Source organism: Syngnathoides biaculeatus, chromosome 18 (genome assembly GCF_019802595.1).
Source record: "Syngnathoides biaculeatus isolate LvHL_M chromosome 18, ASM1980259v1, whole genome shotgun sequence".
NCBI lineage: Eukaryota > Metazoa > Chordata > Actinopteri > Syngnathiformes > Syngnathidae > Syngnathoides > Syngnathoides biaculeatus.
Window position 1 is genome coordinate 17,955,007 of NC_084657.1, and position 72,089 is coordinate 18,027,095.

A 72,089-nucleotide genomic window follows, 5' to 3' on the forward strand; every position below is an offset into this window, starting at 1 on the left:
ACAACAGTTTAAAATTTGATGTAACGTAAAATAAAGTCAGTTTACTACTACATTCATGTACTGTCTTTCGCAAAATTGTACTTTTTCCTGCTGTTTGTGAAAGCAAACCTTTGTTTGGTAAAAAGCACTGTGGCAATTATGTGCTTTGGCAACCATTCAAGGGCAATTTGATGACCACTTACATTTACATATGTTACCTTTACAATACAAATGTATTAAACAAATAAATGACTTTAATATTCTGGCATCTACATAATATTACCCCATATAACTCCTCTTACTACCTTCCCTGCTAATTGCACCACTATTGTTAGTTGGCATTCATATGTAATCCGTACTCTCCCCATCAGTGACTTTGGGCTCAGTTGCGGTTTATTTTCGATAAAGCCGAGACTCTTAGGAGCATGGCAACAATACAACATAAATGTTGAAGCTGAATGCAAAACCGGCAGTAATCTACCTTTGGGAGGGGGGGGATTATACATGCTTCACATCAAGCAGAGCAAATTTGACAAAAAGACACTATGAAAGCGGCCGGCTACATTTCAGCGCTAAACTTAGAGGATCGGTCAGCTGGCAACCACTTCACAGAGATCAGTTTTGTGCGCAGAAGTGCAGATCACTCTGAATGTTTATGTCCAAAAAACAAAAGGCATTTTTTAGCACAATTTGATCATGAAACATTAGGATTTCTTGGGCATTAAACGTTCTGTAAGTAGTAAGAATTAATATTTAGAGAAACATATCAAATTGCAAAAATGATTACGGAGTAATATTTCTTTGACCTTAAATACTAGCTAAGCTAATAAAAGTGAGTGACCAGAGGACCAAAAACTGATTAAGTAGCCATTACACCATCAGTGACTCTGACCTACATTTAAATTCTTTAAATTGTATGGTATTCTAATTGTAAATGGTTATTTTGCTGCAAGAACATCTAATCTGTCACGCACTGAACACGGCATGAAGTGCATGGAACCAAAGTGAACTTGCAAGAGGTCACAGTGTTCCAGATTTTAGAAAACACAGCATGCTATCTTGCAGGATCGAATTCAAGGAGATTTTTGGCAAGAAAATATTGTGTTAAGTAGGACAGAGTGCATCATATTAAAAGAAACGGAGGTGTTACTTTATATTAGTTTGATCGAGAGACCCTTAAAAACATGCATAATGTCACAATGTAATGCTAAAATTGTGGCGATAGATAGATAGATAGATAGATAGATAGATAGATAGATAGATAGATAGATAGATAGATAGATAGATAGATAGATAGATAGATAGATAGATAGATAGATAGATAGATAGATAGATAGATAGATAGATAGATAGATAGATAGATAGATAGATAGATAGATAGATAGATAGATAGATAGATAGATAGATAGATAGATAGATAGATAGATAGATAGATACCTCCAATGCCATTTTCATCCTTAGTAAATGAAATGTATAAATGCATGATAAAGTTAACTGTCAATACATTGTCGTAGTAGGCAAAGTCTCAGCAATTGAATTGGCTACTGCCTAATCAAGCCATAGGGATGAAAAGTCAAAACTTCATCAACATTTGCATAATATTTGAATATGATTCATCTGAAATTATACTGTAATCATAATCACTGAAGCAAAATTATACAAAAATATATCCCCAGTGAGCGTAAATAACGCCATGGAATCACAACCAGTAATCACATGACTTTAAATTACTTCAAGCAAAAACCGCTAGAACCATGGTGTCAAACTCAAGGCCTGGGGGCCTGATCGGGCCCTCCATATCATTTCATGTGGTCCAGGAAATAAAGTCATTGTCATCTTCAGTGATTCTTGCTAAAACATTTTATATTGTCATATGTCAACGATGTAAAAAATAATAATGTTGAAGTATTAGAAGTATTTTTATGATAACTTGAAAAATAGTTGAACAAGCTATCATGCTTGACTTCAATTAGGTGTGGATGTCTAATGACACAATAAGGCGATTAACCATTTATATGATTTGACAGTCATGATTGGCCGCTGAGGGAAATCACAACTGCAATGTGGCCTGTGAGAAAAATTAGTTTGGAACTGGGAGGGCTAAAAAAGGGATTCCTACATTATGATGTGATGCATTAGATTGTTAATTCGTGATTCTTGGGTATCTTAGCACTATCCCTCAAGCAATTTTTTACAAATGCTGCAATGTATCACCTCCATAAAATGTCTCACTTGGTCCTATATATCGTGTGTATGTTGAAATCCATCTGTCCAGTTACTCTTTTTAATAAATAAAAGTGAAGCGCAAACGGAATAGATCTCATCCTCGGTGAATAAAAATCATTTTAAAAAGTCTCGTTTTCTCCTCCACTGTTTTTTCTGGTTTCAGCTTGTAAGATTACCTCACGCCACATTGAATGCCAGGCCCCTTCTCGTATCCAGCACTGCTTACAGTAGATCATTGTGCTGCCACAGCTTGACGGTAACAAAGTAGGGCTGTGACAGCATATGTGGGGGCTGCAAAATTGGGCTTATAGTGAAGCTGGGCATCTGTGTAATCAGTGGCATTAATATAGATCACTGATAGGCTATGCTTCCCACCAAGCCATCGCTCACTGATTTTATCCAAAGATGGCACGTCATATCATCCCATCCAGAATTTGCATCTGCCATTCTGTCTGTCCAAGCAATACATTTTGTGAACGATTAATATTGGGAGTTTTTTGGCAGACGAGCTAGAAAATGAGCCATGGTAATAGCAAAGCTGTCACTACCCACAATGCACCTAATCAGTTTGATTAAAGAATGAAAAGCCTAGATGATTTGGATCAGACCTTCTGTCATTTATATTTATGCATACCAAAGCCAGATGCTTTTGTTTACTTGGGATATATTAATGAGGTTTGACTACTATTAATCAGGCATCCTTGTGGAGTTACAAAAAAGCCCCTCTGCTGTTTGCCTGTGTCTTGAACCCACCCAAAAAAAGCTTCATGGAGGTAAGTGAGTGTATGAGAGCACAGGTGCACCTTTAATATGAGGATGTGCCAATTTGGCTCATATGTGGCCCGTGAGTATTGAAGCAAAGAAATTGAATTTGACATTTCTCTCTGTCTCTCTTGCTGTCTGTGTCGGTGCATCAGACTAACAACAAATAAAATGAGCAACAGACTGTTGGAATGATGTTAGCTGTATGCCCTGCATTGTCAGAATGTGTGTTTGCTTTTATTAAAAATAAACAACTAATGCATGGTAGTAATAAAAAAAATAATTCTGGAAATGTAGTAAGCAGCAATAAATGAAAAAGTAATATTATGGATAATAAAGTTACATTTTATTCAGAAAAAAGTAATAATGATTGATATTACAGTCAAAATTAAATTTTTTATATAGAATTTTTAATTCTACTTCTGTTTTTTTTATCTTTAGAGCATTTACATAATTGCTTAAAATTTCCAATAATAATACCAAAAATATTCTAACGCCGATGTTCCAGAGGACTTGGTATTTGGGCCGTGAGCTACGGCGGCAGGCCATCCAGAAATCCCCAAGTTTCTCGAACCCTGTCACCATCACTGCTTTGTGCTGCTTGGCTCCGGGCGAGCCTGCCGCACTTCCGTCACAAAGCCAGGGCAATGTGTATGTCCACTAGGTCATGTTTTTCTTCTTCTTCTTCTTCTCATTTCAACTGCACGTACTCCTTTTAATACAGTGCTCTCTAGTGATCAAACTGAGTCACCACATAACTGAAATATCTTGTGTTTATTGTTGTTGCAATACTGTTAGAAAAGATCATGGCCTCACCATTGTTTTATAAACTTTGCACTTCATCCTAGCAGAGACTCTTCTGTCACATAACACACCAGACACCTTCTGCCAGCTGTTCCAAACTGCTTGAACCTGTTTCTTCACTTCCTTACTACACTCACCATTGCTCTGTATTGGTGACCCCAAGTATTTGAAGTCATCCACCTTCGCTATCTCTTCTCAGGCTTCTTAGTCTCACTCTTCCCCCTCCACAACTCTGATTCACACACATATATTCGGCTAATCTTCATTCCTCTCTTTTTCAGTGCATACCTCCATCGTTCTAACTGTTTCTCTGCCTCTTCTCTGCTTTCACTGCAGATCACAATATCATCTGTGAACATTATGGTCCAAGGGGATTCCAGTCTAACCTCATCTGTCAGCATATCCATTAGGACAGTGAACAGGAAGAGGCTCAAAGCTGATCCCTGATGCAATCTCACCTTCACCTTACATTCTTCTGTTATGTCAATGGCACAACTCACAGCTGTTCTGCTGCCCTCATACATGTCCTGTACTATTCTAACATATTTCTCCACCACAGCAGACTTCCGCATGCAGTACCACAGTCCCTCTCTTGGTACTCTGTCATAGGCTTTCCCGAGATCCACAAAGACACGATGTAGCTCCTCCTGACATTCTCTGTATTTTTCAATTAGCCCCTCAAGGCAAATAAAGCATTTGTGGTACTCTTTCTAGGCATGAAACCATACTGTTGCTCGCAGATACTTACTTCTGTCCTGAGTTTAGCCTCTCTTTCCTATATAATTATTGTGTGTCTCGTCAACGTTATTCCTCTGTCGTTCGCACAGATCACCTTTGTTCCTAAAAATGAGAACTACACACTTTTCTTCCATTCTTCAGGCATCTTCTCACCCGCATTAAAGCGTGTCCTCTATGTATAAAAAGTGCTGTATTTTATATTCAATCTTGCAAGATGTGACTCTTCATACTTTATTTACAGGGAGAGCGTTAGTTTACTTTGAGCGGTGCTGCATGTTTAATGAAGCATCTGTTGGGCACTTTAAGATGATTTACCTCCCCTCATTTGCAACCAATAAACACGTGGCTGTGGTTCATATCAAACGCAACCTAATCTCCCATACATGACACTTATTGAACTGTAGGTGGCGACAGCTACAGTTATGTTGGTATTCCCATTTCCAATGCTTTAAAAAATTGCGCAATTTTGATTAAATGAGTTTGTGTGGTACACTTGGAATGAACAAAGCCGCTGCCTCGTGGGACAATAAAAGCAATTGTGTGTTATGTGAACTGCATGTACACATAGAACAATAAATGTTGCAATTGGAAATTAGGCTAACACACTGTGCTAAGACAACTAACCCAACACCTGCTTGTTCAGCATGCACCTGCGTCTCTTTGGTGGCTTTTTTTTTTTTTAGCTTTCTGCTTTCAGGTTTTTCTCTACTAGGAAAAAAAATGTAAGTTATCTAGTACAAAATTTATTCTCTTAAGGAAAGCGTTACCATTATTTTTATCAACTTATGAGCACACCATTCATTCATCTTCCATTCTCCTTATCCTATATGCTATATATTTCCTTACTTCCCTGCTCAATATTTGATATTCTATCATTCCATCCATGTAAACATTCCATAATTATAGCGGTAAAGTTCTTTTTTTAATATCACAAATACCTCCTGCCATAAAACACTTCCTCAAGAGGTACTGTAGAAGTGGAAGTACATTTAATTAAAATGGCAGGAATAGGTAATATAATGTGTAATAATTTGTTCCAGAGCTGCAAGACTTTTTCCAAGTTGTTGAAAGTGCATTTATACCTAAATGTAGTCATCTACATTTACATCCATCCCAACTGTTCTGATCAACCTAATCAACTGAAAAATGATTTCAAAAGCGATGTTTCAGAAAACAATGAGGTTACATGTAGTAAATATACAATGACCACAGTTACCTAGACCCATATAATTGTTATAAAATTCATAAACATGTCGATGTACTACATAAAACATAGTAACAAAAAAAAAAAAAAAAAAAAAAACATCCCACTGTTTGTAAATGCACCAAGCTGGCTTTTCGCCCTAATTGGAACAACAAGATGAAGTGCATTACAACACCAATCAAATCACATAGCAAATTTGCTTTGTAAAAAAAGATCACTTGAGCATTATGTGAGTATTCTTAACTTCATAAAGGAAAACAAATTGTACCTAAAGAGATTGTGCTGGTGTACATATGTGTCATTCCAATGATGGAAAAGAGATAAAAAATTTGTTGATGAACAAAAAACTTGGATCATACTGCAAAGTAGCTGTAACTTAGCAACAGCAATTGCACACGTGCCTCTGTCCTGGCTGCTCAGTACATGTACAACAAGATTGGTGAGTTTATGTTGAGACATTGGTGCTTTAATTGAGTTTAAGTTTTGCTACCTGTGCAGAGCTTTGGCACAATCAACCACAGGATCTTTAAATCTCTGCATTGTCTATATTCAACATTGTTCATATTTACATAATCTCTCCATCAATAAACTATATGCATGCATTTAACTGCTGTAAAAAGATGCCAGCCATGAAGAAAACAACATTTAACCAATTTCAGCTTTGAACAATCATCAAATCATTGTCATGCTCATTAGCGCAGAATACACAAGAAGTTAGCTTGCTTGTTTTCCCGGTCTGGTCACTTGACCTTTTGCATATAGCCAGCAGATTGCTGGCCATACGTTCCGCAAATAATAATAATAATAATAAAAGAATGACTAGTGGACCACCGTTATTACTGTGTTATTATAATGAAAGAAAAAAAACGCAACTGTCCCTGGTTCTTAGTGGCAATACCACGGGTAACATGTGCCGCTGAGGAAACTGTCCATGGTGCTGAATACGCATAAACTCATTCAGCGTGTTCAGACTCCCCAATCCTGATCTAATGCTCTCGAGAACCATGTATGGCCCACTTGGTTGCATGTTTCTCACCTTTGAACAAGCGGTGTTAATACAAGAATATGATCTGGTTAGATCGAAGAGTGAGATTTGTCAGTGCAATATCAAGGGCTTTCGCCATTTTCAATCAACCCAGGTATATATTATTATTATTATTATTTCTTGTTGCATGGGGCTAATGACGCTGTGGATGGAGAGTGTGTGTGTGGTGAAATCACGCGCGTGTTGATCCGCGCTGCAGCAACGTGCCTCGGTTCCGCTTTCCCACCCCGCAGCCTTCTTCACAATTTGCATTCACGCCCAGGCTGCTTTCACATCCCACGAGGTGTGTAATTCTAGGGCCCTGCTCGACCATCACGCCGAATAGGGAGGTTTTTTTTTTTTTCTTTTTAAGGCAGGGAGTTTTAGACTCGCTTTTTCTTAACCCTTCTATTTTGTTTGCTTAGAACGATCTCTTGCCTGGCTGCGCTACTCGCGTGAAAAAAGAAAAAAAAAAACCCTGCGCGATGCATCGTGGGCTGGGAACCAACTAAACAAGACGGACATCTGCGCCAGGCTAGGAGACGAGGATGACGACCGCGGCGGCTTCAACAAATTTAGCCTGCAGGTGCTCGACGGCCATGGCGAAAGCTTCTTCCCTCGCCCCTAAGCTCTTCCTCTGGCTCTTCATCGTCGTCAACCTCCCCACCAGGTAAGCGAGATCCCCTCCGAAACTGTTATTGTGTCCTCTCACAGTAAGCTAGCTTTAGCCTCCGCCTAGCCGACGAAGCTACCACCAAATTTTGCTAAATGACACGTCGTCGTTCTCGTTCGTGTCGTGTTCGTCTCTCGTAACACACCCACACACTGTCCGATAATGTGTTATATGTGTGTGATTATGACTTTAGAAGAGTGGGAAGGGAGCTATTAGCGCTCTCCTGGAGCGTTATAATTAATATTTAAGGGCTATTTTGCATGATTTTTGGCTGTTGTAATAATAGCCCAGGCGAGCTAAAGTGATGCTACATATAGTGTGCGCTAAGCCGTTTGTAAGGATCAAGTGTATTTAAGTCACAGAGCCAGGGCTCTTAACGTTCATACAGCAGTGTGTGATGACGGCGACAGCAGAAGCGAGCAGATTGTGGACGACTTTTGGAATAAAAGTATATTTTTCTTTTTCAAAATGGCAGACGGTTCCATAGAGAAGTAAAGGCACAGCACATATGCGCAAATCTTTTTTGCCGCGCGTACTATGGATGTACTGCACGCCTTTCCATTACTGCTGTGCCTGTTAGAACATTATTTATGATTATGGTTAAGCTGGAGAACGACAGAACGGATGGTTAGTCGTCTGTTCCCAGGTGGATACAGATAAGGGGGGAGGAAAATTGAGTCATATACACGCACAGGTCACCTAATGAAGTACACTTGAACGATACATTCATTACAAAAGCTGTCTAAAAGATTGCCTCCATGATCTATCTGTAGTGAAATGCACTCTAATGCCCCATTATGTCTTTCTATTTGTCATTTATTACACTGTGCTGTATACATACACACACTAGAAACAGCTTTGTTATACTGAAACAAATATTTGTCATTTATTACACTGTGCTGTATACATACAAACGCTAGAAACAGCTTTGTTATACTGAAACAAATACAATACAGCAATTCCTCAAATAGTGGCCTCCACTCATGTAGCCACGTCATGAAGAAATAAATCCCACACCTCAAATACATGTCACATGATACCCGTATAGACTAATAGTTTGACTCACACATAAATTAGGGTTACGTTGCCACGGTGGAAACAGAACTGTCATGAACCACCTGTAATTACCTTTATGGCTACACTTCCAGCACACAGCATGCATCATACATATGGTTATTAGTGTGTTTCAGTTAACATACTGAGCTAGATTGGACTTTAAATGACTGAAGGTAAAGTATATTCAACACTAATAAATACACAGGGTCCTCAGTTTATAGCAGAGTTCTTTTCCTATGGCAGCGATGTCACCTGACTTAGATTGAAAGTCAGATCATGTCCAAGTCTTACCACTAACATATGCAAACAAAATAGTGAAGTGGGAATTATAGTACATATTCATTCTAAAACAAATTTAGGCCATGAATATTAAACAGGCCCATGAAAAGCAGCGAGTAAAGTGGTAAGTGAACACCCCTTCTTGTGCCCCATGGTGACGTATTACAGCGCTCCCGTCCTCATTCATGGCGCTGTCTTCGTCACCTCAGTATGTTGGGATCATTGAAATCCAATTAACCCCCGTAAGCAACATTTCCAACAATCAGTTCAACCACCGCAGACTTCAAATTATACTCTGCAAAATGGATGATGAGCTCTTCGGGAGGCGACGGAAGCAAGTAGTACTGAGCGCCTACCAGCAATCACAGAATTTTGTGAGCTCCGTTCCCCGCTGTACTTCATGTGCACAGTGTGGCAGAGCTGCCAACCATTAAAAATTCACGTCCGGAACAATTTATCCAAATTTACACAGTTAATAAGACACAGTTGCTGCCTGAAACAAAGTATCAGTATATGATGTGGAATCATCATCAATATTTTTCTATTGCTTCATTTCCTTTTGCTGATTTTGCTTTCAAACCTGGTAACAGAAAAGTCAAATTAACTTAATCAGATCTCAACATCAAAGCTCTATTATTATACAGGAAAAATTATTTAGATTTTTGTAATTGCATGTAATGATAGCTTAACAATTAGCCTGACTTTGACATGGTCTTCGCCTATCCACCATTGTTTTGCCTTTGTGGCATTTGGAAGAAGCATGGCTAGAAGTGTAGCTTAGTCACTACTATGGAGGAGAGTATTAGTGATTTACAATGCATTGACGTCGAACACAAAGACAATTTTCTCCTCTACAGCTTGGCGACCAGGGGGCGTAATAAAATGACTAGCACCGAGTAACTTTTCAATGTGGTTGTGCTGGTAATGTCAAGCTTTGGATGTTTTTTTTTTTTTTTTTTTAATCTCTGGGACAATCAGTGTTACAGCTAATGAATGAACGTTTAGTTGTTTGTGTAAGAAAATGCGGCCTTCCATAATATTTGACAGCTCTGGTGACAAATATGAAGAATGTTTGGTGATGCTGTAATGAACACACACAATTTCACAATCATAATGATTCGTTTTGTTTCATGTTGTTTTGTGATTTCTGTTTTATTCTGTTAGTGTTTTCAGAGTGTGATAAGTTGTGACTCTAAGAAGCTTTATATTTGAGTAAAATGTGTGGAATTGTGATGTTGTGTGAAGTTCGTTTCATCACAATTGCAAGACGTAATGGACATTGTGAGTATTCAATTGTAAATACTTATAATCTTACTCAGTTTCAAAAAGGGGTATTAGTGTATCCCTACAAAAGGATATTTAACACAGTTATAGATATTGTGTATGGCCTCACATAGTGGCTTCTGTTGTCATAGACAACCCAATTAAATCTTGGGTGGATTATCCACCACACTAACACAGTAGTTAATATATAATTATAGTAAATATTTGAATGAAAAATACTGAAAAATCCTTTCAGCGCATGAATATAAAACAGTCCCATGAACAACAGTAGGGTAGTGACTGAGAATGTGAGGAGTCAGGACCATCGTTAAACTGAGGACCCTCAATTTTGTAAGAGGTGTTTAAATTTTGCTTTGCAGCGGCACACAAACTTCATTGCATCATACTGAGAGAAGTTTGTCAATCAAAGATGTGCATTGTTTCCTTTGTAAGGGAAGATTTTCATTGGATTTCATTAGCTTGTGCAGGCGTATCAAATGCTGTGGCCCGTGGGCGTGGAGCAACCATTGTGCCAATCACATCCTTGGTGTTGTTTATCTTTGAGTTGAGTTGTGCTTTTCTACAGCAATTACGAACCATTGCAATGTTTAGTGACTGTACTAGTTAACAAGTTAATCATTCTAGTGTAAGTCACTATTTCCATGTTATCAAACAGCATGTGTGTTTTCAGTAACAGCATTGAAAATGTGAATCTGTGATTTACTGCATGAGATGCTTACATAAGACATCTTTCTCAAGACCCCGGAGTCTACTTTCACTAATATGTTTCTTTGTGACTCATAGGCAGTTACTATGTATTGTGATGCCTGACAGTGATGTCATCGCACAGCACAAAACTCCACAATGGCCATCCCACATGGAGTACTGTTCCATAGCAAAGTGACCACATGGTCCAGTTTGCGAATGCATGAGATCCTTTTGTGACAGAGATACAAAAGAAGGCATCATATGTGGTGCTGTGCCTTTATTGTTGTCCGGAAATATTCTAGAAACTGTCATCAACCTCAAGAAAAGAGTACTTCAAACATCTGTTCTGGGTGACTTGACATTTATTTGCATTAAAATCTATTAGTCATAGTTGCAAATAAGGGAAATGTATTCAATCTGTTATAGCGTGCAACTTTAGAGTTGTGTATTTAAAAACAATACTAATAATATGCTGTATGACCAAAGGGAAATTTTGTACTTAGCACAATCTAGTATGTACTTTAGGATTTCAAACACAAGTCAAACACAATCTGTATCAACTGTCGCGGTAGTGACAATTTTAAGTAATGTTTATTAACAATCCAAATTGTGATAACAGTGTAAAGCAAAGTTAACCACTGTATAATAATATAAAACCATCTTATCACTTACTGTTACTTGGATAACTGTGGCTATTGTAGAGCTAATACAAAGCACTCAATGAAAACGATTACCATTTTAGTCCATTTTAAAAAGAACGAAGGTGGGATAACATATCACTGTCCTGTCAGTTTTATTTTAGAACAAATATACCTGGTGTTACATTCAACGTTTTTGTGATCAGTGAGTAATCAAGTGCAAGAAGTGCTACTGTGGCTAAAAAACATGTCAGTGCATCCCTTGTAATTATGGTGTAGTCTTATTCATTCTCTTGAATGAGAAACCCAAAATTGGTCTTTTATCCTCATTTGAAAAGTGGTGTCAAGATGCACAATTTTGAAACAATTCTAATGTCTTCATAACGATCACCACTATTGTTATGTCTCAATACGTAGATGTCAGCTTTCCCCTTTCTTCCGCTTCTCAATGTTGAGCATTTGATTGGACCAAAAGCTGGCTGACAGCTTCATTTTTAGAGAGTCTGTTGTATTCATCACCAAGGTATTGAGGTCAGAGTCATTTCAGATTTGAGGGTTAGAGGTGGCTATGGCGATGATGACCGGCGTGTACTCACCCGAGTTGGCATGGGGGTCAAGTCAAAGTGAGACAAGAGGAGGCGATTGCACGTCGCATGCTTTGGTTTCTCACTTGTGCCGGTCCCTGCTGTGTCTGCCCCTCTTAGTTCTGTCTTTGAGATTAGGAGAAGGTGCAAATGCAAAAACTGTATATCTCTCTTTGGTAAACCATTTAGCTAGACTATATATAATTTTATGCTCCACCAATGGAACAAAAGTCTGAAATTCTATAAAAGTAAAAAGTAAAAGTGCTCACACTTCATCTCCTAAGTACTGCCTGCCTGGTATCTGTGGATTTAATTTTGGCTGTGTGGTAGCAGGCCTCAGCATTTCCAAAAGATCAAGTTTGAATTTCTACAGTGCAAAGTCAAACACAATCCATTCCGTGATCGTGGTTAATGTCTCAATTATTTGAGTGTAAAAAAGCTGTTAAATAATTTGTTCAAAGCTCAAATTGTCACCTTCTTAAAAACTTTTAGATGTTCAATTAGTGTTGAACTTTTTACAAACCACAGAAAAGTTAAGCACTGCATATCAAAAATAACAATATGAAGCAAAATACACGTAACGGAGAGTAATGGACAGTATAAACGTGCACGCTGTTCGGGAGTTGTAAGTTTTGTACGGATTTTTCCCCGTTTCTTGTAGTGTAGTCCTACATCACTACAAAATATAGAATAAAACTCGCTCCTATTCTTGATATGCCCTTGTTTTGCATTTCATTTTGTTTTGCAGGTGCACCCAATAAAGTGTTGTATGCATGTGATCTGGTTTAACTGAACCCATAAATAGCCAAGCTTTCCCTGCCAGAGGTCAGTTAAAAGTATGATGGCACTGACTCACTTGAAGTGATCTCTTTGTCAACTTGTGCATGCTCACTCAAGTAACATCAGATGGATTTAGATTTTTGTTTGTAACTAAAAAGTGACAAATGGCATCGTGTAGGAGGACTGTGGTCACAATGTGACATCCAAAGCGGGGGCCGTTGTTTTGCTGTATGGGCGTAGAACTAATTTCATGTTGAGCAGTGATAAGTACAATAGTTCATTCGAGGTTGGGTCGTTTGATAGCCACTGTGCAACTGAAATGGATAAACATGTGCTTGTATTTTCTCGCTAATGACTTTAATATAGATGCTGATGTAAGACACTGATATCATGATGATTTACTGATCCCAAACATGGCATTCACTTTGATTGAGATTAGATTTTTGTGGTTTTAGGTGCCACATCCACAGCAAATGCACTTTCTTTCAGGTGTACGACGAGAAGTAGAGGATGCTTTTAACGTGATATTTCGCTGTTCATTGAATACAAACACGGGCGTACGTATACATGCGTATGCATGAAAAGCAAACTTTGGCTAACTGGCGTCTCAACGGACCTTCAGGTACTCAATTAGCAGTCAAGACCACAGCTCCGCTTGTGCCAAACAACACATGGCTCTTCCTTTTGATGTACTTACATTTGAAGCTATTCCATATACACTGAGATAAACTTGTGCTCATGTCAAGCTTCCCTGTAGATGTACACCATGCTTCAGAATTGAACTCACAATACTGGACTTGAAAACAAACGCCAGTAAAGTCACACAAAAGTTCAGAGTTTGTACCACATATGAGACATCGTTTCGATATGTATGAATGGGTTTTGCGTTTTCTTGTTGTTGCACTCATTCCTAAAAAGAGACATTCTTAAAAAAGGGGTGCCGAAAGCATAACATGAGATAAAAATAACAAGTCAAATTATTTACAGTACAGAATAAGATGACAATAAATAAAGCATTACATAAAAAATAAAGTACTGTACATCTGATAAATCATAACAAAACAATGTAAAAATTACACTAAAACTCGCTTATTTTATAAGATGTTTGAACAATTTGGAGCAAGTTACTAACTGTGGTAACTCTTTTTTTTTAATTGTCTTACATAAATAATTATCTGACTATCTTACTTATTTTTGCACTTTACAAATCTAAACATAGGCTGCTAGACCATTCCTTTATGTAACTGGACTAGACATTTTCAAAAGGGTCCAACTGGGTAATATAATGAAGATTTAATGTATGGACCTGGGTGTCCTAGTGGAAATGGATGGCACATGATGGCTCTTAATGCAATCCAAGGAAAAGTGCAGGTCAAAATGTTATTCCTGGCTCTCAGCCTCGGAACATGAGAATGCCATCAGATCTTTTCCCCTGCCCCCCTTTTTACATACTTTATTATTTCAGCCATATTTCTTCTCATCGCCCCCAAAGGCTTGCAAAGCGGAAGCTCAGAGCTTCTTCAAGGATGCTCTTGTGTGCTACTGGCCATCTCCTCTCCTCTTACTGGAGATGCAACATCTCTGCACTATACTGAAATTCTATTTATGTGACATCTGTGTTTGTGTGTGTGTGTGTGTGTGTGTGTGTTTGTCAATGCCCACATTTTTCCGTTCTTCCCTTGCTATTGTTTGTTTCATGGTTAAGAGCTATTGAGAAGTTATTACCTATTCATTCAGCAAGGTGAAGAGGTGTATTGGAGAAAAAGTGTTTTCTGTAGGACTTCCATGAGCCTGGAATGTCACAAAGTATCTTTAGGATATGATTAAGATTTCAGTCACATATACCGATAGACTCATTATCATGTCCTCTTTGCAGCTCTTTTCAGACTGATGACGACGACGAGGTGTCCAACAAGACATGGGTGCTGACCCCAAAGGTGTACGAGAGTGATGTCACGCATATACTTAATGGTCTACTAGACGGATACGACAACAAACTGAGGCCCGACATTGGAGGTATAGTTATTTTTTGGCAGAACCATCCATCCATGCATTTTCCAAGCCGCTCATCCTTACAAGGGTCGCAAGAGTACTGGAGCCTATCCTAGCCGTCATCAGGCAGGAGGCAGGGTACAGCCTGAACTGTTTGCCAGCCAATCACTGGGCACATGGAGACAGAAACGGTCGCACACACAATCACAGGCACAGGGAGAATATGCAAACTCCACATAAGGGGGCCCGGGATTTGAACCCCGGTCCTCAGAACTGTGAGGCCAACCCTCTAACCAGTTGTTCCACTCATCCACCATGGCAGTTACAAAAGCGGAACTAAAATACTATTGCGGAAAACTGATTGGGCATATTCGCCTGTATCACGCCCTAACATAACTTGAAGTTATAGGGTTAGGGTTAAGTATTGCTGCGTTCTATTTTTATTCATCCATTCATTTTCTTTGCCGCTGATCCTCGCTGGGGTCGTGGGGAGTGCTAGAGCCTATACCAGCTGTCAACGGGCAGGAGGCAGGGTACACCCTGAACTGGTTGCCACCCAATCACAGAGCACATTGAGACAAACTTTAGTGTCCAATTAATGTTGCATATTTTTGGATGTGGGAGGAAACCCGAGTGTCCAGAGAAAACCCATGCAGGCACGGGAAGAACATGCAAACTCGACATAGGCGGGGCAGGGATTGAACCCAGGTCCTCAGAACTATGAGGCCAACGCTTTACCAGCTGACTCACCGTGCCACCCTTTATTTTTGTAATTTTTTTTTTTTTTTAGAAAATGGATGAAGCACTTCTTTATAAATGCTGTGGCTAGCAATAAATGTCATGGGAACCAAGTAGAGACTTACATAGTTTTTTTTAGGATATCATCAACTTATCAGTATCATAAAATTAAAAAAGAATGAGATTTTTTTAATTTTTATTTTGTATCAACCACTCCTAAAGGCAAGTAGAACATTGATGGGGCCCATATAGCTTGAGGAAATGGCCTCCCATATACTACTATGTACTTCTTTGGCTTGTTGCTGGACTGCATACACAACAAATGTGTAAATTTCCTTTTGATAGCTTGTGTGCAAATGTACAAATTGTATATTATCAACAGCAGTGCGAATAAATGAATGGATTGCCCCACATTAACCTCCAGAAGTGATACCTTAAGGTATTAACATGTAGATTTGCCTAATAAATCTTTGGTCTCTATGACATGGCAGAAATATGATGCCATTTGTCATTCTGTAGGAGCTGTCCAAACAGTGTTGTAGATGAATGCTAATGAGCTAGTATGGGAAGACACTCTCAAATCTAGTGCATATAAAAGTACAAGAATATATCTTTGAAAAACAAGGAATTCAAGCATTTTATGCATGACGCCACAATCAAACAAACTCAATAAAATATTAGCTATGTCAGGTTTTAGGAATCCAGGGAGGCTCGTTTTATACAATTTGTTGTGCAAATTGATCACAGGTCAAGCCGAAAGACTAAGGTGGTCAATATTTTGGCCGTTCGTGGTCAAAATGAAACACACAACTCTATCTACGGCTCTGGTCACAATGCAGGTTAATAAGTCCCCCCCACCCCCCACCCCCAATGTCAATCCTAACAGTCCAAATCAAATATATATTTCATGTCCTACCCATGCTTCTTTCAATGCAGATATTAATCGGTAGGTATCCGATGCAATGCAGTATTACCGATCACGGGGTGCGCACCCAAACTGTACGTCATCAAACAGCGACAAACATCCCAATTGTTCAACAAAACAGACACAAACCAAAACGGCAATAGAATCCAAAGGAGCAGAAAACAGCAAGTGGCAAAACGAAGATGTTTTTTTCTTGATAAATATAAAATGTAGGCTCCGGTTGCACGAAATCTTTAAAATCGCTACAAGTGTGTCATAACTACCAGAAAGGCCATATTTACTTCTGTCAACACGTAATGTGACGACCTGGTTTGTGTCCATGCGTGTGACATCATGGACACATTGCACCCACAGTTGTTTTTGCAATGTGAACGACTACATAAAAATGAAAAAAAAAAATGCAATACTCAGGAACCAAAACTTTCAGTGTGCAGTATTCAAATCCCATATTTTTGGGTCCTTTGTGGGATTTCTAACAGCCACATCAATCCACTCACAGACTGAGCAACTGTAGCGTTGGCATCCCATTAAACAGGTGCACAATCTTGCGTTCACCCTTGAAACGGCTATAACAATTTTGCACGGTGTCAGCATCTTTGTGAAATGGTCATATATAAAGTTCACCTGGCTGATTTTATTTACAAACTTATGTACAGTTCCCTGACACTTTTTTGATACACTCTCGAGCATGACAGATTTCATGAAGGGCATAATCTTTTCTTCACAGTTTATAGGTGCTTCTGCTTTAAATTCAAGAGCATGTCAGATCTGCTTTGAGTAGCTGCATCAGCCCACAGCAACACATGCTTTGCAGCCGGCTGCCACATCTTCAAACGGGCTCTGATCTCCCTCTCACACATTTCGCTATTCCAACATTTGCTGTCAAAATTGAGCAGATATTGGGGAGTTCTAATAAGATGGCTGTAGTGTCATCTGAACTTGCAAAGAACCGATCATATAACCAGGCATACCACATTGAGCAAAGATTTTCTTTACCAATCATCGCGTGTATCAAAATGGTGCGGATTGAATTTAATCCCTAATTGCGCCTCAGTCTTCCTTTGAAGTATATTATGGTGTTTTACCTTAAATGTGTCTACAGTACCCGTAGAGAGGACTTTAATGGCTTTTAAATGTACTCAATCAAATACTCCAGGTGTTTTATCAGGTCTAACTTTGTTAGTATACAGGTCCCTCTTTCACTTATTGTTTATCTGTTTTATATATTAAGCATCTTTGTGTGTCTATACAAGTATTATATGAATTCAATGTATTATTATTATTATAAACTTTAAAAATTGAAGTTTTGTTGAATAAAACTCAAAACTGTTTCATAAATTGTCTTTTCTTTACATACATTTATTTCAAACCAACTATGTCTGATATCCAATAATTACGGTTGTCAAAAAATGCAGCTCGTCAAGACTGTTCACCAATTCAGTTCAGAACATCGCTATGGATTTTTTATTATAGCTTTTGATCGAAAATAATTTGTGCCCTTGCGACTGACTGTGACCAGTTCAGAGTGTATTCGAGCAAGCCTGTCGCCCAAAGTTAGATGGGACAGGCTGCAGCAGTCCGGCAATGATTGTGAGGATAAGCAGCTCAGAAAATGGATGGATGGATGGATGGATGGATGGATGGATCGATATAAGGGTTATAGTCATTGCTCTTAGACTCCAGTGCACGTACAATGCTATTGGGGGAAAAAAAACATAAGGAATTTTTTTAAGTACTACTGACAACACAAGTAATGCGCTCGGCCGTCATGTTAAAAAAGTGGTAACTACAGCCACAGGTCTGAGGTCTTTAGTTTGGCTGCAGGCCCTCTGTGTGGTGTTTGCATTTTCTTCCTGTGCTTGTTTAGATTTTCTCCCAGTACTCCAGTTTTCTCCTGCATTCCAATAATTGAAGGCTATAAATTATACTTGGGTGTTAGTGGGAGTGTGGATGGTTGTTCATCTACATATGCCCTGCGATTGGCTGGCGACTAGTCCTGGGTGTACCGCGCCTGTTGCCCAAAATCAGATGGGATAGCCTCCAGCACACCTGCGACTCCAATCAGGGTTTTGATGGATGGATAGCTAGATGGAATGTTTCTACTATATCTGTTTAGTTAAATCTGCCCTCAAGTATTTCTTTCGAGTTGGTGCAGCTTACTTTAGAAATTCACTTACAATCATTCATGACCAACCTGAGGTAATGTCAATATTTTGGAGCTCCACATGACTTATCCATCCATCCAGTTTCCAAGCCGCTTATCCTCGCAGGGATCGCAAAAGCACAGTAGCCTATTCCAGCTAAAATCAGCCAAAAGGTGGACTACACCCTGAACTGGTCGCCACTGAGTCGCAGGCGACATATTGACACCACCCCGGAGCAGGAATCGAGCCCACGCTCCACGGACCGAAGTCAGACGTGTTTACAACTACACCATGACTTGTAAATCTTATGACACAGAGGACATAATTTCCACAGTCACTCATGAACATAAACCATAATATGTGAGAACAGAAGTCACAGAAAGCACATGGTTTGTGATCATGGATAACATTCCACACTTGTGTGTCCTGCAATAGACTTGACATGTCTTCCTGGGAATGACATGAAAAATGGATGTGAACCTGCATCACTCAAGATATCCTGCATGGTGGCCTAGAAAGCAGCATGTGTCTTAACCTGAACCCTCTTAGACGTCACGTTTAGACAGCCGTACAAGTTCGATAGAAGCGTATGGCAACACTGACTCATATCGTCTGATGACACCAACGTCTTGTTTTGTCACATCTAACATGTCCACAAATCGACAGGCTGCTTGCATCAATGTGTCTTACTGCGCTAAGCAGATGGAAACTTAGTGTTTTAGTGTACTCACAAAATAAGGTACATCTATGCACAGAGAGCTGTATGAAAAATTCTGATATTAAAGTTTCATTTTAACCCTGTCTATCAAGTATTAATTTAAAAATGTTTAGAATACAAGCTATTAGACTTTATGCCGATTTGGTCTGTGAGATTAGCATCGTCCGATCGTGAGCATTTTATGCTGATGGGGTGATTGGCTTTATTGTCATAATTCGCCGATCCGATCCGCAAAAGTCACCTCTGTGTCACCATCATACTGCCATCTAATAGAAATTCATTACTATACTTTGTTCTGTCTGTCACTATGCCTCACTGGCATAAATAGATAAACAAAGATACATTATTTAGTGTAAATCTATATATTTTTGAGCAATTAAGTATATCTATATCTACAGTAAATGAACAAGCCATTTATATAGACTCATTGCTCCATCTTGTGATCGGATTGGTGAATCAGTGATCGGTTATTGTTTTTTTTTTTTTTTTTTTTTAAACCTGCTAATCAGTGATCAGTCCCAAAAATGCTGACCGTGTGAAGCCTACAAGGTATATTTTGTAGTGGTACACAGAACTGCGCATGCATGTTGGTTATACATACAAGGAAAAAGGAATATAAAACTGTGTACTATAAAGTGCCAGTATTTATTCATATTTTATATATTATCATGATCATTTGTAAGTGCAAATGTTCACAGGATTAGAAAATCCCTATATTATTAATAGTTTTCATAACTAGTGATTCAATGGGACTTTTGTGTCATAAGACAAACAGTTGAACTTTGTGGAGGGTTGGCCTGAGCATGATATATTTTGTTTTCAATACTTTCCTTACTTTCTCAATCACTAATGGATTATTATCTGCACAAGTTTTCCCAGTAGTTACAGACAGTAGTTTCTAATTATCTGACGTGCTACTGTGTGCCATTCAGTATTTATCGCATATATTTATGGGGCATGTTTGCCCTAAAAGTGCATCTCTGCATGGGGGTAGTGAGGCAAAAACCTGCACCATTCCCCATTACAGCAGTCTCTTAGGGCTCATGCATGGGTGCACAAGAAGAGGAATAAATGTTGCAGAGGGCAAAAGTCAGGAGTTGAGCTTTTAAGAAATACTACTATATTCTGTAACCTTCCCAAAATACTAAAATAAAATGTGCTCCTATTTTTTCATGCTGTACAGTAAATAAACCTAGATTAATGTGGGCATGCTATGTACTCAAACATGGTTGCCGAAGTAAGTGTAATCACTCATCTTAACAATCATTGTGCTTTTTATTGCAGTTAAACCCACAGTGATCCACACTGACATGTTTGTCAACAGCATTGGTCCAGTGAATGCCATCAATATGGTAAGTAACTCAGAATGTGCTGTTAATGTCAGCGCTGTGAGTGAACTGGTTTATCTAGTGTTTAGGAAGACTATTAATGACTTAATGCGTGTTCAACCTTTGGGAGGCGAAAGCCCAATTTTTGGTCTCTGTGTAGCTGGTAGGCAGTCAAAGTGTTGCTCAAGCACACCTTAGTATCCCAGCACCTGGCTTTCATGCCTTTTACTGTAATCTTTTATACCACGCATCGACACAGCCTCGGTGTTGATCAGCAGCTGAAACACTGAACCAGCCTTCCCACCATACTGGATGAACTACAACTATATAGTGAGTTTCACTGTAGCCAGGTTATACTGTAACACTTCTTCTATACAAAGCTGTCAAAGCCCAGATGCTTTAACCAAGGTTCAACTGTTACCAAAGATAAAAAATATAATAAAATAGCACTGAATTTTTGTTTGTTAGTCTGTCCATGGTTCAAATATAATGTAAGTAAGCAGCAGTCTTTTTTGATGGATGGGATGGATATGGATATGTGCACTGTGAAGTCCACTGAAAGACCACCCCCAGCCTTGATCGTTCATGTGCCTTCTGTGGCAGCCAGTGGGATGATTATAAATGAATAAATAATTATCATAATACTGCATTCACTGAATTGATTTGTAAAATAATTCAGTTTTATCCCCGCTCTTGACATATTTATGAATGGATTACATCTGACATCTACCACACATACACCCAGAGCTCAGAATCTGTCTGTCTGTGCCCTGATCATCAATCCATCCCTTTTCCCTACCACTTATCCTCACAAGAGTATCAAATTCACCAAAATTGCTTTATACAACAACTTTACCTATTATGCTGAACTTAGACATGGTCCCGGCAGTTCTAAGTTGAGACTGACTTTTTGCTGCCCCCAAATAGTGAATGCAACAGCCATATTTGTTACGCCGATATGCCAAGTGTGTTGCACACCGATTTGTCAAATTGCCAAAGATACGCAGCACACCTTACACTTGCACAAAAATAAAAAGACAACAGTTTTTGCCCTCCATTGCAGATGCGGCATCTATGAAAATCTACCCCAATGTCTTAGTGGCAGCAGTCACAGTGAGGTATTGATTTGACTGGGCTGTGTTATAACTTGCCATTTGTGCTAGCTTCTGGAAATCTTTGTACGTGTGTGTGTGTGTGTGTGGTGTGTGTGTGTGTGTGTGTGTGGTGTGTGTGTGTGTGTGTGTGTGTGTGGTGTGTGTGTGTGTGTGTGTGTGTGTGTGTGTGAGAAGGCACTGCACTGAAACGAAAGGTTGATGGATTGCTTCATGTTCATATGTAATCAGCCACACGCCCTTTTGTTCACACTGTAACATGACAAATGTGGAAGCTTTGTAGGTATTGTGAAGCGTAGCGAATAGACAGATGGCACGGGGGTACACATCTAAGCACTAGTGTGACATAATTGTTAATTATGCAATGGGAATCAAGAAAAAATGTCTGAGAATGAGCCCGGTAAAGGATGAGATGTTCTAAAAGAAGGTTTTGTCGACAGTAAAGCTGCCCTTCCATGATTTTAAATGTGTGAAGCTATAGAAGTACAGTCCATGCATAATACGCACCCCTAAGAAATAGAAGTGCAATTACTATGTACTGGTATGCACTTTGGAACTTTTAGGTCTGGCACTGTATTGAAAAGAAAGGTTTGCTGAAATTCCTGGAAAAATGATCAGAATATGGCAAATCCTGGTTCAACAGGACTTCTGACCATTTTATTTCCAAATGTTCATTTATGCATAGAGATGGTCTTAAGGATCTGTTAAAATGATTGTGCAACAGATTGAGTACCAGTAATTACGTCAGATTATGCTCTTCTAATACATTTTGCTAACTTGTTAAAGTAAAAAAATCCCATTATTGTGCAGACTGAGAGGAAGAAGACTGAGTTTCAGGTAGGTCAGTGTAGGGATGTATATGTATTAAAAAAATTTGGTAGACTAAGTAGTATCCATTTTTTCAATTTAAATTGACCGGGGGATGTGGTTTCACCACATTCAGCATACATTGCTAGTGTTTGAGAGCAGAGAGAGAGACTTCTTTTTCTTTACCATTTTTAAGCCTGATGTTACATATTTGGACAACTAATTTCTGTTCTAAAGAAGAATCATCCACGCAGAATTTCTTGTCAGCTCCACCATTACTAGTTTGCCTAAAACAACAGAGGAATCAAAACTGGAGTCCACTTAAGTGAAGTTCTCCCAATCGATTAATAATAATTTTGTTGACATATTGGTCATTGTTGGTGGTATAGCATCACATCATCGAAAACCCAGGTTGATATAGCCGAAATGGATATATGGCCAAAAGGCAGAGGTACCAGTAATTAAAGTTAAAAAGCTCCAAAGAGAAACACAAGTCTATTGGGTGAGAAGCAATGATACATTTTGTTGTTTTTTTTTAAGCTCGTTTGGACGTCTTTGAATGGATTTTGGCTTTATAGTTGGGTTCACCTTAGTCACAAAATTAATGCCTTTATGCCTTCTTGCACGCAAGTGCCCCGTTTCTCTCCTGCTGTACTTTACTTGAAACCTCGAGGCTCAACCAGTCTAAGTAACTAAATAAGAAAGACTGATGGTTCCATCTCAATAGATGCCGCCACTTTTATCCTCCCATTATGCCCGGGCTTCTGTCAGCTGGGTTTTCATTCTTCTCACATCTTTACATTCTTAGCTTGCTCTCAAAAGGATTGAACAACAACAAAAAAAAAAAAAACGGACAAGATTTTGGTCGAGCTAGTAATGAGGTTTGATAATACTCAAGCCAAAAATGAGAGGCATTAGTTGATCATTGACCCCATTAATTTAAAGGTTGGCAGTTCTTTTTCAGCATTTTGGATTTTTTAAAAAAAGAGTGATTGAGTGATTGATTAATTGATTTGAGCGCGGCAACATGGTGGACGACTTGTTAGAGCATCTGCCTCACAGTTCTGAGGACCGGGGTTCAAAACATGTGTGGAGTTTGCATGTTCTCCCCGTCCCTGCGTGGGTTTTCACCAGGCACTCCGGTTTCCTCTCACATCCCAAAACTCTTGCATTCATTGGAGACTCTAAATTGCCATTAGGTGTGATTTTGAGTGCAAATGGTTGTTTCTATTTGACCTGTGATTGGCTGGCAACCAGGTCAGGGTGTACCCCGCCTCCTCCCAAAAGATCGGTGGGATAGGCTGCAACACTCCCGTGAGTGAGCCTTGTGTAAATAAGCAGCTCAGATAATGGAGGGATGGATGATTTGAGCACACTTATTCTTGGGTCTAAGAAAAAAAAAAACACTTTCTGATAACTCACAAAAATCCAGAAAAAAAGAAATTCCAGGCAGATTAAGTATCCAAAAATTAAGGAACTTCTTTTTACTTACTATCAATTTCTTTTGTTGTCACCAGGAATACACCATCGACATCTTTTTTGCCCAGACCTGGTACGACCGAAGGCTAAAATTTAACAGCACGATGAAGGTTCTGCGTCTCAACAGTAACATGGTTGGAAAGATCTGGATTCCGGACACGTTTTTCCGAAACTCGAAGAAGGCCGACGCCCACTGGATCACTACACCCAATCGCATGCTTCGGATCTGGAATGACGGGCGAATCCTCTACACGCTCAGGTATGAAGTTACCGGTGATCATGATGAGTTATTGGGAGATCGTGGTGAGTTATTAGTATGTATCATCTAATTTACATCAATACATTTGGTTAAAAATATTGTTATGGTATCAAAAAGTCTCATCTTAAATGCTAGCATCACGTAATCAAACTATAACAGTGTTTTGAAAAAAAAACTGTAATATTGATCAAGCGTATTATCACTTTTCTCGCTTTTGCTGAAAATGCAGCAAATGTTTTCTACAGACACAATACATCTTGAGCGATAAAAAGAAAAACTAGTTCATCAGACTCAATCAAGTCATGATGGATGTTTCTCCATGCAGAACACTGGCTGGGCACTTCATTAATTTGGAGTAACTCGTAATGCAAGCGCTACCTAATTAGGATGACCGGCAATGATACATGACAATAGTGTCTGTGCGAATAGGCAAAGTCACTTAAGGTCATTCCCTCATTAATGGTACGTTTAATGTCTAATGACTTCAAAGTCCTTCAAGTGTGAAAAGTTGCAACAAGATTGGTGTGCATAAACAATTTGTTTTTGACAAACAGCATCTTTACATCTACTTCTGTGAAACGTTTTTTTTTTTTTTTTTTAAACCAGATTTGTGTTGCGTCTGCAGGTTGACCATCGATGCCGAATGCCAACTTAAACTGAACAACTTTCCTATGGACGAGCACTCGTGTCCCCTGGAATTTTCAAGCTGTAAGTGTGGACAAATAGTGGGGTGATCATTGGTCTAATGACTACCTCTCAAATACATAAGAGTTTCTTTCGGCTTGTCCCTTTCGGGGTCGCCACAGCGTGTCATCTCAGATGAACGCACATATGTTTTGGCACAATTTTTACGCCGGATGCCCTTCCTGACACAACCCTTCTCATGGAGTGGAGGCCCCAGTGGGATATGAACCCACAACCCCTGGTTTTCCAAACCAGTGCTCTAACCACTGAGCTACGTAACCTCTCAAATACATGAGAAATGTAAAAGCAATACACGGTATAAGCATGTCAGCAGTCACTATGTGACAGCTATATGAAAGGCTCAGGGAGTGATATTGTCCAGTGTTTTATAGTTAGCAGGCTTGTTACTAGTTTATGGAAGATGTCTTTGGGAATTGAGGGTCATTTTGATTTTGAGCTGGATTATACAATTCATAAAATACTGATTAAAGCAAGTGGAAATACATTCTGTAAACTGAATACTTAAAGGGCTACTGTCATGAAATGGATGATTTTAGTATGTTATTAATGAAAAACGGCAGCCAATATGGGCCCATGTGTTTTTTCACCACAAAACATGATTTTGACGTATACAGCTTTTTGTAACTCCCGCCATGAAAATCCTCTCGAGGGATTTGTTTTCGAGAAGAAGCAGGAAGTGACGTAAAGGACAGAAGCGCCACCAAGTGGACTCGTTTGTTTCCATTAGTTTTACCTCCGGGAAGGTAGATCGTTGTTACTTCCTGTTATCCAAAATGCCGATTCGTTGCATTGCTGGACATTGCTTGAACACTCGGGAGAATGGATTTACCCTTCATAAGTTTGCAAGAGACCCGGTACGTCGTGAAAAATCAATTGCACGGGTGCAGAGGACGAGAGCTTCGTGGGTTCCAAATAACAGGTAGGTGTGTATACAGCTACTAAAAAAAAAAATAGTTTGGGGCAGACAACGTAATCGGTCTCTCATAACGTAACAAAAGATCCGCGTACGAAATATGTCGATGTGCGCGTCAGACGGCGTTGGGCTGCTGCGTCGCTTCGCCAGCAAAGGTTGCACTTCGGGCTCGCGGACGGCGGCGGCTCTGAAGAACCCAGCCCAGAATGCCTCACTAAGACGCGTGCGCGCAGTAAAGCGCCCCGGCTCGACGGTGTTGTTCATCCCGAACTGCGGCGGCTATGAACGGCTCGGCTCCATTATAAGCCACCATGGTGCCGAAAATGAGCCACATCGGCTGAGGCGCCGCGTTCGGCGGTCACGACTTCTGTGAAGGCTGCGCGTCGGGCTTTGCGGACAGCGGCGGCTCTAAAGAATGCAGCCGACAATGCCTCACTCAGCCGTGTGCGCGTAGTAAAGCGCCCCGGCTCGATGGTGTTGTTCATCCCGTACTGCGGCGTCTATGAACAACCCCCTAAAGCAGCACGGCTCGGCTCTGCCTCACTCAGCTGCGTGTGACAACAACGCAGTAAAGCGCCCCGGCTCGACAGCGTTGTTCATCCCGTACTGCAGCGACAATGAACAACCCCCGAAAGCAGCACGGCTCGGCTCTGTCATAAGCCACCTCGGTGCCGAAAATGACTCATTTTATTAGTATGTATCATCTCATTTACATCAATACATTTGGTTAAAAATATTGTTACGGTGTCAAAAATTCTCATCTTAAATGCTAGCATCACGTAATCAAACTATAACAGTGTTTTGAAAAAAAAAATCTGTAATATTGATTACGGCCGGCTGCGATGAGCCACGATAGCTCATCCCCGCCACGGAAATGGATCTGACGGGGATGCGGTTTGGCGTGATCGCAAATCATCTGAATATGGCTCGAAACAATAGTGTAATATTGCCCCGGTAACTTAACTCGGTTGTGTGGTGTTCTCCTTTTCGAAAAGTGCTTCCGTGTCTGAAGGGGCGTGTTTATCTCCCATAGTTAGGGTGCACCACGTGTTTTCATTGGCGAATGTCCGGGTGACGTCACGGACAGAGGATGGATGACGCGCTCTCCACTCACATTTATTTTTTAGAATAGACATTGAAGTGAATAATGTTATATATATTTTTCATTACAATATCTATTTTAGAATGTTTATAGGGATGACACTTGACCTTTAAACGTCTAGTTCTGTATCAAAATAATGAATAGACTTCTTTATACAGAGTATTCTAGTTAGAAATGACTTAAAAGCCTTAACTGAATGAAAATGCACAATATAATACAACACCACAACCAATATAACCATAATATATAACCACAGGCAAAATAAACAGGCCAAATCTGAAATTCAGTTTCACAGGGCCTTAATATTCCTTTTACCAAAAGGATCCAAAGTCATGTATACTGCCTCATCAGCCAGACTGCATCCAGTCTGCACATGTTCTGTCTTGATGTACTGGGACACCATCATTTACGCACTTGTAAATATATCTTGACTCAGAATAATTTCAAAAGGAATAACAAAAAAAATCTGCAGGTAAACCCAGCCAATGTATTTTTCTTAGGGCTCTCTGCAATACTGCGATGGATTTAATGTAAGTTCATCCGTGTGGAGCTGCCTCTTCGAAGTGATCACTACTTAGTCGGGATTGGCATATGATTAAATTTCCATGATTTAGCAGAAAGAAAATTAACATAATTAAATGATTACAATAGACAACTGATTAGCACATCTTACAGTTCTGAGGATCCAGGTTAAAATCAGGCCTCACCTATGTTTTATTTGGATGTTCTCCTCATCACTTTTTTCAGGGCACACCGGTTTCTTCACACATGCCAAAAACAATTGATTGAGAACTCTAAATTACCACTAGGTGGGAATCTGAGTGTAAATGGTTGTTTATTTATTGCAATTGGCTGGTGACCATTTCAGGGAGTACGCTACCTCTTGCCAGAAGATAGCTGGGATAGTCTCGAACACATCTATGTCCCTAGTTAGGATAAGCGATGCGGAAACTAAATAAGTGAATTAATTGATTGAAAAAATTTTGTATCCATGCCTACTAGTTCATCTGAGCATTTTGCAGATTGTGGGTTTTTTCACAATTGGTATTATTTTCTCAGGAATTTAGAATTGCTATGTATTCAGACTGCTGAATGCTGTCTGTTAAACAAAGTCTTGGCATTCGTAGCAAGTGTTGGCAAGCGGTAAAATGTTTGAATAAAACATGAAAATCAGAAAAAAACAGAAATGATTGACTCAGTTTCCCTGACTTTAATTTGGTGAGGAAAATTTCAAAAGTGCCACAAGTTAAAATGATTCGCTGGCCACATGGGAGGCATAGAAGAGAGGTAAAGTTATGCTAATGAGGTCTCAATGGATCAAGACAGGGAACTGCTATGGGATAAATCTACAGAGAAAATGCTTTGTAAATAGCTCCAAAAGCAAAAAGAAAATAGAAATCGGTGTGCAGCTAAATATAGACCAGTGTGTCCTTCATTTAAATTGCATGAAGCCTATGGATCTTTGAAATAAATCTTTTGGCACCTATAATGGACTGTCAGGGACAGAAAGGCCTTCTCTGTTGGTCTAAATCAGTTATTTCCAACCTTTCTGGAGCCAAGGCACACATTTTACAATTGAAAAACCTCACGGCACACTGATAAAAACGTCACAAAAGTGGTTGGATTAATTACTGTTTGTACTTGCCAACATCTTAAAGAAGAGCATTTATATGTTGTGTCTGTAACTATGCCTCACTGACATAAATAGATGCATAAAGATACATTATTTCTTGGAAATATATAAATTTTGAGAAATAAAGCAAAATTTGATAATATCCCACGGCACATCTGAAAAGCCCGGACAGCATACTAATGGGGCGCAGTGGTTGAGAATTATTGGTCTAAACACAATCAGAAGCATTGACCAACATTCGCAAACTAAATTCTAATATTTGTTCCACGGAATTGTATTAATTCACTCCCAACAATTTGTTCTCTTTATTTTGTTGCCTGCAGTGATTGTAGCCAATCAGATTTCAGTCCCTATGTGCTGGCATGTGATGGTTCGTTCTTGGAGCCAATCCTAGCTCTCATTGGGCAGGAGGCAGGGCACATGAATACGGGTAGCAGTGACAGTCACAATCACACCTAGGGGCAATTTAGAGTCTCCAATTAATGGATGTCTTGGGAATGTTGGAGAAAACCGGAGTGCCCAGAAAACCTCCACACAGGCATGGGGAGAACATGCAAACTCCATACAGGAGGAGGCCGAGATTTAAACTCCAGCCCTCAAAACTCTAAGGCAAACGCTCCACAGCTCTTCCACTGCGTCACCGTTTGGTTGTTTTTTTTACTCATGATTGTGTCCTGTTATTAGATAAATATTAATTCTGAACTGTTCCAGATGACGTACATTGCATAGTTGTGTGCTGTTACCCAGCATTTTTGGATAGTATTGATAGTTTCTATAATTGTGTTAATGATGGTATAAACAGATGGATGAAGTCAGGTAATTAAACATTAAAGGTCCAGTTACAAAATGCACAAGATTGTTTCTCACATTTCATCGGTATATTTATTTGTGGGAGGGCTCTGTAAATTAATTTGGCTGTCACGAATATATTGTGGCTTTTGCTACATGTAGAAATTTGCCCATGCTCCTTCTGTATGACTGCTAATCGATACCACCGCTTTTCTTTCTAAAACACTACTGGCACTACAGTGCCTCAAATGACCTAAGAACAAGTATCGATAATATACTAGAATTAATCTTATGATAGGCAAAGCATCAACATTTCAGAGTCAGTGTTGCAGGTTTTTGTGTGTGGCTTTGGTTGGTCGGGCAAAGCCTACAGCATATGCGGTCACCAGACATTTGTGAGTTAATGTTAATGCTGCCAAAAGACTATTACGGAAGGACTGTGTAAGGTACAGAATATGTGGGACCACAGACAGTTTTAAAGCTCTGTAAATATTTTTTGGTGAAACAAATGTATGTGTGTGTGTGTGTATATATATATATATATATATATATATATACACACACACACACACACACAAAATGCTACTGTTAAGTCTCCTGTCCACCATAATATAACAGTACCATGTCAATGTCCCAATTCACTTCATACTGCCATAGGACTCATACTGTAAATCGACCACTTGGGTTCTTCATTAAAACAATGAACTTAGTTCAAATTGTAAGTATTGCATGTTTTAAAAGCAGTTATATCATCCCTAATATCAAGTTATGCTCCTTTCTTAACAAATAAATTTATATTCAAATCACGCTTTTTTTTCTTTAATCAAGCCCCCAATGTATCCAGATATTTAGTTAAAGTTATGCCAATGGAATGTTAACTTCAGTGCAGCGTTTGTGAAAAGAAAAAAAAAAACATTTCACCTCTTTTGGGGACGGGGGCTGTTTTACTTGTATTTCAGAATAATATAAAACAAATGACCTGTTTTGTCACCCACTGCTTGTTGCAAGCAAACTTCACTGTGAATTTTTTAGACGATATGATTCAAGTCATTGTGGATGTTTATTTCATATGACACCATGATATGCCAATTATGTAAGACTACATCATGCATAGGCTTGCCCACCACCCTCCTGCACATGGCACCACTATACACACACACACACACACACGGCATATTTGATAACCGCTAAGTAAAAAGAAGAAAACAGCGGCTCAATCATCATTGCCATCTTAGGAACAGACCTCCTGCTGGAGTGGCTTAAATGTGGCAACTGGGCACATCCACCCATACCACTGTATCACCACATGCTTCAGAGCACTTAACTCATGAAGTTATTTAGTCATGTTTACGCTGAGGAAATTCCATGTGCTGTATTGAAGCCACCAGCCTGAGGGCAGCCTCTGAACAAAAAAAATAAAAAAAACAAGAGAATAGTTACTACCAGCATCTCGTGACCCTTGTGAGGATAACCGGATAGAAAAATGGATGGATGGATGTTACTACCATCAAAATTAACTTTGGATCCACATAATTATACATGATGTGCAGGATGATGTTATGTAATGAGCATTTTTTTTTAATACTGTTTTGTAAGCTTGCAGACTTAGATATGATGATCGTGAGTACTTTAGCTTTATATTGAATCGGAGGAGTGAGTAACTTTAAAAGGAACTCCTGTAAGCGATGAATTGTTTGTGTGCCGTTACAGCACGCCTCGGCTAATCCCCTGTGCTCCTCGTCCTCTCCCTCATCTTTCTGCACAGATGGCTACCCCAGGGAGGAGATTGTGTACAAGTGGAAGAGGAGCTCAGTGGAGGTTGGAGACATCCGCTCCTGGAGGCTTTACCAGTTCTCCTTTGTGGGCCTGAGGAACACCTCAGAGATTGTCAGGACTGTCTCAGGTAAGAGTATTTCTGAGCAAGGCCTTTCTCGTATGTTTACTATTATTTTGTTATTAAAAACTTTGTTAAACAGACCCCAATTTTGATGAAGTTGGGACGTAGTGTAATATTTATTTTTCCTAATCATTTTCAGCCTATATTTAATTGAATACACCCCAAAGGTGGGGTGATATAGTCCAAAAGATGTATGGCCTCCAGCCAGAGGGTCGCCCGTTCGTATTCCCGCCTGAATGCATGTCGTTGTGTCCCTGGGCAAGACACTTAACTCACATTGCCTATGAATGAACTGGCTGGCTGGTGTTGGCTGGAGGGGCCATAGGCGCACCGGAATGGCACCCAAGCTTCTGTCAGACTGTTGCAGGGCAGGTGGGGCTCTATCACTGGGGTGTGACTGTTGAGTGAGTCAATATTGTGTGCAATTGTTAAGTGTCTTTGAATGCCTTGAAAAGTCCAATACTATACATATATAGTTATATGCATTATTATTATTATTATTATTATTATTATTACAAAAACAAGATATTTAATGTTCAAATGGATGATATTTTTGTTTTGTTTTGTTTTTTGCAAAGATTCACACATTTTTAATTTGATGTCTGCATCATATTAAAAAAATACTGGAACAGAGATGTGTGTTACATCACATTTCTTTTCAACAACACTGCATAAGTGTTTGAAAACTTAGGACACTAATTTTAGAAGCTTTGTTGGTTCAATTCTCATTCTCACATGATGTACAAATTCAGTGGCTCAGCAGTCTGGGTCTTGTCATATTTTGCGCTTAGCAATGTCTCACTCAATTTCAATCGGAGCAGGTCTGAACTGCTGGCAAGCAAGTCTAGAACTCATACTCTTTTACTACAAAGTCATGTGGTTCTAAACACATGTGGCTTAGCATTATCTTGTTGAAATAAGCAGGGACGTCCATGAAGAAGACATTGCTTGAATGGCAGCATGTTGCTGTTCAACTAGAATGTATCTTTCAACATGAAGGTTCCCGTCATTGATGTGCAAGTGACCCATACCATGGAAACAAATACATCCCGATAATGCTTGGATGACACTCTTTTCACTCAATGAGATAGAACATGCGTCTAGAACATGTGAGTCCTTTGCATGATAGCATTCACGAACATGACATTTATTCTTGTATGGGGAAGAGGCATGCTGCATTGTGAGCATCAACCTTTCGAGCAGTGATTCTCAACCAGTAAGTCATGAATCCTCTTCAGGTGTGAGAAATTGTATAATTGTACATAAATTCTCGGAAAAATATTTACTTACAAGAAATAATGTATATATTTATTGAGTGACAACAAAAAATGTTCTTAGATTAGTTGGCAGGAAGGACATTTAGTAATTAATGTATTCAATTTTTCCGCCATTTTTTGTTTTTTTGTTGGTGTGCTGAAAGATTTTTCAGTTGTTAATATGTGGCTTAGTTAAATAAAGGTTGGAAATTACTTTTTAGTAAAAGATGATATGGACATTCTAAAAGACGCTATCACAATCACCTGGCTCACACACACTATGCATGCTAAGTATACAAGTCTGCAGTTAAATGAAGTGGGATTTTTGCAGGGAGTTCGTTTTGAATGCCAAAATGAGTACTAATTGGTACAGATGGTTTTAGCCAAATAAAGACTCTATGGGGGACACTATTTCTGCAGTTACAATAAGGTTAGGTGTACGATTGGACGTCTGACTGAGCTGTGAAACCTTGTCAATTAAAAGCTAGGAATTGGGGTCTTGGAGGACGGTGGCAAGGGACAGATTGGACTGAACTAATTCAGACGTTATTTGAAGCTGCAACTGAATGCATTTTTAAATAATAACCCTAGAAGGTTTTTGTATCAGCTATATGTATATGCATGCAATATGCAGCTAAATTCACGTTTCTAAACTCCTTTACAATTACTTGGAATAGACTAACAAATTTGAAAAAAAATGATAATGGGCTGAATACTAGTTCATCTACTGTATCAGTGAAATATTTTTATCCAATCATACATAGCAGTCTAGTAAATTTCCCTTGAAGTCATGTTTTTGTGTTTTACAAAATCCACTTGGTTGAAAATTACTTGTAAATGGCCTGCAAATGTTATGTTTATCTAATTAAAGCTTCTGCAGTTCAAAAATATTTTTTGTATAGATAATAGTCTGTGTGTGGGGATGTACAGTGGCGTGGAAAGCAGAATCTCAGTATGTTATTTAATATCAGCGAAGGTGATGTTTGGAGGTTAAGAAATTAGATGAAATGTAAAATTTAACCATACAGTGTGTGCCATATTCTCGTCTCAATAAATGAGTAGCGATTTGAGGAAAAAAACACCACAAAATGCCGCTTATATAGAAGTCTGAGTGATTTTGGTTTAGCGTATAATGCTAATTGAGTTGAAAAGCACTTTTTTTATATGTATTCCCCAAAGAGGTTGATTGCTGGTATGCCTGTCAGATAGTCCAGCGGTATTCATATATAGGGGGTCTACAAAAATTTGTAAACTTAATATCTTCAGCTCCTATACATACTGTATTTAAATCCAGATATGGTGTGGCAATTGAGCTTGCTTAAACGAAGCTGTGAGTTGTGAGGAAAAAAGTATGCTATTTCTAACTTTTCGTTTTAATCAAAGCATTTCCAAGCGACATCATGAAAAGGCTATATAGGTAGATTAGATGCGGTGAAGACTTTGTGGCATACCTCTCTGATGTGTTTTGTTATTTCCGCCAACAGCCAAACCGCCATCTGCTCTCTTGTCAGCGCAGAGAACCTTGACTGCGGTTGAGAGACCCCTTGTCTCATTTTGCAGTCACTTTGGGTTTCTGACCTGCTGCCAGTTCAGCTAGCGCAACATCTGCCTGAACAAGCAGTCTGTTGAGACAGAGTTCAGCCACAAAGTGCATCCTATGCATTTGACGAGAGCTGAAATTATTATTAAAATTAGTTTTTTATGGACAGAATGCAAAATGTGCAGAGTACCTGTTTTTTTTTTATTTCATAGGATTATTGAAGGAAAAGTTAAATGTTTAAAGACTATTCCTATTCAGGTTCTTTACTGTGTTAAAATGGGTCAAGTAAGGCAACTGGAAATAACATTAATCCTAGCAGACAAGCGGGCAGGTGAACTGGCTTCAGCCAGAGGATGTTATTCTGTGTCATTGTCGTAAAAATCTACCTGACTGTGACCAGATTAGTTCTCATATAAAAAAGGGATAACAATGAGACATGCTTTAAAATAATTTGATTTTACAATGAAATAGGTGCTACGTGTTGACACACTATCTGTTGCGCTTGATGAGGCTTTTAATAAAGCCGGGGTCTCTTTATATATGCTTCCCCACTTGCCCTGCTCAGTCAGTGTCCGAAGACCTGGTCTCTTGACATGTCACTTCAAATCAAGGCTGCCTGCATCGCCTGCAAGCCTATACCTGCATTTATAAACACGCTTGCTCGCAAATTCTCAGATTTACAATGGAAGACAAGCTGAAAAATGATAGGGGATGCAGAAAGAATGAGATAAAAACAAACTTGTTGAGTAACAACTCATCCCATTATAAAAATCTTAAAATGTATAAAAACATCATACATTGTAGTTATTTCCATATGCACCTGCTATCACTGTTGCAAGGCATTTGTTAGTAATATATTGTGTACTGAAAACCTAGTAGTTGTTTGTAATAATATTACTATTTATAGACATTGTCAAAATATTTTTGTTAAGTGGGATGAAGCTTGCGTTAAATTCCCTAGTTTACTGAATGAGTGGTAAATTGTTATACCGTATATGTGCACGACTACATAAGTATTTTTAAAAGCACAGTCAAAAGTTCAACCGAAACTAAAACATCTGAAGCAATCCCCCTCGTAGATTATGTTATGCTAGTGTGTAAATAGTGTCCCAAAAAGATGGAGAGGACACATAGATTTAAAAAATTGTGTTTTATTTATAGTGCCTTAATGTTATGGTTCCATTGCTCAGATCCACAGAGAGATGTCACCATGTCTGTGAGTCATAGTTCCAGCACAAATTAGCTAAAAAAAAAACTATCTGAGATAGATGTCCTGAAGGCTTTTTCGTCCAAGCTTTAAGACTAGCCATGTAATTTCCCAACTAATTGTCTCGTTTGGTCGCTATTCTAGATTCTCTTTGCAATATGTCACGGAAAGTTTTAATTTAAACAGCACAATGGAATCAGAAACCTAACCTATGTCCACATATAAATGGGAACGCATACACAATCTGGGTGTGGATGCGTTTAAAGTGCATCATAGACTAATGCATGTTTCAATTAGTCTATTTGTCTGCTTGTGATGTATGGAAACCTATTATTAGGTTGACCTTCCAAAAGCCATGCCGTGCAGCCCTCTTGTCTGTGTGCGTCCGCCTGTGTGATTCAGCTTGAGCGGAGAAAGCCGCGAGACACATCAGTGGCCCTGTCCCGATTACGCAGCTCCACAGTTTACAGATGATTTGTTGATGGGGCAAATCCGGGTGGGTCATGCATTGAGTTTGCAAGGAACAAGCTTGAGAAAACAACCTAACAACTAACCCATGGAAAGAAAATGCATTCCCTCTTATAGGATGACCAAGCATATCCTGGTACTATCTTTAGGCCCTTCTAGATGCAACTAGACACGTAGACCTTAATCCGCAGAGACATACAGTACTTGTAAATAATTATTCATTTAATTAATTATTATTAAGTATTTACAATTCTGCTGCAACAAGATAACAGTGATACCAAGACCCAAATATAATACCCTCCAAAGGGGAGAAGTGTGTCTGTTCATTTACATGCAACAATGTGATGGAATTTTACTTAAGAACACCAATTTGAATGGCTGTTTGCATGTAATGGTTGTGACTCCACACACTGACATAATAAATTATCACGTTTATTAAGCACAAAATTTTATATATCAGTGTCAAATTATGTTATTGTGAATCTCGTGCAGTTTGCGTATTTGGCAGGAATTGAAATGTAATATGGAAAATAATTTCCATGAAATTTCAACTGATTAAGGTGCCATTTATTGTATTTATGTTAGTTGGACGTTATTCAACGTTGGCTTTGATCAAGAAGAAATTATGGATGGCATATGACTGAATTAATCACTTGATTTTGTGGTATTAGTTGTGATGATGAATTGTTTTAGAGTGGATTTATTCGATGCAACCAGCAGGGCTTCTGTTCATGTAATTCCTGTATTCATGTTATTTCAACTACTACATGGCCTGAAGACCAACAGAATAAACAGCTAAGACTTACATTTGCACACTCTGACTTTGATAATGATTTTGAATCAGGAGTTTATGCTATTGAGAGATTATCCCAACCGATAAAAAGATTTGAAAAACATCAGTTAAAAGATTAAATAATTGTTAGTTGATTAAGGATTTTTTTCATTTATTTACTTTGAAATCCCATTCCTAATGGGAATGATCTCATCTGCTTGATCAGCAAACAGCTTCTTCATGGTCTTTTCGGATGACATTTTTTTTTTTTTTTTAGATGTAGTGATAAGCAATTAACTGTGGAGGCAAGGTTGGTTGTCAACAGCTGCTTGGTTTAATCAAGAAAAGTGGTTGCGAAACAGAATGCCATAGAACACAGACGCCAATAATTTGTTTGACTGTTACTGAGACATTGTAGCTCTGATTGCATATGCAGCAAAACCTTGTCATCATGTAACAGAAGAGTAGATGGTATAAAACACATGTCAAAGCGATGAGTCAATCCTGTAACCAAACAAAATATATCAAAAATGAGATACTTAAAGCTGACACATTCGAAATGCCTTGTGTTGCTTTCATAGACACAATCTATAAGAAGAATAAAGAAAAAAAAATATGCCGCAGCTCTTTAAACAGATGACCATCACCCAGAGTTTATTTAGGGAAAGGAGGTTAAAGTGTGCCTAAACAACCCATTAGCCACAGTGAGACGCCACTCTTATAATAGCTACTTGTTCTTAATCTCTTCCTCCAGTCATCCACTCCTCCTCCTGCTCTCTCTCTCTCGCTCTCTCTCTGCTGGTGGTGGCACTTGTGATGGGCAGGATAAATGTGACTCAATGAGAATCCTCATTTTCTCAAGTAAAATATTAATTTACGCTGCACGCCATCCCCCGACACACAGCTTTACCTGCTCTTACCCACTGCTATATTCCCATAATATTAAGTTTGATTTAGAACTAGCAACTTTTTATTCAAGCATTATCCTAATCTCTTTTAAAATGCACTAGCGATGGAGCTGCCAATTTTGTCTCATTTGGACAAATCTAGAGAAAGTGGAGTCAAGACAGCAGAGCTGTTGATTGCTCTTATTTATATAAGAAATTGTGTCCTCCCCCAATGAAATTGTCACTACGTTAAAATAATCGCTAAGTCCTTGAGGCCCACTTTTATTTCTCAGCTTGCAGTTCTGCTCTGCAGACTTTTTCAATTGAAAAAAAAAAAATCCTCGTACTCGGCTACCGGAAAAATAAATTAATGGGATGGAATGTTCTGCATTTCTGCTTCCATGCTAGTGTTTTATTGGTCAGACAACTACTTTCTAGGGCAGTTTTTGTAGCATAGTTATGTATGGATGTAACTTGACAACAACCTGACACCACGTGGTTATTGTTTTTACAGACTCGGGAGCATCTCTGCTTATTGGAGCCAAATAGTGCACACCATTTTGACCCAGTTCTTTTAAGACCCAGTTAATCAACAATCCACAAAATCCACCAAATTCACAAACATGAACATCTTATTATTCCAATCCCTAATCTAAATCACACCCACAGTTAAAGCCTCCAACCTCAAAGAGCGGTGTGATATATTTTTTTTTTAAAGCGTACAGTTTGAAGCCGGAAAGATGGATTTACGCGATGACACACGTGTGCTCTTGTTTCAGTTTATTTTTACTCAGCATGACTGCAGTTTCCACAGAAGCTTCAGATGGATAAAGTAGGACACACAAATACATTGCCATCCAAATGAAAATTATTTTGCCAGTGGATAAAATTATTGAGGTTGTTTTTCAGTTGAGAAGCTGGTAGGCATGGATGGAGGTCATCGAATAGAGAGATACAAGGGTATTAAAAAAGAGCGGGAGGGTGGTGAGCCAAAAAAACAAAAACAGGCCAACTGTGTCAGAGCTATTGCTCATGGAGATGTTTGCCTTTCATGTGGACTTGCATGTGAAGTTGCTAGCCTTGACAACGTTTTGACAATATTATACACCTTGGGGTAGATAATTGTCAACTGCCTGATTCTCTGCTTTAATATACCGGTATTCAATTATTCTCCCATTCCCTACTTAGCTGATTCAGGTTTATAGAAGTCAGTAGTGTTAGGTTTTGTTTTCTGTCATTGTGTTCAGAAAAATCCCCCCAAACCAACACCACATCCATTTGGCTGTGTCTTAGTCCATTGTTTACTTGTTACAAGTTACTTTCAAATCAGGTTGATAATCTATAATCTGAGACTGATATAGAGTATCCTGTTCTATGTTGGAAAAAATGTTTTAAAAAGAACTTGACAATATTGTACATTATTTTCATGCCACCCAGTGCCAGGTAGCAAAATAACCACAGAAACCTGCAGGGGTACAATTCAACAACACGGTAAGTGAACAATTTCTCAGACTGTGCAATTTGTCAGTCATGCAAAAGTGATGAGCTAGCATTGTGGCTATGTACCGTTGACCCTGCCAAGTAGCCAAGGCATAACCTTGGTCATTAGCAAGTTTTCTGTCTTTAGTCAAACATGGAAATTAGCATATGCTGTCACCACTTATATCCACAACCGTTGAGGACGACTTGTCAGCAGCCTCATATTGGATGGCCGTGTCAAGTGCCTTGGGCCACTGCTGCCTGTCCATATCTTCACCAATTTACAACCTGTCTGCCAGCAAAATGACGATATTTACATATGACTGGTATTTATTTATTTTTTTTAATTCCCCCTCCCACCATTTGGTGAGCATTCATGAATTGGCATGCCAGGGTTCATTCCGACCATGTCCCCAGTGGCTGTTCCACAATAATGTTCCTGACTGTCCTACTTGTATAAGAATTTTACCTCAAGTATAATAAACACATCTCTTATTCGTGTGTGTGTGTGTGTGTGTGTGTGTGTGTGTGTGTGTATATATATATATATATATATATAATATATATATATATATATATATATATATTATATATATATATATAGACTCAGGCTGAAAGAACTATTGTCGTTCCCATTGCTTTCACTCGGATTCTGTTAATGTGTTGCCTCTGAGGCCTTGAACAATAATGATTTCTGATGAATGATCAGGCCCGCTAAGTTTTTTATTGCTTTCTGTAGATTACATCAGCTTGATGTAAATGTTGAATCTTCAATAAAAAAGGAATACCTCCGATGGCAGGTTTGTGCTGCTGTCAGTATTTTTGCACAGGTTGGGTCAGCAAAAATTGTCCCTGTTCAGAGAAACTGATTGACTTAAAAGCAATGTTATTACAGCGATGGATGATAACTTAATTTTATTAGCGGTGGGCAAGGACCATTACATAGGACGCTTTCACTACTGATCAGCAATCTTTGTGCTCTTGTTCCAGGAGAAATTAGCACTTCGGATCAGATAATTGTTACCATGATAGGGATGGAGCTGAAGATGTGGGCGGTGTTGGATAAATGTGAAAGGAATGTGCGATCATAGCATCACATATAGCTGCTTCAATTCTTTCACTGCTGGCCCACTGGGTCTATATTGGACCTCTTGGTGGTTATGTTGATGAATAAGAGAAAAATAAGAAAATTTTAGAATATGTTTGGTGGTAACAGTGCTGGCCAGGACTGAGCTGAGATAGAATATGTTGCTAATCACCAAGTTAACCAAATAGAGGATAAGGGTGTGTCTATTCTCCTCACATTCCCTGTTGTCTATCCTGTTCAGGGTCATGGTATTATCATTGAGCATGGTCCAGCTGTTGGAGGGTGAGATGCACTGTAGTTGAGACATAGACAAAGAGGAACTTTTACTCATTGTCAAATTCACACTCAGAAGTAATGTAGTCGTAAGTTAACTTGTCATACCTGTTTGTTTTGTGTTTTTACTGTTAGGATTAAACTGAACTATACTACTCATGACCAAACTCACTCCAGTTAACCTTTTCAGTTTTGACAATGCATCAGTGCTAAAGCTACTCTCATCTTTAGCTGACTTTCATTGTACCTATCTGGATCTGTTGGCTTGTCTTAGTTAAATGGCAGCTCAGTGTCAGCTCCCAGCTCGGTCACTTGACTGCTAATTGATTAACATCAAACTGTTAGCAATGTCGGAAATCTCCTCTGGCGTCTCGCGATGACTTGTAACCTGCAGGGGACAGGCCTCTGTCTCAGGCATGTGTGTATTTGTGTGTGAGTGCATGTGTGTGTTTGTGTGCGTGTGTGTGTGTGTGTGTGTGTGGTGTGTGTGTGTGTGTGTGTGTGTGTGTGTGTGTGTGTGTGTGTGTGTGCATGTGCGTGAGGGAGTGATGGTTCGATGACTGCCGGCACTTCGCAATAGACTGGCTGCAGCTGGGGTACGAACAGCTGGTTAATAATTTTCCTCATGCGAAAGGGTGCACCACAGTTTATTATGAAAGGGCCAACATCTGTGTGTTTTTGCGCTCGCGCTAATGAGCGACAGAGAGAGAAAGACACGAGACCGACCGTGTTTATTATTTCGCTGCGATCAGCGCCAGCGAGTTCTTGTAGCATCTGGACAGGGACCAAGTCTGGACGATCTGTCCCAGCATACATTACTGTTCACCAAGCCATTAAAAGTGTCATTTGATAAACAAAGTGCAGTGACCCCTATAGCATAGGCATAATTGTTCATCTCGCCATATGCGTTTTCTGCTGATGCAGGCTAGTGCGTGGCATATGATTTTTAAGCAACACAGGACTTGAGGGCCTGACAGAGCACAAGGTGTTTGAGTCGTATTAGCATTGCATTGGCAATAACCCCGAAACAAAGATCCCTTGCAGCTGGTTAATAAATACATCCCAGTTTTGTCAGCAGCAGAAAGCCTCCTTCACATTTGTACTCTTTTAATACCAACTGTCTTTCCAAACACTACTGAAATTGGAAGGCGTAGCACCCTATTGCCATATGCTTGGCTTCGTCCATTCTCCAGTTTCATTACAGGCCACAGCACTTGCCGAGAAGACATCTCGTGGATGCGTTATTGACCCATGCCCTCCACTGTGGTAGCCCCTGTGCTATTAGAGCAAAGGGGTAATACATTACTTTGTTAATTACTTCCTGATTGCACTTTAAAACCAAATGATTTTCAAGGCTCAGGTGTGTGGATGATCTTACACAACATTCAGGCATAAGAAGCACATGTTTGAACTCTTTTTGTGTATTTTGCTTCTTGTGAATTTTAAAGTTTTTTTTTTTCAATGTGATATTGGATTAATTGGATGGATTACATAATCGTTTTGCTGAACATTCATTCTTTTGGCTTCTTTAGCTTTTAAAAAAACCTGTGTTGCAGCTGTTCTCTTCCAAGAGCTACTTTATTCATCCTGTTAGGCAGATTAAAATAAATATATTAAAAAATAATAACATAGGTATTAGCCTGTAAAAATGAAAACAGGAACATCTTAACAATAGTAACTGAAAGGGCAGCCCTGAATAGTATGTGCTACGCTATGGTTTGACTAATAATACAAACAAACCAACAGATAAAAATTAAAGCCAGTCGAAATGGCGTCTGTAACAAATTAACATATGTATTCCCTGCACATATACACAATCATAAAACCCCTCGGCACAGACAAATCCCTTGTGAGCCAAGAAAAAAATAATGCAGACCTATTGTCTATGTCAATTGCATTTTAATTCAGAAATGTTTCAGAAGGACTCTGGGTGCAATTTAATCAAAGGAAATATTCATACATCTCATCGTGTAATATATTGTATACTGAGTAGGGCAGTCAATTGATTTTTTTTTATTTGTTTATTTTTTTAAGAAATGTCTCTTTTGAATTTTGAATCATCACAAGCCGAGTCCATAGAGCAACCTTCATCACATTTCAAATATCTATCCCCAATTGGGGTAAAAGAGCATGTGTTGTCAAAATTAATTGTATGCTTAACCTGAGCTAACATGATTTTATATATATATATATATATATATATATATATATATATATATATATAGTGACATTAATTGGACACTAAATTGCCCCTGGTCTGATTGTGAGTGCGGCTGTTTGTCTCGATGTACCCTGCGATTGGCTGGCAACCAGTTCAGGGTGTATCCCGCCTCCTGCCCGTTGACAGCTAGGATAGGCACGAGCACCCTCGTGAGTATAAGCGGCAAAGAAAATGGATGGATGGATGGATATATATTGTGATAAACTCATGGACGCCAATGTACACAGTGTGGGCATACAAAGCAAGACCAAATGAAGAGTCTTAAATCACGGTAACATTTTGATTCCAACAGGCTTCTTCTGCATATTTTGGTTACACAGCAGTATACTGTATATTCAGCATCTGACTTGCATTTTTTATGTTTGGTGTAGACAGCTGTGTTTCATCATAATATGTGAATACACCATGATTCAATAGAAAGAATACTGGAGAGTACCCTGCAGCTTGTTATTGTGTCAACTATCTGATAAGGACAGAACAACGTTAGGAGTTTACGTTTGTCAAGTGAAACAATCTGACCCTTGTTGTCCTCTTTCCCCGTCTTTTAGGTGACTATGTGGTGTTGACGGTCTTCTTTGATCTGAGTAGGAGAATGGGCTACTTCACCATCCAAACCTACATCCCTTGCACTCTCATTGTTGTCCTCTCCTGGGTCTCTTTCTGGATCAACAAGGATGCAGTACCAGCCAGAACATCATTAGGTGAACTTCTGCGTTAACATTATAAATGCCGGGACTAGCAATCGAAATTCAGATAATCTGTAATTGGGTATTGATACTAGCCCACACAGGATGTTACTTTAATTCACTAACAAGCATGCACGTAAAACATCAATAACCCTTGGGTGGTGACACTTAACCTCACATAGAAGAACAGTCAACTTCGGCGTCCTCTTTCCTTCCTCCTTTTGCCATCATTCCCCCGCCCCCTCTTTCACTCTGAGAAAGGCACGTTGCTAAGGAATCTAGTCCATCTTGATTAGAAGACCCAATCCTGGCATATGTTTTCACGCATGCCTTGATGAGACATTCATTATGCAGTACAGCAGCAGTAATTCCATGATGCAGCCTCAGCACAATAATAAGAGAGGCTGTTGGGGCTTCAATCAACGCAAAGGAAAAGAACTACAAGAGCAAAAGTTTAAACATCGACAAAACATGTCAGGGTTTGAACTTCCTGCACCTGCAGGGGGACATCCTTGGGAATTAATGTGTTTTTCAGCCATGTAGCTTTCTCCTCATCAGCTTTCTTTCCGGATCCGTAAGGCTGGAAGTTTTGACCTGGAATCCATGTGACGTGATCATTATCTGGCTTAATTGAACGTACAAGAGTCTGCCAGGGAAGAAACGTTCCTTCTATTTCTCTGTCGTCATTACTTTGTGTGCCATCAATCTCTAAAAATAGATTGTATTCTTGAGCATCAGCGAATTCCAACATGATTTGCTGAGGAAATGCTAACATGTCAAATCCCTGCTAAAATTGTACCAAGAAACGAATATCCAAGATTATAAGAGCAATACAAGCAGCCAGGTGGTTGGGAAGTAGATTAATGCATATGACATCATTCTTAATCCTTCAATGCCACCCAGAAATAAACCAATTCACTCACAATGCTGAAATATTAATTTTAAGGCAGACGGATCTCTTTTGGTCCACACCAAATATAGACTGCCACAGTAGGCCAACGCAAGCCTCCCTGTTCAGTGAAATGGAGCCTCTTTGTTTACTTATATTCGGAAGGTCTTATGCTCCTGATGGTGGTGGTAATCTTTAGTATCAGTCATCATATCAACCATTTCCATGTGCATTCACCCTGCCTTGTTCCACATGATGGAATGAACCGCAGATGGGTAAGGCCACTCTGTATAATATTACACACTCTTAACTGCTCTAAAAGAAGAAGACTGCATCTTACACAAGTATGACTCTTTTAAGAAACACTTCCTATAAATTCAATGTTCTTTTTTCTTTATTCCTATTCATTTGTTTGTTTTTCTCACTACCCAACATGAATAACCTGCCAGGGCAGCACCGACTGGCTGAGACATATTCCTTTGTGTGTTGTTGCATCATTGGCCATTAAAGCTGATTCTGATAATGATCATTAAGACAAGACAACCTTACAGGGAGAGGAATTACCGGATGGTGTTTACTGGAATATAGTGTCAGTTTTGGTGATCACTGGCAGGTGAACCATAAACCATATGGATTACAGGGAGTGAAAATCAGATGTTTATGAATCTCTCCTGGGGATTGAATTGTTAAAAGCACATGATCAATCAGCCACCACTAATCCTGGTTTAGCATCAATTAACCGCTGCAAAATTTCCCCATCACATTGCTTGATGCTATTAATAGCCTTGTTAATTAGTCCTTTTTGTGTCATTGTTTTGCTGCAAGAAAACTTTTTTAAAGCCATTCCTTAATTTGCATTGTCGCGTAGAGATTGAATTTTAAACGATATGGACAAGGATCGAAGAAAAAGTGGTTTGATGTAGAGTCACTGGATAATGCGTTTTATTGCATGTCTACTTAAAAAGGTAGAACCACTTCACTTGGTGGCATCTCTAACGTCGTTGAATGGCAATCTTGTAAAGGCTGCACATATGCATTACATTGTACTTTTTGCACTTTTTTTAAAACCAAAAAATAGAATGACAGAGTACCACTAAGGATACAGGAGTAAAGGAGGAGTAAGGAAATTATATTTATGTAAAGCTTGCTTGAGGTATAGTCACGTACTTTTAATACAATACCTTTCACAATCAAGCAAAGAAACGTTACATAGCCTAGCAAGCTAGCACCAGCACTAACAGTTGTGTGCAAATATCCTGACGTTCTGTTGAATTATGCTCTATAGTTATACTATGTTATACAGTTGCAAATTCTTCATTTTGATGAAAGGGGACCTTCAATGCTACAATTCTAATGAGTGTATTACAATTTGATAACCCAAACTGGAATTTAAAACCACACTAAAATGATCAAATAATTATGGAGAAATGCAGTTGAATCAAACTAAAAAGAGTGGACATAACAAAATTGTAGCTTCCCTGTATATAAATGTTTATATATAAACATGGACACATACAATATTGTGGAGCCATCACTGCAGAAATGCTAATTGTCATATGACATCATCTCAACATACAATAAATAATACTGTGCAGGAAAATTGATTTCCAAAGGTACATCCCAATAATTCAATTAATTTGCTCGTTCTGGTTAGTGGCTGACCACAAATGGCCCCGGCATCTTCCTTTTCTGTAAACAGTAGCGTCCATGAGCTGGAAAAAAATAGCTGTTAATCCTCTCTTTTTTTGTGATGGAAAAGTGAGGAATTTATTTTAGACTGTGATTCATGTCATAATTGTAGCCACAATTACAAAAGTTGCGAATTTAGTATACAGCCTTTGTCTGTTATCTCATTACCAGGCATCACCACAGTGCTGACCATGACGACGCTGAGTACCATAGCAAGGAAGTCTCTCCCTAAAGTTTCCTATGTGACGGCCATGGACCTGTTTGTCTCCGTCTGCTTTATATTCGTCTTTGCCGCACTAATAGAGTATGGCACGTTGCACTACTTTGTAAGCAATAGGAAGCCGAGTGCCAAAAAGGACAAGAAGAAGAAAAACCCGGTGAGTGCCCTTCTAAGTCCAAAAAAGGTCATGTTTTATGTTGTATTTTGGACTCATTTGGAACAAAACCGGATGTGTAACTTATAATGTACCTTGTGCATAAAATCATAAAATGTCTTCACATCTCTGTTTGAATGCCAGGAAATTGTGATATAAAAATAACATAAGGTGTTTAAAAACATTTTGGACCATTAACATGACTTTTAACCTGTACAACTCAGTTGAAAAAAATAATTGGAGTAAAAAAAAAAAACCACACCGTCTGATAACTGGGAATGTGGCTATGTTCATAATTCAGATTCAAGTCACAGTCAAGCATATGTTGAGTTGGAGTCAGGTCTCCTTAAAGGTAAAGAAAAAAAAAGTTTTGAAATTATTTCGTTTTGGTTTTACACAGATTAAAAAAAAACAACCAGCCATTTGAACAAGGTTGTGTGGAGACTATTTATATCCACGATAGGTTAAAGTTCAATGACATACTCATTGTCCGTTCCCTAAAGTATTACACTGACGTTAATCCCCATGGGAAAAAAAAAATGCTTAGTATCCCTAAGGGAGCATCTTCCCAATCACTGTCACCTCGACTTACTCAGTGAATGAAGCCTTAAGCTCAAACCGTCACCTAATCCTCCGCACATCTGTTACAGTTGTAATTTAGACCCATGTCACATGTCAGGACGCTGGCTTTCGCCTAGCCTTGAATCCATCAAGAGATCATGTGGCTCGGCTGAAAGGCCTGCCAAGCTCTCCTACCAAATACGTGTTGATTCTGAACATAGCGGAAATATGAGTCATGATCAACTGGCTTAATTCTTTTACATACAATTAATCATGGTGACGTTCATGACGCACATTCCACCTCTTTTACAGCTCTTGCTATTTTTGTAATACATTGTTCTATGGCTAAAGCAGTAAGTATCAATGCTAACACTGTCCCCCTTTTCCACTGCACAGCACCTTGCCAGCCAGGGTTACAAAGCATGGCAAGCTGATACCATACTGCTAAACTACTGTTGGTCTCTCCGTTGTCAAACACATCCAGCATTGCCCAATAGTCTGCACTTTGCTCCAAATTGTCCATTTGTTCCATTTGCCATATCTCCTTTTGGATCAAATTTGCTGCCTTACGGTGGCCAGCATCCAAATCCCTAGAAGTGAGTAAATGAGTCAATCATTCGTTTGTTTGAGTTCCAAATGATACAATCAATTAATTGTGTATTTTTTTTTTAATTACACTATTTTGAAGAGCCACTGCAGTACTGTGGAATGGAAAAGGGTATTGTAGGAAAATACTTTGGAACATTTATTCCACCATGCGCTCCCCCATGTGTTGCCATACTATGTATGTCTTTCTGCGGTATCTCCTCACTTTCCAATCTGACTGGTGCAGAATTTGTTATTTTCATGCATTATCTTGTGTTTTCTTTTGAATTCTGGTTATTGATGTCTCGTTTTCTGTTTGTTGTTGTATATTCTCTTATTCAATTCCTCACATTCTTTGTTTCCTGTCCGGACAAAAGCTCCTCCGGCTCTTTTCCTCCAAGGTATATTGCCTGTGTCTCACTGCATGCTTCTGCTGCATTTTTTTGGCTCTTTGAGCCCTCAAGCACCACACTGCTTTTCTGTATATTCTATAGCAAAATATCGGTTTCCTCTTTATCTTACCTGCATTTTTATTATACACCTCCTCATTTGATGAACAGGTTTCAGAAAAATGACATTAAAGGTGCTCTCTGCTGTGCACAGCGCGGAGGCAGCCAGCCAGCCAGACTCAAGCACTTTTTTTTTTTTTAACATTCCAAATGAGCATCCCACTGATCCTGTACCCAATGGAACATTAAGTCCAGGCTCAGCTTGGACTTCTGGCTCCCTCTGTTCTGTTTCACTCTTGTCGTCTTAACCACAGTGCGCGGCTGCAAAAGCTTCCTCTCCCCCCCACCTCTCTCGTCATGCCAGTGAAACTTTACCTCTGTGTTCGTTGGGCTTGTCAACCTGACACTTCCTACAGTCAGCAGAGCCTTAACAGACTGAAAAAGACAACCCCCATAATATGTTGAGTCTAATTAGAGTGCTTTTAGAAATCGGGTACGATACATGAAAGCATCCAAGGTGGAAGGGAGCAAGCAACAATCCAAATTTACGCATGCACTATATGGACAGTGGTCTTAGAGAGCTCAGATGGCCTGCAAAGGAAGCATATTTCAGCCTCCCAACCGTGTGTCGTTTTTATAACATGGAGCATGGTTACCATAGGTTAGGATAAGAACGAAGACCGACCACGTAATGGAGCTTTTCCTTTTGGTTCATTTTTCTATTTACTAATACTGTGTGTTCTAGTTATAGCATTACCGCAAATAAACCATGTTGTCCTCACTTGAACATGAAGAAAGCCTAAGCCTCGATACTTGAATTCCTCCAGATGAGGCATCACTTCTTCCCCAACCCAAATGGTATGGTTCACCCTTTTCCGACCTCAGATTAGGAGGTGCTGACTCCTAATCCAACAGCTATGATCAGTTGCAAATCTTTTAGTTCACCTTGATCTGAAATTCTTAATTTTAACAAGTCATTACGGAGAATTCTATGCTTCATTGTGGGCGCACTGTGAGGTTCAAGCCTTGGTTTTTATTTTATTTTATTTATTTGTTTGTTGCAGTATGATTTACCAAATGTTCTTATGGATGATTAAGAAATTGTAAATTCATTCACAAAAGAGAGTCCAGTTCCTTAGTTTTTGTAATGGAAAACTCTTTTCTAATATGCCAACACCTGTGTCCATATAGTGTACAATTCTGCTCTTCTTAGTACAGGTTTGCACCATTAATTTGCTTTAGGGATTAATTTCAGACAAGACGAACCTCAAGGATTCATTTTGAAAGGCTCATCCCATCTAATTTAACCATCTTGTTTTCTAAGAGGTTGTCTACTCTTCAGTCAGTTAAAGTTGCCAACGCCACTGTGTCTTTCCTTTGTTTTCTTTTGTTTGCTAACACCAACCCAGCAAAGCCCGGTGTGAGCGGGACGTCGCTAATGCTCCTTCTGCTTGAGCTTCCACTCATTGCGCCGCCTCCAGTAAAAAAAAAAAAAAAATCCCCTTTGAGAAGTGAGTCATAACCTGCTCGTCTTAATCCCCTTATGAACTCAACTCACTGTCTGTTCATTCGGACCCCAGAAAAATTACAAAGTGCTGAAGGCGACCCGTATGTTGTTTTTCATATGGGGTTCTATGTCGTTTTCAAAAGGGTTTGTGAACAAGTGTTGGGATAAATGAGGCTGTCGCGAATGGACTGTTGAATCAAATTGCAGTATACTAAACTTGTTTAAGGACCCATGCTAACAGAAGATTATGATGTGTTCTAATAACAAGCAGCATTTCTTAGGTGGTCCATGGTACTGTTACTATCGAACAAAAAGCAAACTCAAAGAAAACTAGTGGCATTTTTTTGTGGGAAGTCGTGACGTGAAATTCTTGTTGAACTTGTTAGAATGCTCGACACGCAGTCTTTCTAGAAGACAGGTTTGACACTTGAGTTTATCAGCAAGGTCGAGGATCCTTCAAATGCTGCCAAAGCATTTAATCTCCCAAACAGCTAGAATCCCAATTTATGCAACAGAAAGTGGCCTGACTTTTAAGATAAAAAGTGGATGAAAACAGCATATTTGAATACTTATTGTCTCCCTTTAGAATGACACACCAGGCATTTTTGTCCTGCCCATATTCACGTCACATAGTAGCAGGGAGCTTTTGTATTAAACTTGCGACCGGGGGGGATCAGATACTGTCTAGGGTCGGGTAAGGCACTCATCAGAAGGGATTTAGTTTTTCCCAATTTATAAATTCTAATGCTTTGTAAAATAACTACTTTGTCACATGAACGTTTGAAACCAAATTGAAAACTCATACTATTACAGTGCGGTCATGGTTAACAATGCCTTTCTACAGTTGTGATGTACATTGTCTCTTTGTTTATTTGTAAGTTGGAGCCTCTGCAAATGTAAAATCATAGTTTCACTAAATCTTTCTTTGAAAAACAAACTTAATATAAAACCAAAATAGGTGTCTGTAAATGACCATGCCGAGACCCGGCAACTTGTTCATGGAAAACCTGTTTTAGTGAACCGTTGGCATGCATTAAGACAGGATCATGATTATTTAAGTCCATTTAAAGTAAGGTATGTGTCTCTGCTCAGTAAAGAGGAAACACCATTTAGAGGTCACTTTTTGAGGAAATATGGAAATATTTTCTGAACCTTCACAAATTAGAGGCATGGTTTTCTCGTGGTGAGCCCAGTTTCAGACAACAGAAAGAGAGCACTGGCCCAGCACATATACCAACAACTCCTCATTCATAAACTTGGTTTGACTAGATGTGACATGTTTAATATACACTATTAAAGAAAATATAGGAATTTTCCTCTTTGAAGTACCAAAACCTGCAAATATTATTGAAAATGTGTGTGTGTGTGTGTGTGTATATATATATATATATATATATATATATATATATATATATATATATGGAGAGAGAGAGAAGGGGAGAGAGAGAGAGAGAGAGAAATTCGACAGCCAATAAAATGTCATTACCATTAGGATCCCCACAGAGATTGACCCATTGTCACAATAGACCCATGTAATTCACAAGCACAGGGGTAGTTATCGCTCTTGGTGTTTTCTTGACAGTAAAAGGCTTGATTATCCACAAAGAAGGTGCTAATTACATTTTGCTGAAGAACGGCACCATACGAGGTGGCATCTTAAATGAACTCACCCTAAACCCTGCCCGTAACATTTCACGGTGGTTTCGGAAGAACCGCTATGTTCCAGGCGCTAACTGTTAACTTCCTGTTTAAAAGCAGACGCCCACGGTGGACATCCGCCCGCGCTCGGCCACGGCCATCCAGATGAACAACGCCACGCACATGCAGGAGCGCGACGAGGAGTACGGCTACGAGTGTCTGGACGGGAAGGACTGCACCAGCTTCTTCTGCTGTTTCGAGGACTGCCGCTCGGGGGCGTGGCGACACGGCCGCTTGCACATCCGCATTGCCAAGATTGACTCGTATGCACGTATTTTTTTCCCCACCGCGTTCGGTCTCTTCAACCTAGTCTACTGGGTCTCTTATCTCTATCTTTAAGAATGCGTATCCAGCCTTATCAGTGTGCTCTATGTGTCATGTGGGACATTCCTTCGAGATGGGGGACGCCGCCATTTATGATTTGAGCACTTCCCTCATTTAAACTCTTCATTGGATCGGATTCATAAGTTTAGTCACGGTAGAAGTCGCAATCCTGTAGCATTACATTTAAGCGACATGAAGAGATCGATGAAATTATTGACGTGCGTGTTAATGTTCTGTTCACTGTGCCAATGCCTCATTTGGTTTGTTTTTAGTTTTTGGGTGGACAAATGGAAATGACCTGCTGTTTGTTGCTTTTTCACATCCAAATGCAGTGCTACTTTGACTTACCTACACGTGCAAGAACTTAAATCAACCTCCTAAATCAAGTTACTGCCATATTACAATGTGTCAAGAACATTAACAGTTGTAATCGGGGATTTCATATGAGGCAATGAACTATCAATGATTTCATTTATTTTTAATTGGAGAAGCTATTGCTTTATGTTCTCAAGTTTTGTTTCCATCCCTGTGCTGTATTGAGTAGGATTGTTAATTGGGTTCTATGCGGGAAGTCTGAGTGGATTGGAGCTTACATTTCCATGCCAGACATCAAATCAGCAGTGTAGCAAAGTAGTATGCTCAGTTTTTAAGACTTTTAAGATTACTTCATCAATTGAACAAGTTCTTCAAGTATTCAAGGAGTTTAACTGTCATACTAACACACATTTGCAGATGATATGACACGAATTGTAATATGCATGATTGCAGATCAGCTCAGTAAGTCTCTAGACTTGTGAAATATGAATAGAATGGGAAAATGAAAAAAAGTAAATGCTTATTTGCAGTTGTTAGTGTTCGCAAAGGTGCAAATGGATTTGGATGCAGCATAAATCCAATCACCAGGAGCTTGGAATTTGAAAAGGCTACAGAGAACTGTTCAAGTTTAACACTCTGGAAAGAAGCGGTTCCTCAGCCTGGTGGCCCTGCACTGGATGCTCTGTAGTCTTCTCCCTGAGGGGACAGAAAGGATGAGAAGGTGTGCTGGATGTGTTAAGTCTTTGATAATGCAGCAAGCCCTCTTTCTGCACCTGCTGATGAAGATGTCTGTGGTGGTAGGAAGGCAATTCTCCACAATCGTCTGAGCAGTATTTTCTTTTTTAGAAATGTATACTTGCTATACCTGATGTCTTTTTTTTTATATATATATATATACTTCTTAAGCCAGTAAATTGGTTGAGACTGACTCAACAGCACCTGCGTTACTCGCAGCCAGGTGTCACAGTCAATTTTGCAGCAGTTGCTTCAAATCAAATCCACAAAACTCTTAACCAATTAATCGATTATGATGCCCATCCCTAATTGGAATCTTTTAATTTGGCTAATGTAATCCTTCAAGTAATCGTCTAACATTTTTTTCCGTGTAGTGAGAAGCAGTGATGATGATAATGATGATGATGACAACGCCGTTCATGGATAGCTGTACAGATACTGTAAATATTTTAGTATCGCATAGTGTTTATATTTATTGCATGCATCTTTCAAGGCCAGAAAAAAAATACATGCATTTCTTCTGTTGACTACTGCTGGGTGTCATTCAGGATTCAATTCCAGACAATTAAAAAATGTGAAAATATCTTTACATCCGGGCCCCAAGTTTTGATGTTCCTTACAACTTTCAACAGAGGGAACAGTTACTGTTAAAAGCCAGCATTCCCTCAATACATTGTCTCGATGCAAGAGACGCAAGGAAAGGTACTTTACAGTATGTCTGTGTGCTTGTCCTTCACTTCACAAAACTGCAGCCATCTCAAAGAAAACCTTGTTACTAATCAATATTCCAAAGCGGATGTCGGTGCACATACCAGTGAGTCATTTGTGGTGCTCACTAATTTGCAGACATCACAAAACTCAAAGCTTAACCATTTTAATGTATGTATTCCTTTATTTTTACGAGCAGCTGTGCAAGCCTTATTATTGAGCATCTCTCTTCATTTTTGGTTGAGCCAAAAGTCATGAATGCTCGTTTCCTCCGATCCTTTTCCTTCGAATTGTGTTGTTTTGAGAAAGGACACTACGAAAGCGCTGTAAATGTCGTGTATATTGTCATGTAATATATAACGCACTTAAGACACGGGTGGGGAAAAGATATGAGTGTTTTTGATAGATGACATCTATCTCACAAAAAAAAAGTCTGTGTAAAAATCACATTATGATGTACATACATTAGGAAAATAAGAAAACCCTTGGGCTTTTCTAAAAAAAACAACAAGAAAGGGTCTAAATAAATAAATATATATATATATATATATATATATATATATATATATATATTGTAATTTCAGCTTGTCACATTATATGAAATTACAGTGTATTACACTTATTTAAAGGCCTAGAATAATCCTAGGATGTGCGGTATTTATTATTTATTTGAGATATTTATTTCATGGAAATAAATTGTACTTAATGTTCATATCGTCTTAAAAAAACTGCATTCATTCAAGAGTGCATTTTTTTTTATTTATTTTTTGTTTTTTGGTCAGTATGTCAAAGGAGCTTTAGCCTGCCTTCTCTTGTGTTCTTTCTGTATTGTGGTTGATGTTCTCACTGCCGTCTGTCCAACTGTTTGCTCAAATGTGACTTTTCTTTTATGGAGCTTCAAAATTGGATTGGAGAGGAAAAAAAAACACCAAGTTTCCAAGGACATCTTTTAAGTGATTTTTTTTTTTTTTTTTTTTTTTTTTTTTTTAAATCTGGCATTTGTCAACCTCTAAAAATAGGCTGGGGAACTGTTTTTCCAGTCAGCAGCCAGTTACCTTTATATTTTTGAAGCCCTTCAAGGATCATATAGAGTTTAGGTTAAAAAAAAAAAATAATGCAATGATTGAGCTTTATCGTCATTATATTTTGAAGATTTGCAGGTGAAGTAATTCTGAGATTGATTGTTTTTGTTTTATTTTATTTGCACACCAGATTGGATCAAATGCTCTAACTTGCCTGTTGTAGAAGCCATTTTGAATCAAACGTTTCACTTATGTTCCCAAGATGCCACTCTGCAGTGTCATTTTTGTCACCTCTTCACGTGACTGTTCTTCCTCTGTGTTTTGTACCTACAGTACCTACAACCTGAGACATTGTTAAAGAGAAACATAAACGTACTATTTTTGTGCGCGAGTTCCAAACTAAATGAAGACAACAATGTGACTGTGCACTGTAACTAGTCTATGTGTGTATTCAGGCTGCAAACATAACGTAATATCCTAAATCTGAAAACCTACAGTGGTACAGATGACAAAAAAAATAAAAAAAATAGTCCAGGTTAAATATTCCACATTTGCCATAGTTCATTCATCATGTGTCAAATGTGGGGACTGGGGATTGCAATGAAGTACTGTATGTCCATGTTGAATGTTTAGTTTCACATTAAGCGTTAAGTTTACAGAATAGGACCAAATCAATTTGTTTTTGAATCTTCACTGTATTTATGTTGTGATTCTTATTTATTTTAGGAGTCGGAAATACAGCAAACAAAACATTTTCCACAGCTATCAATGTTGAAAAAAATATGTATAAAATTAAAAGAGAAGCATCATATCAGGTGTCAGAATGGTTCAAATTCTCCTGCTTACATTAGTTGTTTGGTATCTATGTAATTCTTGAGTTGGGTGTACAAAAAGGGAGCACGGTGTATGCATAGTATCCAAATGTACTTTTCATAAGGGAAATTGCACATAGCTGTGAAATTTACAATAAAATGGGTGCATTTACCTGCGTGTGTGTTGAGGTTTTTATGGTAATTATGCAATGAAAAAGTATTTAAAGCAATGCCTTGTGTGGGTTGTAACTGTTGTGTGATATCAAAGATTTTGTATCAACAACTGGTTAAAAATGATTGAAGATTCCTCATTCAAGGAAATGGAAAAAATTGTGCTCAAAACCAGCCACATTAAATTACAGCAAGTCGGGAGAAGACAGAACAGTTTTGTTTTGTTTTCTGGGAAAACCATTGTTACTGCAAATCTCTTATCTACCGTGGAGTGTCTGCAGTGATGCGGATTTTGTATTGATCCGTTGTGGTAAAGAAGAAGCTAAGTCAAAAAGTGAAGGTCTCAATTTACAGGGCGATCTACATTTCACCTATGGTCACGAGCTGTGGGTCCGAAGAAAGACCCAAAGAACATGATCCCAGATATAATTTGTCGAAATGAGTTTCCTCCGCAGGGCTCTCCCTTCAAGATAGGCTGAGAAACTCGGTGACCCGGGATGGGTTCAGAGTAGAGCTGCTGCTCCTCCACAATGAGAGGAGACAAATGAGGTGACTGGGGCATGTGATTTTGATGCCTCCCGGACACCTCCCTGGTAAAGTGTTCCAGGCACATTGCGCTGGGGGGAGACCCCGGGGATGAACCAGGACAGACTGTGTCTCTCAGCTGGCCTTAGAACACCTCAGGATCCCCCCAGAAGAGGTGGATGAAGTGGCTGGGGAGAGTGAAGTCTGGGCATCTCGGCCCCCTCGACCTGACCTTGGATAAGCGGAAGAAAATGGATGGATGGATGAATGGAAGATTGCTTCCTTAATCTACAAAAAGAAATTTCCAACAAACAGTAAATCAGAAACAATTGTAAATTGTTTGTACCTTTCTTTGGTGACATCAAAAAGATAAGTGTGATATCGACAGCTCTTTTAAAAAAAATTGGCATTAACATAGAAACAGTCCATTGTCATTCCATTCCATTCAGTGAGTTCTATTCAAGAAAGGGAACTCAAACTAGTGTCCCACGGTCCCACGTCACCCCACAGAACAGGCACTTGTCCCTCTGCTGGGCGGCAGCTGCAGAGGATGCCCAATGAAGCACCCGCATCACAGCGCCCTTTCATCGACTCAGCTTCTTCGGCACGTGGCGGAGTGCAGAGATAGCGAGCATATGATTAATAATGCATCCTGCACATGAATCATCTCTCTGGGGTTTAATGTCACACTTTCATCACCACGTGTGTCTTTACACAGAATGAGCCAACTGAGTATTGGTTTCGTGTTCCCCTACTGCTTGAGAAAAGAAAATCTCATGTAACACAGGTCATCCTTTGGATGAAATGAGGTGAACAAGTTGAACTGCATTACAAGATCATGTCGATAACAGGGATTTACTCAATTTGCCTTTATTGATATAGATAATCATCTTCATTTGATAAACAAGTAACTGAGCACATGAAATTGGAATTCAATTATAAGGAAATGCACATTTAAAATCATAAGACTTCCAGGATCTTATCAAAAACATTTTCTCGAATGGGAGAGTGTTTTCTTATTTTTTTTAATAATGCTTAACTTCTTTTTATATAAGTAAAAATGTTGGTATGATTAAATTGGCCAATGGTGTCTTTGCACAAGTGCCATTCTTTGTCTGGTTGTGCATAGCTGAACATCTGAACATCTCTCTCCAAATCTGGTGAGTATTCTTTTCATCCAAAATAATTACTTGTCTTTTCTTGTGTCTCACAATTTGGAAATGTGTGTTTCTTTGTTTGTTTCTTGTTTTGTTTGGTTTTTATTTTAATCTGAAGCCTGAGGAAAAATGTTTTTTTTTTAGACAAAAGTAATAATCTCATAGAATTTGGAGTCACATGATTTTTATAAAACTGCTACGGAATACTTTTTGTCAGTAGCAGCAATAATATTGTTGAATACCACGCTGCAGCTTCCACGTTGTTGCTTTATTAGAGAACATTTATTCACTGTTGATCCGTTCAATTGATGACACACGATAAATTGTCCCCCATAGAATAATTTGACCTCACTCTGACGTAAGGGCTGGTGCATCTGATCTTTACAACCAAAGTTGATATTTTTACTAGATGTATTCAACTGTTAACTCCTTTAATGTAATCCGCTGTGACTCAGTAACACTGAGTAGTTGTAGGTTGCACGAGTTCGCCTTCCATGACATAAAGACGGTTTAATTACCGTGGCTTAACTGTCAAGACAACACCAATTGCAATCGCCGCAAGGAGATGATGAATAGAATGCTTATTGCACTGGGACCTCTGGGGTTGTACATAAACACACTTTAAAGCACGTCACATTAGCAGCACTCCCCAAGGGATTCACACAAACCGTAAACACAACTCACATCACCTTAATCCTCAACATGTCCTCACCTTAAGAATCAATAGGGAACATTAAGGGGGCCTTTATTTATCCTCTTAATACCCAGCATGGTCCCTTGAGAATTTGATAGAATTCAATACAATAGAATGACGCCCTGAAGTTCAAATGTAAATGTAAAAAGCGGACTATGTCAACAATGCTTTAACTAGAAGAGGTGGGAACCAAACGTTTGTCGTGGGGAATGTAGTCTTGACTCATATTCCTCCATTTAATGAACAACTGAGAGATTACAATCATCTAACACAGTGGGAACTAAGAACAAAAAGCTACTTTTTTCCAAACACAAAGAAAATGGCCATGTTCAGCTTTCCAAGATTCAATAGTTCAGCTCTGTTTCCCATTTCTCGAACTTTGGTCTGGTCTTGTTTGAAATTCAGGGCTTATGTATTCTTGTCGCAAATCTTACCACAGTTTATCCCAAGTTTATGTATTATTGCCTTGATAGAGTATACAATACGTCATCTAAAAGATGTGACATTACATTTACAAACATCCATCCATCCATCTTCTGCTTTTCCTGACAAGGCTCGCAGGCATCCTGGACTCTATACCAACTGACTCCGTGCAAGAGGCAGGGTACACCCTGAACTGGTTGCAAACCAGTTGCAGGGCACACATAAATAGACAACCATTCCCACTCACATTCACCCCAATGGGCTATTTACAGTCTTCAATTAACCTACCATGCATGTTTTTGGGATGTGAGAGCAAAATTGGAGTACCAGGAGGAAACCCATGCAGGCACAGAGAGAACAGGCAAACTCCACAAAGGAGAGGCCGGATTCGAACCCACGTCCTCAGAACTGTGAGAAAGAAGTGCTTGTTCACTGTTCCACATTCACAAATGCATTCTCTACCGCCATCTAGCTACTGATCATAACTTGGAAGATTTGTAAATTAGTACACTTGTAATTCATGGCAGCTCTGCAGCTGTAAAATAATTACATGTTCCAAATCTAAACAACGTGACAGGGAACCTTCTGCCTGATAAATTCCCCCCCTACCCCCAGTGTGTGGAGGGGCAGCTGATGAAGCCGTGTGATTATTACACAATGGGTTTGTGCACGCGTTACCACGCGGTGTGCCTTCAAAGCACAACCTTTCATCAGTCATGGTACACGCTCCTCAATAAACCAAGCATTTATTATACATAAAGCCGGTATGTGGCTCACTTTTTAGAACTTCATCCCTTCAAGGCTTTCATGATGAAAATAACGCATGTACTGGCACAGTCACAATATTGGAAAGATGTGTTGGATTAAAAAATGGAAATGTTAATACCTCAGAGGCATTCTTATTATGGGTTATATGTGACATGGTGACTGACCAGGGATCTTAGGTGAACATTGGCTTTCTTTCAAATCGAGTCTTTGAGGAAAAAAAAAAATCCTTGGGTACCTTGTATCAGTTGTGAACATCAGCTAAGGTTGTGTCCATACCAGTTCAGTAACCTGGTCCAGACCAAAGCACTTGGTCATGGTTAAAACTGTACCAAAGGCTGCCAATTAAATGGTGTATTAACAAACAGACACCATATTCCAGAATATATATATACATAGAATATATATTTCATATTCCAGAACACGACTTGATCTTGATTTTGGTCCTCTTATCTGGTGAGCAAAAGGGTTAAGAGAAAGTGGAATTTTCTGAATAATGAGAAGAAAGTTGCTTTGTGGGTGTTGAACATCCCTGTATTATCAAATACATAATACAGGGGCTCCTGTAATAGTATAGTTGATAAGTATTGAATTCTGTTCCTGTAGTGGTGACAAAGTCACAACATGTTTTACTCTATCACTAACCTAATTTGCCGTAGTACTAAATCAGAATCAGCTTTAATAGTCAAGTGTGTAAAAACACAGTCAGTCATAATTATGGTAAATAAATAACACACACTTCTTGGCCATAGAATCTTGGGGTCACAAAAGTCACTACTGAGTTCCGTTTTTAGGTTTTACTTCAGGTATCTCTCGGACACTTCAGTATTTGACAGCTTGGGCTGTGCAGTTTTAGTAAGCATAACATTCCCTTGACCATGGCTTGCCAACTGAGAATTTACGAGCTTGCAACTGTCCCAATTACTCTGCAGTAGCAATTTGAGAGGATTTATGGTCATCACGCTGCTCCACTGCATTGTACAAACTACTCTAAACTACACAACTTTCTTGAAACTGGCTCTGTTCTAAACACATTTTTGGGTGGAATGTCTGCTACAACTGGCAACGATGAAAGCACCAAACTCCATCGATCCGGCGTTCATGCAAAGTCCTGGAAAGTCTATCCGAAGCACTGGACGGGAAATTAGCACAAAAAAAAATTTGCAAGGTTGTGGTTGGTCAAATCTTCAGCCGGAAGATTACCGTACAATGCTCAACATGCTGAAGTCGGTATTAGATTAAGCTCTGTTAAACTTGCCATGGATAGCGTAAATCCTAATTCTATGCTCTGAAATCTAAATAGTCGGAAAGGAAGAGACCAAAACTTTCCACAATGCCTCAATATTCAATCTCTTTTTTTTTTTCCTCTTTGCTCGTTCCTTTTTACTATTTGCTAATGCAGTTGACCTTGTTTCCAGCACCACGTGGTCAAAGGCTGGCCTCGTTACCTGAATTTTTATCAAATCAATTATTCAACACTTGCCGTCTGAAAAGAAAAGGTACTTTAAGGTTACATCGCTTCCAAGAGAGCCCGAGGCGTTAACATCCACACTGAAAAATAAAAACTCCAGAAATAAGCACATTTTTCTCAAAATATGTCAAATGGCTGGCTGGCTTGGACCAATTTCAAACAGACTTTCAGGTATTTATGCCTGTTTGTCACAGGTCCAAGTTGCTTTGAACACGCACTTGGCCAACTCACAACAATTTTTCTAACCTATTTATTGTGACCAATATGCTTGAACAATCATGCATTCATTGTGGTATCATTTGAATATTATCAACATGTTTTTACAAAAGAAAGGTCATTTATCTGCAGCATTTTCATAGGAGACACCGTGTGACATTGGTGAAGGATAGATGGTGTTAAAACTCCACGAAAAGACATTAAAATAAAATATAGTGGTCTTTATGGCCGCCGGCAGAACTGTCAGATGTCATTTACGCTTTGCTACAGCAATCACTTTGGAAAGATTGGTTGCCGTGAGGTAGTAAAGGGGGCTGGGGGGTGTAACAACTCTTCAGGGAATCACTGATGTCAACCGTGCTTCTATTGCCATGAGTATTAGCATGCAAGACAAGGCTTTTAGTATTTAAAAAAAAATAATAATGATTTTAATCTCTCACAGATTTGCTTCTTCACGGTGAAATTAGCGGATGCGGTGCGTAATTCCACAGATAATGGTCACAGATATTGATAATCCTCGCTTGAAAACTGTCGTCGCGTTCCTTATTTTAGAAATTACTTTGCAGATATTTGCTTCAAAAATGCATTTAAAGCCATCGCTATGAGTTATTGAAACAATGATCGTCTACCATTTAGGTTATTTAGACTATGCCGGTAAGCATCCTTGATGTGGTACATGCTACCATTTGTGGGCATGGGTGTGTTTGATGGGCATAAGCTTTAAACTGAGCTGCTCGGCTCATTGACTCCATCATAATGGAGACACTTAATCCAATAGGTTGGATTGATGAGTGACATTCCTCCAGAGATCTTTAAACACTCAGCTGCTCATTCAAACACGTCATCTGACAATTTTAAGAGATTCCACTGTAAAATTGTTTTGTTTGCTGAACCGTAAAACCGCAAGATGGATCAATATCTGAAGAAACATAGTTATGGAATAAAAACAGCTTTCCAACGTGCACTTGTGTTTGAGACGTGCTACGTACCGATTCGTTAATTTAGTGGCATTCCATTTTGAGGGCCTGAATGATCAGAAAGTAATAAAGTATCTATATTTGTACATGGTGTATTGATAATTTACCCCAAGAGATGTGACACATCCACATTGATATTTTTTCCCACCCCTTGTGTATCCAGCTTCGTGTTAACACTTGAGGGGTGTCAGTGTGCGGGCTGCTTTTAGATCACACTTCAGCACATTTCCTTTGACACTCGCTCGCTCTCTCTTTCCACATGAGTGTGTCTGCCCGGTCTCCCTGAGGTGACTCCAGCAGCAGCAGCAGACACGTCTCGTTGGAAAAGTGGATCCTCACTTCCCACCGGGGGCCGAAGGGGCAACACTTGCATGAGTTGTTGCCTGACTGTCCGGTGCCCTCAGGTCGTAATGACTCACCCAAACGCACAGCTGAATAACTCGCAGAGACAGAATATATAGCACATTTGCACATATAGCCCCGTGTTCTCCCATGCGCGCAATCGGGTAAAGACGAGCAGCTGGGCGCTTTTGTAGCGGAGCCGATTCTCCCATCGACTCAAGTCTCTCATTTAGGCACCTTCATTGCAAAAACACATTTTACACCAGTGTAAAAGTGATAAAGACAGCCGTATTTAAAAGAACGTTTTGCACTTTCGGGAGCATTGATGAGTTTCATGTTGGAAAATTTGAGCCACAAACACACAATGAAATTTGAAGTAATGGAACTGGAAGTGTTAATGGAAGACAAACAAATAGTTACAATAAGAAATATACAAAAGTCCTGTTTTGGGTGGATTTCACTTAGCCTGAGTGTTCATCCTACCCAACATTGCATTTAAAACTTGGGAACACCCAAAAACTGCTCAGGGAGAAGGAAGCACAGCCAGGAACAAGGCTATGCTGCTCGACGTACATAACAGAATAGACGGTATATACCAAAAATGTTTTTTCTATTCATTTAAATATGTTTCCACAAGCAGAAGGTATCTATTCTCCCCATCAGCTTTCAATTGGCTTGTGCCTCATCTGTGTTATGATTCCGTGACGCAGTCCCGGTTTGTGCCTGCTTTTCCGTCTTGGAACTGAAAAGCCCAACATTACCCATTGCAATTCAACTAACCCAAAGCCCTTCAAATCACATGAACATGCCAAATTAATAAATATTGTGCTTTAGTGGTAAAGTAAGTCCCCCCCCCACACACACACACACTTTTATACCTTTATAAGGTACACCACATTATTTACTAAAAAGCTGCAGGTATGTCGCCAAGGTGCAAATATGGCTTTTTAATATCCTGTATATTTTTGTAGACAGAATCATAGAGTACAACCCTTGTTAACCCAAGTGGACACTCCAAACTTTATTTGCCATTTATATGGTCACATTGCAGTGTATAGACTTCCTTAATGACTCAATTTTTCCCCACAAGGTGACTTAGAGTAAACTCCGTGAGGTTGCTTCTCAGTTCTATGGTCTTAAAGCAACTCCTGAGGCAAAAAGTTCAAGATGCAGCCTGCTCACGTCTCCCAACACCCTTTTTGACTCCATTCAGTGCAACTGAGCAGCAGCTCCGCTCCAAGCATCTCTAATGAGCTTCATGGTTGGTTGAGCCTCCGTTTTTCCCCAACAACCCTTTGTACCGTTCCCAAGGAGAGTAAACAGTGAAATTGGGCAAAAATGAAACAACAACAAAAATAATTGCAAAAAACAAGGATTTTTTTTTTTAAATGATAATTATGAGTGACTGTAAAACAGTTGACAGTCATATGATGAAATCTTTGACAAGTATAAAATCTCACTGGTGGCAACAGCCATTTGTCTTCAGAAGACAGCATTAAGTCATGATGAATCAGAGGTGTTGATAAAAGGTCAAGGGGTTAAGTTTTTATATAACGGTATGTACTATAAGAATATAACTGGAGTTGTCATGTATCTACTGACCTTTGACAAAACACCCAAAAATTTGGCATTGATTTATGAAATATCTCTGAATTCTAATGTGACTTCAACCAGATTTGTTTTCATTATTAGATCTCTCTCTCTCTCTCTCTCTCTCTCTCTCTCTCTCTCTCTCTCTCTCTCTCTCTCTCTCTCTCTCTCTCTCTCTCTCTCTCTCTCTCTCTCTAATTTAAAGGCAAAGAGCATGACCTTCAATTCAACCACACAAAATGAGCAGGACAATGAGGCTCAATTAAAAACGATCATCTGGAAATATCTAAAGGAATACAATGGCCCTTTGTATGTTTGATGAATAAATATAATCAGTCAAATCCTTTTTTAGACATTTGATTGATTCCCATGACTCGATCATGAAAAAAAAAAGGAAAAAAAAAAATCAAGGACTATTTGCTTGGGGTGTGTTTATTTCTCCAAGTGTTCTTGAGCTCTATTTTAATGGAATTATTCCAGAGCCAGGTCTGTGGAGATGTACAGAAGCTCAACCGCTTATGTCCTTCTTCACTACTAGTTACTATTTTCTTTGCTAATAGGGATGGCCATAAAAATTGATGGTTGAGAATTGTATGGAATTGATAATAAAATCTGCAAGAAGCAACCAGCAGAAGACCTGTTGATTGAACAAATTCTAAATGAACAACTGATCAGTTTGAAGCCCGTCCCTATCCCCGTTGTAAGAAATTCATTTTTATGCATTTAAAATAAAACTAATATGAGGGGAGAAAAAAAAAAAACATCCAAAAACTTTCACCCAGACACACTGTCCAAAAAGAGGGTGATTAGTGAACAATGTCTGAACATGAGCATGACAATGAAATCGCAAGATAAATAAATAAATTAGAAAAAAAGAGGAGACAGCTCAGCCAAAAATAAGTTTGATGAAAATGGAACGAGCCAGCTGTTAAAGCTTGTTTTGTCATGCACAAAGCGAAAAAGCATTAGACTTCAGCTCCTATTTGCACTGCTTGAAACAACCCAAATGAATATTACATCCAACATTATGTAAGAGGGGGATCGCATAATCCTGCCGATAGACTGAGGATGTTGACTGAGCGTGCATGCTTGCTTTTCATGCCATTTCCTAATTTTGCATACAATCATCAGACACCACACAGCTCTATGCACCTTTCATTCCTCTGCCTCCTCCCCCGAGGGACATTTCAGTGATGTTGGGTGTTGGACCCTCAGGTGTAGCCTCACACATGCTACATTTTAATGTTCTGCAGTATAATGTATTCTTTTCCCTCGCTTTCATACGTGCCTAACCTCTCTCAGGGAGTCATACCCGAATTGGATTTGACTTGTTCCAACAGAAGTTTCATCAAACAACCGAATTAACTTTTGAAAAAAAACTGTTCCTCAGTTTAAGAGAACAACAGTCAATATACAAGGTTTTAAGGTGACAGACGTCGCCCAATATGTATGAATCTGTATAACAATAAGTGTGTGAACCTTGTTAACTAGTGTATAGATAAACATAGTCACACACCACCTGTCATGGCCTCAAGCTAAAACCAATGAGCATGGGGTGCTGATGTTCACTGAGCTGTCATGCGCTTTAATCCATCCAGCAGATGTGGAAAAAGTTGTGTGTGTGTGTGTGTGTGTGTGTGTGTGTGTGTGTGTGTATGTGTGTGTGTGTGTGTGTGTGTGCACGTGCGCGCGCACGTGCACAGCTGCTGATGGTTTGGTTTGTTGTTTGCAGCAGAAAAGTAAAACCCAAAGACAAAGAACTTGACAATGACGGAATGGCGATTGTGTCAAGCCAACAGTCCCACAACAAGGTCTCTTCTCACGCATGGTGTGTTGGAACAGTTTTATCCGTCCATCAGACACCATATACTTCCTCACCTCATCAAGTGCTCAGTCTTATCAAACTTGTGTTCTGCGCCTGTGACAATTTCTCTCCTTCATCATTTTCACTCTTATCCCAGTGTGGAAAAGGACACAAATAAATATACAGTAGGTTAACTAAAAGTAACTGAATCTATGGGGAACTTTTGTCATCGAGGACATTTTTATCCACCGCTTCGAACTTACATGTTGGTGGGTGGTGATGACAGAGATTTGGTTCCTCGAAACTCAAAGCCCAAAAGGTTGTATAAAACTTTCCTAAAAAAAATGTGCTTTTTATGATTTTTGGACTTCAAACCATCACCATTGCTTTACAAGGGCTCTCTTTCCACCCCCCTTCCAGCCAACAACAGAAATAAAAGGAAGGAATTGTGTCATTTTTCATTGTTCCATTTATTTCATTTGATCATTGTATACTCGTGGCCTTGAAGTCGCACCACGGAAGAGAAGTTTTGATGTTCGGGATTCAAATTTGGCCTTCCTGTGAGGAGTTTGCACGTCCAGTTCTCCAGGAACTACGGCGTCCTCTCACATTCATACAGGTCAGGTTCATCTGATAATCTAAATTCTGTATAGATGTGAATGTAACTTTGAATTCTTGCGATTGGCTGGTGACCAGTCCAGGGGGTAACCCATCCTTAGTTATTTAGTAATAGAGACTACACTTTTTCCGGACTTTCTGTAGGCACAAAATGAAGTTACCATCAGTGATTTAGGAAGGAAACTCAGTCGTTAACAGAGGAGCCCTTGTACTTGAATGCAAATTAATCATTTGAAAATGTAATGTAAAACATTACCTGCACAAGTTCATAATTATTATGGCAATTAAGACTCTTGGAAAAAAAACTATTTCCATATATTGTTTGACATTTTCTTTTGAAAGATAAGAGAATCAAACTGTGATCAGTGTCACAAAGCCAATTGTGGCTGAGCATCATTTATAAATGGAACTAAATGGAGTAGTATTACAGGTAGTCAGTTGTATGTTACTGTATCTTGCAATTGGAGCCACTGGAGACATCTTGCTCCCCCTGCATCACTTATTGAAGCTCCATGTAAGTTCACGTTGCACTGTTCCCAAAAGCCATATCACTAAACGAGCAGACTACGGAAGGCGCTTCCATGCAACGTACCACAAATGTTCATTGATGTTACTTCTTGTCAAAATCTAATACTGAATAATTGACAAGAGGCACATGTGCCAGCACTAAGACCAAAGCCGTCGCATCAAAGATGTTTTCTTTTTTTTTAAGCAAATCCACATTGGCCTTCAGACTCACCCCTTTCAACTTGGAATGTGCATGTAAGAATGGGTAAGGATGGTGCACAAGTAATGGTTGATAAAGGTTCAAAGGAATATCTAAGAACTCCCTCATGCATGAGAATGTCAGGAAATTTAGGGGCTTTAGTTCTTTGAATGAAAACCACAAACGCATAATAATATCTTATCTTCATTATTTGATATTTGATTGCTGATTGAAAATGGAAAGAACGAAAGTTACATGGATTCTTCTGCAATGACATATTTAAATGTTGATTTTGTTTCATTTCCGTTGGTTTGAACGGACATCTCATCGCCAGTTTCAAGCGGCTTTTTGTGAACAACGTGCTCAAATCTTGATGTTTCGATAATGTGTGACTAGCCTCGTGTTGCACATTTAACTCTATCCACTTGTGCTGCTTGACAAGGAGAGTGGACATGTAGTCGAGTAAGCTAGATGAAAAGCGGGTTTGATATTTTAGACACCAGAAGTAATTATTGTACTCTCTTGATAGCGAGGGATTTGGTTTTGCGAGAGCCTTGACAGAATTTGGCCACTGACATTATAGAGACCATTTGATATGCAACAGAGGATGAAATGACCCTAAAATACATTTTGTCAGCACATTATTGGCATATCAGAAACACATGACAGGATTATGTGTGTGTATATGTGTGAATATATGGATGTGTTAAACTGAATTATAGATAATGATAATGCTTCGTCGGAACAACGGAATCTACATGCCGTAAATGCCTTTGAGAGATTGTATATGCATTAAAAAAAAAAAAAAACATCAGCAACACCATAAAGGTGAATTGACGGATGGGGTTGTGGCTTCCTTTATTCATTTCCAGAAGATAAGGTGATTACATTGTCAAAAGGATTCTTTTTAGTGTCTTAAAAAGCCGCCAGGAATAAATCCCAATTAAAAGATCCTGGGGGAACAGCTCAAAGTATTCCACATCCCGATCGATCCTTGCTTCTTAGGATTGGCAAGTATGACCTCTGCTTATCTGAGTGAATAGATCCATCCCATTTCCTTAATAAACAGACTTTCTTACAAACATACCACATCACATGCACTTTAATTCTGTTGAATCCTGACTGAGCTGTGGCCAAACTCTGATCATATATTTTCAGTTTCTTTAGAACAAGTCGTCAGCCAAAAGCTTTCTTTAACTAATTAGGTTGCGCTATTAAACACATGGAAGTGGCAATGAATACTCCCAAACATTGTCTCTTACATTTAATTAGCTCATACCCAAAGTGCATTGGGCTTGCTGTAGTGTAAATATTCTCCTTAAAAGCACTAATTTATCCAAGAAAACTGTTAACATCAGTCCACTAGGAGTATCGCTGTTTTCAGCAAATGTAAATGTTAATTGAGCTAAAGAACGAGTCAGTTGCCACAAAACAATGGCGGTGATTCTATTTTCGACATCTACAAAAACATTTCTTAAAGTGCTTCTCTGGCAGACTACAAAAGCGAAAGTTCTCTATATGTTTGTCGATGTCTTGAGACTTCTACGGCTGGAACCACAGAATGATGGATCACAGCGCTTTAATTAACAGCGTCTGCATTGAGAGGTACAGATGACACCTTCAAATGTATAGATCGACAAAGCAGCGTGATAGCAGAGTCGTTTTCTCATAATCTATCACAGACATCTCTGAGACAGGTGTCGGGGGGCACAGGACTGTGACAGCGCTGCTGCCAATTACAGAGGCCCTAAGCAGGTAACGAATAGGGTCATGCTCCTCAATGCTAATGAAAGTTCTAATTATTTCAGACAGAGCGTTGGCTTTGACACCTTCAGAATTCCGAGGGGATTAACTGTAGGCTTTCATGCCAACCCCGAGAGTAGAAATCGCTACTGCCAGACCGACTGGTATTGGGAGCTTATGGACAGGGAAGGACAAGATGAAGACAAATGATGGATCTCTTGATATTGCAATTCAATAGTAAGGTTAATAATGATTTTTGTTCATGTTTTATTTTTGTTCATTATCATCACTAGATAAAAACTATGCACATAGTCAATTCGTACAACCTTGTCTGTTGTGGGTAAATTATGTTGTCAGTAAAAAAAAATAATCGAATCGTGTACTTCACTTCCAACCAGTGACACAGTGGAGGCGCGGTTTCGCACCCAGGTGTGACTGGACGGCCATCATTTCAATGGTCGTGTGATCCTGGATTGAGTATCGCGTCATAACATAATGGTGGGAACCCTGTGCCCACGAGCCACACCTGGGCTCAAAAGATGCATCACCCCCGTAGATAAATGTGGTGATCCATTACACTCAGACTTAAATCCTTTAACGTTTTGTCATATTTCTGCGAACTTTGTTTTGATTGATCTGATTTTGTTTGATCTTCTGCCCCCCCCCCCTGTCCCTTGTCAATGTTATTCATCTTGCGAGTTGTTTGGTTTCTGCCTATTCTCGTCAGGCCTCTCCCAGTCAGCTCTTTCCAGCCACTCGAGTCTTGTTGAGCCGTTCCTTGTTGATTCGTGAGTTTGGTTGTATTTAATTCCCTGGTTTTTCTTTCACTCTGTGTTGGTACATTATTACCAAATCTTACACTGCCTTACTCTGGTCATGTTTTTTTTATTGTTATTATTCTTGAGTGTTTTGATATTTTCCTCCATATCTACTTTTGAATGCATTTTATTCTTTAAAAAAAATGATTTAACATAAATTTAAGAAATGCACTAAGAGTCTTTCCAGTTCACTGAGAAAAGACTTCTCCTTGAAGATATTTTTCTGAATTGGAAAACAACAGAAAGTGATGTAAGTTTCTGTTCTGTGATCATGTACTTTTTAATTATGTCCTTAAAAAAAAATTACCAATGATGTTATTTTTTAAACATTTTTGTCTTTGAAATTTTACGCCATTGTCTGGCAATATCTCTTCCATTTACGTTTATTATTTTTCATGATCCCAGGAATTTTCTCTTACTTTTTGTGTCAGGTATCTGCCAGAATTGTTTCTGTACAGCAATGTCACCTCTTGCCGATGGCTTGGATGATACCCACAACTTTTGAGGCATGAAGGATCAGACATGCAACATCGGGTTTATTTGAAGATCGCTCAGTGATAGGAACAGAGATGAAGCGAGGTGGTAACTTGCGAAATACAATGATTGATTGAAAATGATAACCATGCCTCCCAATGTTATTCCTGAAAAGACTTCACCTTCAACTTCAAAAACAAAATGCAGTCATTCAAGGTTACAAATGTAAATGATAGAAATACCATATTTTCTGCAAATGATGTCCAGGGTTCTAACTAATTCCTCTAAATGTAATTGATCTGAGAACTTTTGTGATGATAGCAAATTGATGTTTCATTTGTTAATTAGGATTACTGTGATTGGATAATGCACTGATCTAGATGGGCGGAAACCATATTTTGTGATTAATCATGTGTGGTTTATGGGGAAGGTCTTGGAGTTTCTCTTTGAGCTCATTATGTAAGCATAGTTGTTTCATTAGGATATGAAGTGATTACCTGCTGTGAAATCTCGCTCACTGGTTGCTACATCCCTCAAGAATATTCACTCCCCTGGAGTATTGCGTGGTTGACCTGGCCATGACTAGTCACCTGCTGTTTGTGCATTGGTGATGAATTAAAGCAATCTTTCTTGAGCCCCGGGGGGTGGGACAGATGGCTCTTGGAAAGATTGTCAGCTAAAGGTGCCAATGCCCTCGAAAATGAATCCTCATTAAGGTCTGTGATCACTTTTTAAATAAACAATATACTGTAATACAAGGGGGGGGGGGTTCTTGCTTTGTTTGAGGTGATAAAAAAAAAATTAAAGTGAAGTTAGCATGTTATTGAGCAACACTTGCCTCTTAAAGTTGTAAAAATGCAACTTTTTCTTGATGGATTATATGACTGATGTACCTAATTTGTTTATGTACATGGGAAGTAAACAGTTTGCCTATCCTTTTCTACTCTTTTCCTACCACAGTGACAATATGGTTGAGAGCATTTCTACTCTATTATGTTCTACTATACAATTTCTGACAAATAGAAAATAAAAAATCAAATTTAAGCATGCATAGTAAAATAGAAAACAACCCACAAGATGCACGTTGTGAAGCAATGAATGCAGGTAGCCATAAGAAATGTCTTAAAAGCAAGACATTAATTTTTATTTTGGATGAGACTTTGGGTAATGGAGCGAGAAAGTGAACAATTTCAGTGTCATGAGACAAAGATGTTTCACATTTATAGACAACGAAAACTAGTAGCCATAAGAAATGTCCTAACGGCAAGGCAATAAAAGGATGAGATAGCTAACGCTGCAAATCACTCAGAATTCCTTCTTGCTGTTCATTGAAATTCAATCCAGCCCTGAGAACACCATGACAACTCTCCGTGGATTCAATTGCTTTGCAGTGTTAAAAATAGTATGAATGTTTTAATCGCTCAAAGTGATGGAATGCCCTGTATACTACATGATTTAAGCCCATCATTGCTTGTCCATTTCAATAACAAATTGCCTCACTTGTAATATCTTCCCACACTGCTGAAGCCCTAAAGCTCATGGCTCCAAAAGACCAAAGGGAACAGCCTGGCGTGTAATCCTGCCAGGGTAGGCAATTTATCAGGCGTTATTGCCTCTGCGTAGAGTGGGGGTCCCTGAGCCCCTCTCTAACAAAGCACTATTGGGTTTAGACCAGAGGCATAGTGTGGGGGAGGTGTCCTCCTTGATCTGATCTCTGCTCCACCACAATCAATCTTCGCGACGATCCCAGAACTTCAATGAGCACAGCAACATGGAAAGTCTATCGAAGGCCTCCTGCACCAAAGCAACTTGTTTATCTCTGTCATGGCATGTCATCTTAAAGATAGTTTAGTGGATTGATAACATGGCCTATGCTAGCTACACCTTCAACGATTGGCTTACCCATTTTATACACGGTGGAATATTTGTGTACAACTTCAATCCATTCATCTTTCAGTCATACACTGTGATACAGTGGGACAGAATTTACATGCACGTGGTGTTTAAAGTCGACTAACCTTACCGTCATTTAAAATATTAAGACTAAGAGGATGTGTCTATTGCTATGAATTTTGACACTCCCTAATTCTGGACACACAATATGGACTCGGTAGTAACTTTAGGCTTGTTTTATGGTGGCATATTTGATTTTCAGACAGATTTTGGCCCACCCACGTGTTGGTCAGAAAAAAAGAACAAAAATGTCCTCATTAAATGTCCTCGTTACCTATATTGAATGGTCTGGATGTTTGTATGAAATTGGACTTTTGTGCTTTGTGATGGCAAAATCCCTGTAAGTACTTTTTGCTACGTTTTTCTTTCATGCAAAACGAGTATAAGGGAAAAGGTGGCATGGTGCTCGTGGTTTGGAAATATCAGTGCGGTAGCGGTTTGTACATTCTGTTAACTTTTAATTGGCTCATTGTGCTGATGATGCTGCTCAGTTCTCAGCAGCATCTCGCAGCCTTTCAGCGGTCATTAGAAGACTCTCATATCCCGGTAGCCAAGTGTCCGGATTTAATGTACTTCCTCTAAATTACCGCATACAAGTCTCGGAGGTACACCTGCTTTGCTTTTTCCCCAATCTGGTTAATTCGGTTAAAGCTGTTTACCGTAATTAAATTCATTGTGTGGTATTACAACATTGTTACACAAGCAAGCTACAGGTAAGACAAGTAAGTGAAGATAAAAGGCAGTCTCCCAGTATTTGAGGCTATATCTGAAATCTGGAATGGTTACATTTGAAAGTGTTTCTCTCTCTTCTCTTGTCTTATTTTCACTTCCAAGGATGG

At 39.1% G+C, this 72,089-nt stretch overlaps 1 protein-coding gene and 1 non-coding gene across 3 annotated transcripts; one reads left to right on the plus strand and one right to left on the minus strand.

The window, feature by feature from the left end:
* The first annotated feature begins 7,179 nt into the window (after positions 1–7,179).
* gabrg2 (gamma-aminobutyric acid type A receptor subunit gamma2) lies at positions 7,180–53,480 on the plus strand. 2 transcript variants are annotated; one of them, XM_061803990.1, is made up of 9 exons: positions 7,180–7,407; positions 14,595–14,734; positions 20,520–20,587; positions 24,000–24,220; positions 24,846–24,928; positions 31,128–31,265; positions 42,998–43,150; positions 45,885–46,090; positions 50,945–53,480. In XM_061803990.1, the coding sequence occupies exons 1-9, from the start codon at positions 7,286–7,288 to the stop codon at positions 51,224–51,226; spliced, it is 1,413 nt and encodes a 470-aa protein (XP_061659974.1). In that variant the 5' UTR covers positions 7,180–7,285; the 3' UTR covers positions 51,227–53,480. The 2 variants fall into 2 exon arrangements, with proteins under 2 accessions (XP_061659974.1, XP_061659975.1); XM_061803991.1 differs by having other exon boundaries at positions 50,948–53,480.
* Positions 25,113–25,185, minus strand: trnas-gga (transfer RNA serine (anticodon GGA)). Its single transcript has one exon. It is a non-coding gene; the product is annotated as a tRNA-Ser (tRNA).
* Positions 53,481–72,089: the final 18,609 nt, after the last annotated feature.

Bases quoted from the DNA above. Each gene is read 5' to 3' on its own strand.
- gabrg2 (XM_061803990.1), top strand. From the start codon at position 7,286: ATGACGACCGCGGCGGCTTCAACAAATTTAGCCTGCAGGTGCTCGACG. The intron at 14,735-20,519 runs GTATAGTTATTT...TTTTTATTGCAG, and splicing joins ACTGAGGCCCGACATTGGAG to TTAAACCCACAGTGATCCAC. The intron at 24,929-31,127 runs GTAAGTGTGGAC...CTTTCTGCACAG, and splicing joins TCCCCTGGAATTTTCAAGCT to ATGGCTACCCCAGGGAGGAG.